At 43.5% G+C, this 72089-nt stretch overlaps 1 protein-coding gene and 2 long non-coding RNA genes across 4 annotated transcripts; all 3 read right to left on the bottom strand.

Annotated features, from left to right (window-relative positions):
- Positions 1-7362: 7362 nt before the first annotated feature.
- Positions 7363-8760, bottom strand: LOC124654659. Its single transcript, XR_006988412.1, has 3 exons — positions 8566-8760; positions 7898-8041; positions 7363-7757 (listed from the first exon to the last, which is right to left on the bottom strand). It is a non-coding gene; the product is annotated as an uncharacterized LOC124654659 (long non-coding RNA).
- Positions 8761-11216: 2456 nt separating this feature from the next.
- On the bottom strand, positions 11217-12593 carry LOC124654660. Of its 2 annotated transcripts, none has more exons than XR_006988413.1 (3): positions 12537-12593; positions 12327-12415; positions 11217-12208 (listed from the first exon to the last, which is right to left on the bottom strand). It is a non-coding gene; the product is annotated as an uncharacterized LOC124654660 (long non-coding RNA). The 2 variants fall into 2 exon arrangements; XR_006988414.1 differs by having other exon boundaries at positions 12327-12424; positions 12537-12561.
- A 7709-nt stretch (positions 12594-20302) lies between these two features.
- Positions 20303-41246, bottom strand: LOC124658198 (protease Do-like 7). The gene is made up of 25 exons (XM_047196605.1): positions 41142-41246; positions 40807-41010; positions 40662-40732; positions 40426-40560; positions 39903-39998; positions 39646-39771; positions 38787-38876; positions 38627-38692; positions 38462-38518; positions 38294-38359; positions 38087-38194; positions 37909-37989; positions 37716-37765; positions 27590-27755; positions 27226-27492; positions 26624-26806; positions 26431-26533; positions 25687-25860; positions 25530-25609; positions 25014-25238; positions 24670-24885; positions 24411-24568; positions 23670-23781; positions 23379-23558; positions 20303-20650 (listed from the first exon to the last, which is right to left on the bottom strand). Exons 1-25 carry the CDS (start codon positions 41143-41145, stop codon positions 20621-20623), a joined length of 3048 nt encoding a protein of 1015 aa, XP_047052561.1. The 5' UTR covers positions 41146-41246; the 3' UTR covers positions 20303-20620.
- Positions 41247-72089: the final 30843 nt, after the last annotated feature.

Raw genomic sequence — 72089 nt, 5'->3', positions numbered from 1 at the left:
CGAGAAGTTTAAGGAATTCCAAAGTGAAGTAGAAAATCAACGTAACAAGAAGATTAAATTTCTACGATCTGATCGCGGAGGTGAATATCTGAGTTATGAGTTTGGCATGCATTTAAAGAAATGCGGAATACTTTCACAATTGACACCGCCGGGAACACCTCAACGAAACGGTGTGTTCGAACGTCGTAATCGAACTCTCTTAGATATGGTTCATTCTATGATGTCTCTTACTGATTTGCCGTTATCTTTTTGGAGTTATGCATTAGAGACAGCCGCATTCACTTTAAATAGAGCACCATCAAAATCCGTTGAAACGACACCGTATGAATTATGGTTTAATAAGAAACCTAAGTCAGTCGTTCCTTAAAGTTTGGGGTTGCGAAGCCTATGTAAAGAAGTTACAACCGGACAAGCTAGAACCCAAAGCGGAGAAATGCGTCTTCATAGGATACCCTAAGGAAACTATAGGGTACACTTTCTATCACAGATCCGAAGGCAAAATCTTTGTTGCTAAGAACGGAACCTTTCTTGAGAAAGAATTTCTCACTAAAGAAGTGACTGAAAGAAAAGTAGAACTCGATGAGATTGATGAATCTTTACTCATTGATCAGAGCAGCGCAGTACCGGAAACTGTTCCCGTGCCGTCTACACCGGCAACAGAGGAAGCTAATGATAATGATCATGAAACTTCGAACGAGAAAACTACTGAACCTCGCAGATCGACAAGGGAACGTGCCACTCCTGATTGGTATGATCCTTGTCTAAATGTCATGATTGTGGACAACAATGATGAAGACCCTGCGACGTATGAAGAAGCGATGATGAGCCCAGATTCCAACAAATGGCAAGAATCCATGAAATCCGAAATGGGATCCATGTATGATAACAAAGTGTGGACTTTGGTAGACTTACCCGATAGCCGCAAGGCTGTCGAGAATAAATGGATCTTCAAGAGAAAAACAGATGCTGATGGTAATATTACTGTCTATAAAGCTCGACTTGTCGCAAAGGGTTTCCGACAAATTCAAGGAGTTGACTACGATGAGACTTTCTCACCTGTAGCGAAGCTAAAATCTGTGAGAATTTTGTTAGCAATAGCTGCATTTTTCAATTATGAGATTTGGCAGATGGATGTCAAAACGGCGTTCCTTAATGGAGACATTGAGGAAGAGTTGTATATGGTACAACCAAAGGTTTTGTCGATCCTAAAAATGCTGACAAAGTATGCAAACTTCAGCGTTCAATCTATGGACTGAAGCAAGCATCGAGAAGTTGGAACCGACGCTTTGATAAGGTGATCAAAGACTTCGGGTTTATACAGTGTCATGGAGAGGCATGTATTTACAAGAAAGTGAGTGGGAGCTCTGTAGCATTCCTGATATTATATGTAGATGACATATTATTTATTGGGAATGATATAGAACTATTAAGCAGTGTAAAAGGTTATTTGAATAACAGTTTTTCAATGAAAGACCTTGGTGAAGCATCGTATATATTAGGCATCAAGATTTATAGAGATAGATCAAGACGCCTAATAGGGCTATCACATAGTACATACCTGGACAAGATTCTAAAGAAGTTTAGAATGGACGAAAGTAAGAAAGGGTTCTTACCTATGTTACCAGGCAAGGTCTTGAGTAAGACTCAAGGACCGGCTACGGTACAACAAAGAGAAAGGATGAGTCAGATCCCCTATGCCTCGGCAGTAGGCTCTATTATGTATGCCATGCTATGTACTAGACCGGATATAGCACATGCTGTTAGTTTGACTAGCAGATATCAAAGTGATCCGGGAATGGAACACTCGGACAGCGGTCAAGAATATCCTAAAGTACTTGAAAAGAACTAAGGATATGTTTCTTTGTTATGGAGGTGACCAAGAGCTCGTTGTAACAAGTTACACCGATGCAAGTTGGAACAACGATCCACGATGACTCTAAGTCACGGTCCGGGTACGTGTTTATATTGAATGGTGCTTGCAGATAGGTCGGGCAAGCTCGAAGCAGTGCACGGTGGCGAAATCTTCAACAGAATCAGAGTACATAGCGGCTTCAGAGGCTTCATCAGAAGCGGTATGGATGAAGAGGTTCATTGTAGAGCTCGGTGTGGTTCTAGTGCATTGGACCCACTAGTCATCTACTGTGACAACATGGGTGCCATCGCCAATGCACAAGAACCAAGGTCACACAAGAGGCTGAAGCATATCAAGCTGCGTTATCACTCGATTCGCGAGTACATCGAAGATGGAGAAGTAAAGATTTGCAAACTACACACTGATCTGAATGTAGCAGATCCGTTGACTAAAGCTCTCCCAAGGGCAAAGCATGACCAACACCAGAATGCCATGGGTGTTAGGTTCCTTACAATGTAATCTAGATTATTGACTCTAGTGCAAGTGGGAGACTTGTTGGAGATATGCCCAAGAGGCAATAATAAAAGTGGTTATTATATATCTTTATGTTTATGATGAATGTTTATATACCATGCTATAATTGTATTAACCGAAACATTGATACATGTGTGATATGTAAACAACAAAGAGTCCCTAGTATGCCTCTTAACTAGCTTGTTGATTAATGGATGATTAGTTTCATAATCATGAACATTGGATGTTATTAATAACAAGGTTATATCATTGTATGAATGATGCAATGGACACACCCAATTAAGCGTAGCATAAGATCACGTCATTAAGTTATTTGCTATAAGCTTTCGATACACAGTTACCTAGTCCTTATGACCATGAGATCATGTAAATCACTTATACCGGAAAGGTACTTTGATTACATCAAACGCCACTTGCGTAAATGGGTGGTTATAAAGGTGGGATTAAGTATCCGGAAAGTATGAGTTGAGGCATATGGATCAACAGTGGGATTTGTCCATCCCGATGATGGATAGATATACTCTAGGCCCTCTCGGTGGAATGTCGTCTAATGTCTTGCAAGCATATGAATAAGTTCATAAGAGACCACATACCACGGTACGAGTAAAGAGTACTTGTCAGGAGACGAGGTTGAACAAGGTATAGAGTGATACCGATGATCAAACCTCGGACAAGTAAAATATCGCGTGACAAAGGGAATTGGTATTATATGTGAATGGTTCATTCGATCACTAAAGTCATCGTTGAATATGTGGGAGCCATTATGGATCTCTAGATCCCGCTATTGGTTATTGGTCGGAGAGAGTACTCAACCATGTCCACATAGTACGCGAACCGTAGGGTGACACACTTAAGGTTTGATGTTGAAATGGTAGACTTGAATATGGAATGGAGTTCGAAGTATTGTTCGAAGTCTCGGATGGGATCCTGGACATCACGAGGAGTTCCGGAATGGTCCGGAGAATAAGATTCATATATAGGAAGTCATTTTATAGATTTAAAATGATCCGGAAGATTTTATGGAAGGTTCTAGAAGGTTCTAGAAAAGTCCGGAAGAAATCAAATTGGAAGGCGGAGTCTCGAAGGGACTCCACAACCCATGGCCGGCCAACCCTAGAGGGTGGAGTCCAAGGTGGACTCCACCAAAGGGGGCCGGCCACCCCCCCCCACACACACACATGGAAGGGGGAATCCTACCCCAAGTGGGATTCCCACCTTGGGTAGGTTTCCCTACTACATGGAAGGTTTTGGGTTGGGGTCTTATTCGAAAACTTGTAGTCCAACACTTGGGGCTTCCACCTATATAATGAGGGGCCAAGGGGAGGGGGCCGGCCACCCAAAACACCACAAGGTGGCCGCACCCCATAGTGGCCGGAGCCCCCCTCTCCCAAACCCTAGCCGCCCCACCTCCTCCACCTCTCCCGCAACGCTTAGCGAAGCTCCGCCGGAGTTTTCCATCACCACCGCCACCACGCCGTCGTGCTTCCGGATTCAAGGAGGAGCTACTACTTCCGCTGCCCGCTGGAACGGGGAGAAGGACGTCGTCTTCATCAACACCGAACGTGTGACCGAGTACGGAGGTGCTGCCCGTTCGTGGCACCGTGATCAAGATCTTCTACGCGCTTTTGCAAGCGGCAAGTGATCGTCTACCGCAGCAACAAGAGCCTCATCTTGTAGGCTTTGGAAATCTTCAAGGGTGAGTCTCGATCATCTCCTCGTTGCTACCGTCTTCTAGATTGCATCTTGGCTTGGATTGTGTTCTCGCGGTAGGAAATATTTTGTTTTCTATGCAACGAATCCCTACAGAAACCAGCAGCGGTGACCACAGAGGAAAAACGCTGAGACCAGGCGCGAGGGGCTTGCTTAAGGCTATAGAGAGAGCGTCGGAGACGACAGGCCATGCCATCGGGAACAGAGTACCCAGGAGGTGGCTGCATGTATACCTCCTCACTCAACTCACCGTTAAGAAAAGCATTCGGCACATCAAGCTGACAGACAGACCAGTGACGAACAGAAGCAACGGCAAGAAGAGTACGAACAGTGGTCATGTGAGCCACTGGAGCGAAGGTCTCATCATAGTCACGGCCATGCTCCTGCTGAAAGCCACGAGCGACAAGTCGAGCCTTGTAGCGCTCAAGAGAACCATCGGAGCGAGTCTTGATCTTGTAGACCCACTTGCAGGTGAGGGATAGCTTGGCCCACATGGCCTGCAGGGTGCGCGGCATGGCGATGGAGGTGTAGGGCATCGGAGAAGGAAGAGGGGGAGAGGACGACGGAGAAGCTGTGAAGGTCTGTGAGGCCGGCGCCGTCTTTTTATAGCCGGCGGCCTTGGCGGAAAACTTGGCGCGCGAGCGCGCGGCCATGGCCTTTTCGCGCGCGCGGGAACTTTCCCGTGCGTTTTCCCGCCCGCCATTATTGTCCCATCGAGACCTGCCATGGAAGACGAACCACGTGGCGGCTTTTTGGATCGCCGCGTTGGACGCGGCGTGCGACCCAAACGGACACGCGGACGCGTGGCGCTATTCGAATGTCTGCGCAGCCACCTAAATGGCCCAAAATAAACTGCCCAGCGCGTCCGTTTGGGTCCCGGGTTTGGAGATGCCCTGAGATCTAGTAGGAAAAGCAGTTACCATAGCATGCGGTTCAGCACCCGCCGGAGCCCTCGCCACGGGGACATGGACAACGTTCGCAGGTGTCGCATCTTTCAGCTGCTCCTCGCGGTGAAAAATCAATGTAGGGCAACAAAATTAGTGAGAGAGAAAACCCGATTTGATTGTTTGTTATACTGAAGGCGGATGGGGATGGTGAATTTGAGAGTGTGCAGTCGGAGTTAGACAAGGCGACAGTTGGGGCGAGCAATGAACATACAGGAAAAGATTCGTCCATCGTGTACTAGCGAGCTGCAAGCATTCATTACCTCTGGACCAGGGTTTAAACATTGTTTAAAAGAGAGATACAAACAAAATATACAGCTAAATACACTGACAAGTGAAGAAGGGCACGGAACCAGAAATAGGAAGAATCTACAACCCAATCAGAAACGGATTATGTTGCCCACGCGTTAAGGTTACATGCATCATTTGATTTTGGGTAGAGTATTCTACGTAGTAAAAGCTACACTAGGACTGCTTCACGTCAAATAAAAATCAACCCGTTACAACGGATAAGCATATTTTCTAGCTATCCCCTATATAAAATCTGTTCTAGGTGACGTGGCATATTCCTGTCCATGTAAGACTTTGGGCTTCGGTTTGACAGTCCGAGCATTTCCCCCGGCATCCCGATAGCATTTTGGGGGCCGGTATTGAAAATAGGCTCACACCGATGCGCGTCCAAAAAACGCTGACGGGCTCACACCAACGCGCCCCAAAAAACACCAGCGTTTTTTCGAGTCCAATAGAAGCGTCGGCAACCCCGTGTCGGGCCCTTCGCGAAGGGCGCGAATCGGGCGCGTCGGCGCCTCGCGAGACCAAATTTTTTGGGTATGGGAGTCGCATGTCAGTGACGACAGGGTGCCGCGCGGGAGATTTCCCACCACGATGCCAGGCGGGAAATTCACCTGCCACGACGCCGCGCGGGAGGTTTCCCGCCTCGCCGCCGGTCTATATTATCCCTCCTTCCCCACCTCTCATTTCAGTAGTGAAAAAATCGAAACCACAAATGTTAGATACGTGGGAGGAGGCGGCGATAGAGACAGCCGTAGAAGTCGTGGTGGAGGACCCGCAGCTCGCAGAGTACGAGGTGTGGGAGGAGGCGGCGCTAGCGACGACCGTATAAGCATTTGCCGCGGACGAGCAGCAAATGCTAGAGGCGGGGTGGCGTCACCGGGATGCGGAGCGGCAACACTGGTGGGAGGTACGCCGATAGCAGAGGTGGGAGCAGCTTGGCGGAGATGCAACTGCGGCTATGGAGGCAGGAGGTGGATCACCGTCGGCGGCGGGAGGAGCTAGAGCAGCTGTGGCGTCAGGAGGCGGCGGCCGCAGATAGAGCGGCCTACTTGATGTTCGTGGAGGAGAGAGCAGCGGGGGATCGACGACGGAGAAGCAGCAGAGAGAGCAACAATCGATCGTCCACCTCCATAGAGCCGGGTGGCTAGTAAGTAGTAGGCTAGAGATGGAGCAAGTTTCACATATCATCCGAGATTGAGGAGTGAATAATGTTTACTCAGATTTGCCCTAAAACATTATTCATTCCTCGATCCTGAATGACATGAAAATGAAACTATAAATAAATGTTTAGTTTGTCTTTAAAAATCCTATCGAGCAGGCTGTTCAGGGACGCCGATGTGGAAACATCACCCTCAAATAGAGGATGTGCCAGCACCTCCCCCTTACGCCAGTGCCGGCACCCATGCCGACGCTTATTTTGGGGCACCGGTGGAGATGCTCTGAAATGCCCAGTTTGACTGCCCTCTTTCCACTATTTCCTGATGTCCGTATCGGGACGTGGGGCTGCATTGCCCGGTTCCTTTGCCACCGGCTGGTCCAGTTTCCTCCTGGCTGCACTTTTTCCTCCCATTGACCACCCAGTCCCTAGCTGTACTAGATTTTGATGTGCGCCTTGACGCACGACCCCGTGAAGGTTGTACCTATGTTTTATTTTGTATATATTTGTAAACAATGAAAATAAGCAAGCATTAAATAAATAGTGAATAAGGGAAGAATTATGAGTTGAGGATGAGGAGCAAAAGAACACAATATCATGCAGATTAAACACAACAACAAATTAGAGAAATACACTAAATATAAGTGTCAAAAGTAAGACAATTATAGTGTACTTGCCTCATTCGTTCAATCTTGAAAGCTTAACTCTTTGCATCTCTTTATCATATATACATTCATCGTCCCATCTCTTTAGCATTTTCCGGCTTCGATGGGATCAGTTCAAAAGGCTCGAATTGCATTGTGTTTCAACTCAAAACTTACTGCGACAGGCAAGAGCAGGAGATAACACTGGGCAAGAAGCACATTCACCTCTACAGGTAAAACAAGTACTATAACTTTAAGACCCTCTTATAGTCTCAAAGTGTCAGCTTGAGTATCTACTAAGCATAAAATTCAAAAATATAAGAGAACAACAATGAGAGAAACAGAAAAGTATTCCTCAAGCCCAGAGTACTAAAATGGAGCAATTCATTCAGCTTTCAGAAACACCACTGCTCCAAACTTCCAAATGGGATTGATCATCGCATTTTCGTGGGACTCGTAACTTTTGTCATCTATAACTAACAAATTATTGCAGCGGTTCTTCCGCTTGATCATCGAATTCATTCATGTGGTGCAGGAGATAGTTTGCAGCCAGCTGCTCGTCCTTCTTGCACGCAAAGAAAACCTCTAGAACCAGGTTGTGATTCAAGCCCCACTTGTTCAAGCTGCATATAAACAACCAAGTACAATGGTATGACAAGGGCGGCTCTGTGCCTAAGTAAGTCATGCGGATCAAATTGGACATAATTTAAAGATTGGGCCGTGTCACGGAGAGAGCCATTGAGGGAGGGAGAAGAGAGAGAACCTGAGGAAATAGGTCCAAGGGATTAGCACCGGGTCCTGATGGAGGGAACTACAGCTTACTGTGGAGCCTGAACTGGGTCAGTTTATTGGCCACTTGCAGAAGGTTCATGGGATGCAAAAGGGGCTCTGCTTGCTCTGGAATCCCCTATATCAAAAGACAAAACGGTATTAGAGTAAATAACAGTGGAACCATTTTGTCTGAAAGTTATACTAGAACAAGAACTGAAGTTTGGCACATATGAACTAAAAAAGAGAGAACCCATGCAATCATTGTTTGGTAAAGCAGTGAACAACAGTATGTTTCATTAAAATAAATAAAACCCCAGAAAGATTGAAGTAATCTTAAATGATCAACAGAAGTTCAGTCAAATTTAGTCACGAGAAAAAGAAGGGAAGGGATGTCCGATCATACCATCCCTATACATATTTAGGACAATGTATTGCATATGCACCTCAAGTGTAAGTATTATTAATACACTAATATCTGAGTTTGCAGAGCTGGCCCAAATGAAGTCATCCAACTTCTAGTTTGCATGACATACAACAATACTTGTATAAATTCCATTGATTTAGGCAAAGAAAACTAAGGAATAGCAAGTTGTCCATAAGCGGGAATCAGAGGAGGCGGAGGCTAAATCTTCACTTGATGGTATCAAGATTGCAACCAACCTAGGGCACACAAAAATTGTCCTGGAGCTTGACTGCTCGGCTGCGGCAAAGAATCTTCGCTAGCAAGAACCTGATAGATCAAAACACTCGAACATGTATGAGGAAGCCAAGAAGACCCTGAAGGCCTTCCAGGATCATACGATTTTCCTAGTCAAAAGAGATTCTAATAGATGTGATGATGCTCTTGCAAAGCATGCCAGGTCTTACGGTGTCTCTTTCCTAGTCAAAAGGGAGCTTGTAATCGAACATAATTTCTCGGGTTTCCCCAGCTATTGTAAGCGCTCTTTCACTCAAAAAAAAGCAAGCTGTCCATAAGCATGCTGATGTAAGCATGCAATTAGCTAATGTTATCTACATATCTGAACGAGCCACAATAAATATCTTTCCATGGAGGGTTCGCTGAAAATAAATAGAAATTTGAGAATGTGCACTTTAAACCGAAAGGAAGCTGCAGGATATAGAAAACAACATGTATTATGATAGCCAACATGTTACTTGTATACCCTTTTTTCTCAATTCAGTTCATAATTTTTGTAATGTTGTAGCCATTCCAGAAAAGAGTGAATCCATCAGGATATCCCACTCTGGTCATCAATCATATCAGTGTTTCCTTTCCTGCAAGTCCAATATCAGTAAGCTCCAGCTTCTTATGGTTCGTGGTAACTGTAATAAACAAAATTTGCCAGCACAAGTAATCTAAGATTGTGATAGTACAAAACTATAACTAACGTGACAGAACTTGTGTTACAGAATGCAACTACTACAATTAGGCAACCAGGAAAGTGTAAAGATTTTGCAACAGAGTTTGAAGGAGATATATTGGGAATAGAAACATGGAAAGGAAATAGAGCACATATTGTGGATATGCCCTGAATATTCAAGAACCAGATGCATTGCATGGTTATAGGGGGGATTTTCAATTGTGAAACAACTGATGGAAGTACTGAGTACATGCAGATTGCTGATTTCAACGACGATATATGCACAAATAGCATTGCAAAAGAGCAGCTCCAAGAAAACGTAGGATTCTAAAAGAAAACTTATATAAGATAAATGAGCTAACAGAATAGGAAGGTGCATAGAAGCAAATCATATTAACCATGTAATTAAGAAATGAGAAACAAAAATTGTCATATTAAGCAATGAGAAACAATAAGGTAGTGTGAAGCAACCTTTTGTCATGACAAACAAAAATTGTATAAATTTCCATGCTAAATTAAACAATGAAGTGCGCAACAGGGGGTATATAGAAACAATTAACTATCTAAAATGTGTTGAAAACTATGTCTGAAAAGACCTTGTTTCAGATGCCTTCAGATGATATCAGCAAAGTGGTGTGCATGCAGAGGTGCAAAAGAAGGAATTGACCCTCATGGCAAATGAAATCAATGTACATTTTTTTGTAGAGGGAGAAGATATGGGCATGGACTAAGTTTCAGGCATTGAGGTATAAATTTCCTTATTTTTTTATTGAAATCCTGTTGTTCAAATTCTAGGCTCACCAGTGACTTTCTTCATTGCCAAATTGGAATTAATCAGACTCAGTTGCTAATTATACAAGGGAATCGGAATCCTTATGAAGCACAAAACGTGTTCTTTTATGCACTGGCTACTTTCTGATACTGAAAAGTATTGTCAAGCATATATGTCTCAAGTCAAGTAATTGGTCTTTGATCAAATGTCCGATGTGTAGAATTATGCTGAAGATCTCACAACATAATGGTTCCTCTCTTAATTTCATACTCTAATACAAAGCAAAATAAACAGAAAGGGCGCTTGCTATAGTTATTGGACGCGTTTTCGATGCTATATTTAGGTAATAAACAAAAGAGGCAACCAGCAGATCAATTAATAGGAAGTATATAACTAATTAGCTAAAATTCCAAGGAATAAAATATCTAATTATATGTCCACTAAAACCTTTGCATCATAAACAATTTTTTATCTTCATCTACTCTGTACATTGCTGGCTATAATCCTAGAGGAGCTGAAATGTAACATGAATTAGAAACATGAGGGGCTAGAGAATGACCCCAACCACACCCAGAGAAATCATTTCACGGGAACAAAAGCAGGTACTGCGAAAGAAATATCATAGGTAAAGAAGAAAAAAAATCAAGGAAGGAAGATACAATAAAGCACATACTTGCTGGCTTGCAGCTTATTTTGAGTCACAGCTGGAGATAGATAAATGTATGCTTTGAAATCATGCTTACACTAAACTACATGTGGACAGTGGACACTGGATACACATATGGTGGATTTCTCTCCTTCTCCGTAACCCTGACAGCAGAACAGAATAGAGCACAGTAAACAATTGAGATGTGAGGAGTAGGAGAACATGGGGTATATTAATTAACAGCAAGTGACGTCGCCCTTAGTTAGATGCTGGTGCAACAGACATGGTTATCCAAGAAAACGAATCTCGGACAAAATATAAAGGATGCACTTTAGTGTTGAAAGAGTAATCAATTTACATTCAAACTTCAGACATCAACATAGCGTTTTGTTAGTCAGCATTGAGCATTAAACGACCAAAAAAGGAATGAAGAACTTGTATAGCCACAGTCTAGCGCTTAGTAATAAGAGGGAAAAAAACACTTATGCGGCAGCAAATATTCATGAATTTTGTCCTTAGATACAGACTGCGGGATTTCGGATTTTGTACACAATATCTCGACTCGTGCAACTAATAATATTTTGCCTGCAAAGCCTAGAAAGGAAGGTGCAAATGAGCACCTAACGAAGCATATCAAACTAACAAATGAGACCAAGTGAAAATCTAGTGCACCAGCCTTCACCAATGACCCTACATCAGAGGAGGCTATTAAACTCAGTTAGCAGCAGGTGCACAGTGTACTTGCATTGCCTGATCAACTAATTGCCTGAAATTAATAACAGTAGATCAATTTTAGATCTGAGGCTTCGACTTAGTCCTGTCTCCCCTTCTCTCAAGTAGAGTTGACACCAAAATCTTGGCTATTTCTAAAATATATTAAAGGAGCTGACCGTGTAAATGTTAACTGCACAAGTGGACTGATAAAAATAAAAAATGAGAGCATGCATACAAGTAAAGTACTAATAGTAAAACAAATGCAACTGCCACGGCAGCGTCCAACAGATGCTCCTCTTTGAGATCCATGCATCCGCACAGTGTGGGCTTGGGTGGCATGTTCTCCATCCAATGCTAAAAATGAAACAATCATCTATTAGCCACAATAACTACTGTCTATTGTTTAACAAACCATCAAAAATCAGCCGTGTAGTTGACAAAACCCAAATTAGTAAGATGAACAAAACAGATAGCAACATTTAGGAAATCCAATTGCTAGGAAATAGTGACATAATTAACTGACCAGATCCGAATTCAGCTTACCTTGTGACATAAGTCAGACAAAAAAAAATCACTTCAGTAGCATGCATCAGGCCATCCTAAGATCTAATCTCACATCGATCAAGATGAGATGTGGGGTGTCACAGGGCACGTAGTGCAGCACCAATCACATGTTGTAATTAAGTATTGCTTCTTCTTCTCTTGTGACAGCCACCTATCTTCCGCAAAGAAGCTAGCAACAATCACTTCCGGCTCCTTCACGTCTCTGCCTACTCCATTCTCTTCTCCTTAAATAGCACACATAGTAATCTGAGGACAGATCTCAAGGAAAAATCTCAGGATCTTGAAGAAATAAACAATAGTGGAAAAAGACATGAATCACATGGGGAGAAGGAAATGATTCACGGATGGAGCATGAGGAAATTACCTAGGGTTTCGAGTTTTTTGTCACCAACAACATGGAGATGAGGGAATCCCCAACGCCACCCCATCTCTTGACGAGCTCCACCTTTTCCCCTTCCCAAGCTGTTGAGAGAGAGAGAGAGAGCAGCATCAGACTGTGGAGTGGAGATGCGGCAGGGGGTAGCAGCAGTAAGTGGAGGCAATGCTTGATCTAGTCCAACACCCCATTTTTTACCTTGTTTGCGTCGGCCGAACGGGAGCTAGGGCAGCCGTCGGCGAACGTGGGTGGGTCGCGGCCGAGCGGGAGGTAGGGCAGCCGCCGCGAGCGGCCTAGGTCGATTCCGGCTCTCTCAGGACGATTCCTTCGGCGAGGATGAATCTGACGGCGACGATGTACTTCTCCCACACTCAGCTGGGCACGGGAAAGGCCGCCTGTCGCCCGCGATGGCGATTCCAGAGGAACGCGGTGGAGGCGCAGGATTGGGGGAGAGTCACGCGCGGGGATGGGGAGAGACCGTGGCCGGGCCGGGCGGGCTTTTACCGACCCATGGATAAAAAGTGGGTCTGCGGGAGGGCCTCAGCGCCCTGGACGAACGGCCGGCCGAGATCGCGCCACGTCAGCTCGATCGAACGGCCCAAAATCCAAACGTCTGTGAGGCCCCCTATGGGGGCATCATATACACCTTTAGGGCATCTCCAACCGTGCGACCCAAACCGCGGCCGCGCGTCCGTTTGGGTCGAGCCGGACAAAAACGCGGCCCAGCGCGCGGACCCATCCCTAAAACGGATGGCCGCGGCGTCCGGGACGACCCAAACCCGGCCCAAATCTGGGACGAGTTTGCGTGGCCGCGGACGCCGGATGCTGGTCGCTCGCGTCCTCCCCTTGTCCGCCCCTGGCCCGCCTGTCTGTCTCCGAAAACACACCCAGTCCACTCCACACCCAAAACCTAGAGATGGCCGACGAAGCAACTGCCGCCGCCACCGCCACCATCGGAGACGAGGCACAGGTCGCGGCCGTTGCCGGTCCTCCCTTGGCGGAGGCTCCTCAACTGGCCGGGCCGGTGGTCGTGGAGCCCGGGCCGGCGACCAAGAAGGCGAAGCCCGACCTCACCGCGGAGCGAGAGGAAGATCGAGAGCAAGAAGAGGGCCGACCGCCGCGGGCGCTCGACCAAAGGAAGAGGGATATCGGCGCCGCGGAGGAGCGGCAGCGGGCGGCGGTGCAGCTTCTCCAACTCAAGACGGAGGCCAAGGCGGACATCTTGCAAGAGCATGCCATGCTCTTTTATGGCCACCAAGCGCTCGCTCAGCACTTGATCCTCCCTGCCACCGGCACGGCCTCGGGGGGGGGAGCTCGTCCTCGTCCTCGACCCGGCCCCTTCCTCCAAGGTCAACATCCCTGCCGGCAGCCCCGTTTGGGTACACGTCCGGCGCGCACGAAATGGGGACGCCGTCGGCGCGGTACGCGTACCCGTCACGGGATGGGTCACCGGAGGTGGGCGAGTCATCCACGGGGCCGTCTCCTTCGTCCATTGACCTGAACCGTGCGCCGGCGAACTCCAAAGGCCCCAAGCACGTGGGACCAGCAGCGATGGCCGGCGCACGGAACCTGCTCGACGAATTGTCCACTGTGCAGGCCCCTCCGGTGTACACGCAGCCAATGCCGACCACCATGCCCTCTGCTTCGACCGAGCAGGCTCCCCGGCCCGCCTCCCGTTGACACAAATCGGGACAGCACTGCCTGTCCCGGCAGCATTAACATCGAGGAGGAGCCGTTGTTCGCTCAGGAGTTGACGCAAGCCGCAGCTGCACAAGCTCGAGCTCGCCGCGTAAGCAAACGAACCGCCAACTACACGGAGAAGGAGGACAAGGTGCTGGTCAAAGGATGGCTGATCATCGGGCAAGATGCATTGACGGGTGCCGAGCAGAAGGGGACCGCATTCTGGCGCCGTATCTATGAATACTTTCATGAGCATCGCAAATACGGACAAGATCCATTTGAGAGCGACCGCAGCGAAATATCGCTCCAAAAGAGGTGGGGAACAATTCAAACGGAATGCAACAAATTCCAGACGGCGTATGATCACGCGAAGCGGCTCCCCGTTAGCGGCATGGGCATGAAGGACTTGGTATGATTCTTAACCTCAACTCGTTCATTCGGTGTTTGCACATATGTTTATCGTTCTTGTCTCGCTTTGCTCTAGGCGTGGCAAGCTTTGGATTGGTACAAATCGGTCAATGGAGAAAAGACCTTTGCCTTCCCTCATTGTTGGAAGATACTCCATGGCACCCCCAAGTTCCAGGAGGGGTACGAGGGGTACAGTGCGACCTTGACTGGCACCAAGACCGCCAAAGATCCGACGGTCATTGACCTTGATGGTGGCCAGCCTTGCGGTTGCTCCGCTTCTCGTGCAAGTCGTCCTCGCGGCCACAAGGCAACCAAAGCCGACTTGAAGCGTGATGCCTCGTCCATGTTATTGTTTGGCACTTTGAAGGAGCTGCATGCCGATAGAGAGGTGTCCACGGACAAGAGGGATGAGAGAAGGCGCCGGGAGAAAGAGGAGGACAGGAAGAACTACTTCGATATCCAAAAAAAGAAGCTTGAGATAGAAGAGGTCAAGGCCAAGACCAAAGCTAGAGAAATTGAGCTCAAAGAGAGAGAACTTGAGCTCACAGCACTGGCAAGGGCCCAAGAGGTGGAGTTGAAGGCGAAGGAAGTTGAGCTCAAACGCCAAGCCGAGGACAACCTGATCATGAACGCCGACTTGACCAACATGAGCGAGGCGAAGAGAGCTTGGTTCGAGAAGAGGCAGAAGGAGATCCTAGAGCGTCCAAATTGAGTTGACAATCTCAATTTGTAATTTTTATATTTGTTCGAACTATGGCACATTTTATTTCATCATGCAACATTTTATTTGATATTGTTTTATGCTATTTGATATTATTCTATAATTGTTAGATATTATTTCTGTATTTGTTACATACTATTTATAAGTATGTGTGACCAGATGGCCTATTTCCAAAAGAAATAGACAAAATGGCCAAATGGGTGGCCGCTGCGTTGGGCGCAGCGTGCGACCCAAACGGACACGCGGACGCGGGGCGCTGTCCGCGTGTCCGGCCGGCCACGCAAACGGCCCAAAACGGACGGCCCAGCGCGTCCGTTTGGGTCAGCCGGTTGGAGATGCCCTTAGATTCCCTCTCTTCCTCTTCACATCCATTTCTCTCTCCAACCGTTTGAGATGGTCTTTTCTTCTTCCGTGTACATCATGCTTCAAAAAGGTCACACAAAGCAGCCAGCCTGAAATAGTATTGCAATTTACTGGGTTAGCCATTTTCCTTTGTCGCCTCTTGGAATGAGAATCAATCCACTCTTTCTGTATGATTGGTTTTCAAAAGGCCTATATTTTTTCCAGAAAGTCAGACTATCTTAAATTTGACTAAGTTTTTATTAAAAATTATTAACATGAAAAGTACAAAATCAATATCATTAGATAGATAATGAAATATATTTTTATATGGTACCTACAAAATATCATATTTGTTCATAAATTCTTCTACAAGTTTGATCAATCTTTAATTCGTTTGACTTTCTAAAAAAAAATAGGCCTTAAGCCTTAGGATGGAGGTAGTATTAGCAATATCATGAAGTTTGTTTGTTGATTTTAAAAGAAATAATCAAAAAGGTTCACAATGCCCTGGATCCAGCCGGCGGTGGGGGAAGTCGAACGGCGGCGGGTTCTCCTCCGTCTGATCGCGGTCGTTCGGTGGTGGGTCGGCAGGAGGCGGTCGGCCTCTTGCTCTTCTCGGCCGGCGGTGGCGATTTGTGGAGGAGGATTTGGCTTTGGCTCTGCACCACGAGGATGCCGGGGTGACAATCCGGGGCTTGGCGGTGGTGGCCTCTTCCTTCGCCGGAAGTGGTCGGCCGGTTTGGGGCTGGTTGTGGCAATCTCCTGATCTCACATCTAGTCCTAGCAGCGAGTTGGGGATGCACGTCTGTCGGTGAAAACCGTGCTCCGATCCTGGTCGTGGAGGGTGATGGCGACGTCACGCGTCGTATCCTTCTTGAAGGCATCACCCTCGCAGTCTGTGTCTTCTCACTCGTGCTGCTTCGGGGAAAACCCTAGATCCGGGTCTCTCGGATCGGATGATGACGGCGCTTCCTGCGTCGTTCTACCTCTTGAGGCATCAATTTTGGAGCAGCTGGTGGATGGAGGTAGATCTTGGTGGAGTGGTGTTCATCTACCACGTTAATGTCGATGATTCTCGGTGGCGTGGAGCTGCAGGGTATAGAAGACGGACGCGGACTGCTGGACGCGTGCAGGATGGTGGAGCTGTCTGGCGTCATGGTGACATCGACGACAGGTCTGGCAAGGTCAATGCAGTGATCTCTCTTGAAGATGGGTGCGAGGAAGACGGTGGTAGCGATTTCTGTGACGTGTGTACTAACGTGCGCTCAAGGTCCGCTTGACTGGTTGTGGCTCTCACCCGCCAATGGGCGGCTTGGGAAGACATTCAGTTTTAGATGATGTGTGTTGGTGTATTGCCAGGGTAATGGCCCTGTTCATGGTCAAGCTCTTCATCGCTCTTGTAGGCATAGCGTGTTATCGCTGGAAAGGTGGCTTCGAGTTGATCTTTGTATCTCTCTTGTAAGGTTTTGCGAATAATCTAATAAAGAAAAGTTGTGCGGATCCAGAGGCTGGGGCGATGCTCCCATTTCAAAAAAAAATGTACATTATACATGGGCAATGAGTAAGCAACGGATGCAACAGATAACATGGGCGATTGATTTGGCAATTCACATTTCCGAGTACAAAATGCAAACTGTGTGACAGGATGAAAAAAAAAATCCCAAAGGCTAACAAGTGAAAAATTGTGAAACAGCCCAAAATGCTTTGCAGGACAAAAGTGAAAAATGCAAACAACCAGCTAACAAGGCTGGCACTTCACATTTGTAGAGGCATATAGTTCAGGATGTAGCATCTTGAAGTCAACACAATTGTCTGGGATTACAAGCTAGCTAATCAGCGATCCATAACATGGTCAAAATATGCCACCGAATATTCTGAAACCACCATTTATATCGATAAATCCACATGTTGTAAGTTAGCCTAGATTCTACAGCAGATAAGGAACTAATTTTGCTACCCAAGTTTAATGGACAGGTTAAGAATGATTTGCAGGACAAAAGTGAAAATACAAACAATCAGCTAACAAGGCTGGCACTGGGGTGAGTACCTGCGATTTTGGCCATTGCAAGTTCAACAAAAGCATATCATCAGTCCCGCTGCTCGGCGGCGGTGTCTTCCCAGGAGCACCAGTATATCCTCACCTCCCGCTGCTCGGCGTCGGTGTCTTCTTAGAAACACCCACACATCCTTACTCCAACTGCTCGGCGTTAGTGTCTTCTCAGGAGCACCCGCATGGGACAGAATGGCGATGCATAGTATAACTCTAACCGGTACTGCAAATGCAAAATCAAATCCAATGGTAACAACTGGAAATTAAACATAACAGAATAAGGGACTGAACAAACATGCCAACCCAAATACAAAATATATCGCAGAGTCAATGGCACAACAGAATGGATACACCATGTAATTAGACATGGGAATTACAGCAAAGATAAACAAGGTTGATTCCATGTGAAACAAGGACTACAAGATAAACAGGGTTCATTCCATGCGAAGACATAACTTTCTCTAGATGCCAACAACAAAGGACTATAAAGAAAAACGCAGAGATGGGCCAGGAATGATTCCATGTGAACTAAGGTTGGTACCAGTCCACCGGCAAGGCTAATTTCAAAGAGGTCTATGAACTCCTACAGACAATTTGAGATAACTGAAGGGAAACCGCTTAGCGGCCACGGTTAGAGTTATGCTTCTCAAAATAAATAGTACTTCAAACATATATAAGCTAATGATAACAACCTCTACAAATAGTTCAGGAATAGCTAGGCAGAGAAATTTGACATGGCGTAGAACCAACGAAAAAAATAGCGCGCAATAACAAAATAGCGTGGGTCTAAAAATACGCTATTAGCATGCTATAGCGTGCTATTAACGCGAATAGCGCGCTATAGCGCCAAAATAGCGTACCGTCGGCTCTCCAGATATGTTATAGCGTGCTATTAGCGTTGGAATAGCGCGCTATTTTTTTCCATGCGTAGAACAAGTATACATGTAATTAGCATAAACAAATAAATATGTACATATTTACTCAACAAAACTCTACATTTGCATACATATACTGCAGAACAGAATTTTGGATCTAAGTTTATGAACTAAACAAGATAATGAGCATACAGCATTGTCTATCTTATTCAGAGGAGTTTTAAAAAAATCTCTTACCCAAGTTCTAAGTAATAATAATTATTTGTATGAAAGTAGAGCAGTGCCAGCCCATTTACATATGCAACAGAATCAGGTTCATTTCATGCACAGGGTTACATAACAAAGCTAGCAAGAGTACCACATCAATTGCTAAGCATGCAGTGCCACCATTAATTGATTCCACACCCACAGGAAGTAGAGTTATAGGTTCCATGCAATGCTGCTTAAAAAAGAGACCTACACGATAACAGTAGTGGCAAATGGCAGTGCTAGCATTGGTTTCAACCATGCCCTCCCATTTGCCTATGCAATTTTGATGAAGTGTACATCACTGTCAAACATAGTACGTAACATAATCCGGTCTGGAAAAGGGTTCATTACATGTGTGACACAGTAATCAGCAAACTAAACCAGCAGTTCAGAACATAAATTCACCAGTAGGAAGTTTTGTTGAATAGCAGAGTGAACAACTAGAATGACATGATTATGTTTTTTTAATAGGGTACACGATTCAACGCTCAAGTTCAGCAACCTAAATTTTTCCAGGATCAACTATCAAGCACCCGTCCTTGGATTGGATCAGGAGACGATCAGGCCATGAGGATGAGGTACTCAAGGTTCTCCTCAGGGGGAGCAGGTCAGCCTTGGGGATGAGCAGCAGGCTCTCAAGGTCGTTGACATCAGCGAGCTAGCATCTCGCGGCGGCCTCCACGAACCAGATGCCCTCGCTGGTAGATGTCGCCCGCGGCCGGCTCCGCGACGCGGACAGCAACCGGGTAGTATATGGTACCAGCTCTCTCGCGTATCGCGGCTGCAGAGTACAAGAGAGGAAGAGATTATGGAAGGACGCGGCTAGCCAGCATCGGAGCCTTCAGATGCTGGTTTGTCCGTCGCCAACAAGGCCTAGAAAAGGTAAGCCAACAAGGCCCGTCTGAAAAAATCAGTTTTCCCCATGATACGCGTGGGAATCATGCCCCCACTTCCCTCTCCCAGCAACTACCACCATACCCATCTCCATCTCTTCCCCTTTTCCATCTATTTTGTTCTGCAACACCAACAACAAGTCTAGTTTCTTCCTTCCTTCGCCAGATCTCCATGGATCCAAGCTCATGACTGAAGCCTGCAACTTTCTCAGATCAGCAAGAGCCTCCAACTTCCTCAGATCAGCAAGAACACACAAGGAAACTCTCATCTCCTCCGCTCATGTTCTCCGACACCCTTCTGTTCCAAAAAAAAAAAAATCCCCAATCTATTGCCAGGAAAAGGTAGCTTCCATGAATTGCTATGGACCTATTGGGTTGAGAAAATAACAGTCAGACCATGGTAGAAGAACCTATGGAAAACATCCCAGAAACAAATTTGGATGTTTTGCTGCAAGAAACAACCTTTGAACTTGGACCAACTTAGGTATTCAATATAAGAACCAGTGGAACCAGTTGTAAAGACCATAAGAACAACACTAGTAAGACAAGTAAGATACAAAGACCATGGATATAACCTCCTGTAATAACCTAGGACAGCTTAGCTCTGACAAATCTGAGACAACAAAAAGGACTGAAACTTGCAGACAATTGGGATACTAACCTGTACATGTATACACACATCCTGTAAGTCAGAAAAGGCAGCTAATCTTATTGTAGATTCTAGTCATCCAAAGTAACACAGCAACTAAGAAAAAGAAGTCGTAGCTTACATATATAATGCACAACATCCATGTTGATACACAGCAACTTAGTACCGAGCAAGCTAAAGTGGGTACAACCCAGATTTGTGAATACAAACTTGAGGCTCCCAATTTCCAGCATGTTGAAATTGAAATTCAGCGACATGGTTTGCATAAACGGACCAATAGGAATGGTTCTAGAACCCAGACATTGTTTCGCTTAACCCTAAGTGGTACCCCTTTTTGTGGTGTGCAACACCTAATAGTTCTGGAACAGAAACACAGCTAATAGCCGGAGACATGGTGTCACATTGCTTCTGCTGATCATGCCCCCGCACTTGTGCTCGCAGTGACCTGCAAATATCCAACCATATAAATAAGAAAACAAGAAACTGTTTGGCACGTGCATTAAAAAATGCATACAATTTATCTTGTGTGTATTGGGTTATGCGAAAACTTATTTAAAAAATCCCCTAATGTAGTTTTCCCATTATGCAGATGTCGGGGTTGGATCTAAATGCCCCCATACTGAGGATGATGATATCAACATGGACGGAGACGCAGTTTTGCACTCAAGATGCACCAGCGGAGATGGTGGAAGAATCTCCGGGCCCAATGGTTCAGTACCAAGAAGAAACTGGTGCTCGTTCTAATGAACACAGTGGCAGGGGCCTACAGCAGCATGGGCCACAACACACTGCAGGCAACAACAACAGCATTCCCATGACTACTGTACCTACAGGAACCACCACTTATGCTGATTTGGAAGAAGGTGCTGCTGATGGATCTGGCATGCATGAAGAAGTTGCTTCCAGTCCAACAAAACCATTTCTTGGGATGCGATTCGACACTATTGAGGCTGCAAGAGCACATTACAATGCTTACGTCGTGTTGACTATCCAATTTAGCTAGAGTAAATAAGCAAACTTATCCGTGTTCAGGAGCCAAATTGATTAAATTTTAAAAACAACCATCCTATAAGATAAGGTACAAAAAAGAATAACCTAAAAAGTTAAATAATGTTGACTATCCATCTTAGTGTACTAGCCAACTCAGTTTAACTAGTAAACAAACTTGGGCGTGATCAGAATCCAATTTTATTTCAAATTTAAAAAAGCCTAGAAAAGATGAGACACAAAAGAATAACCTCGGAATTTTAAAAAATGTTGACTAGCCAACTTAGTTGTATTAGGCAACCAAACTTAGGCGTATTCAGAAGCCAACTTGATTCAATCTAAAACCCAACAATCCCACACACAAAAAAAGAGATACACAAATAATAACCTCAAAAACTTAAATTGCTGACATTAAAACCCAACCATCCTATAAAATGAGAGACAAATAGAATAATCTTGAAAACTTACAAAAGGAAGTGTTGACTATCCACCTTAGCTATAGTAGTAAGCAAACTTAGCCATGTTCAGCAACCAACTTGATTAATTAAAACCCAAATCATCCTATAATGATGACGTATAGAATATTTACATCAAAAAGTTACAAAGTGTTGAGTATCCAGTAAGTAAGCAAACTTAGCCATGTTTAGCAGTCAACATGATTAAATTTTCAAACCCAACCATCCTATAAGATGAGGTACAGAAAAGGTTGACCTACAAAAAGTTTTAAAATGTTGACTATCTACCTTAGTGTACTAGCCAACTTAGTTTGACTAAGTAAACAAACTTAGCCGTGATCAGAAGCCAACTTTATTTCAAATTAAAAACAATTATCCCTAGAAAGATGAAACGCAAAAGAATAACCTCAAACTTAAAAAATATATTCTGATGTCAGAAACAACTTACGCACATGTCTAAAACAATTGAGTGATGTTTCAAGATACAAGTTAGAAAGGTATATAAAACAACTAACCTTATGAAATGAAAACACAAAATATAAATGGTCCCCGAAGCCAACTTAGTTACATTAGAAGAACCAACTAACTAGGAAATGAAAACACAAATAATGGACAAAATAATAAACCTAAAAAAATATTAGTTGATAAACCAACTTTGTTAGCTTCAGCAAACAACTTAACTGTGTTCATAAAACCAACTTAGTTTGATTCGGTAACCAACTAAACTAGACGATGAAACACACATTGAATCCTAACGAGGTAAATGTGTATGCCCCTCTCGTTAGCTTCAGTAAACAACTTAACTATTTTTCATAAAAACCAACTTAGTTTTGATTCGGTAACCAACTAAACTAGACGATGAAACACAAATGAAATCCTAAGAGGGTAATGTGCTTGCCCCCTCTAGTTAGCTTCAGTAAACAACTTAAACGTGTTTTCATAAAGCCAACTAAACTAGGTGATGAAACACATATTAAATCCTAGAGGGGTAATGTGCATGTTCCCTCTTGTTAGCTTCAGCAAACAACTTAAATGTGTTCCATAAAACCAACTTAGTTTGATTCGGTAACCAACTACGCTAGAAGATGAAAATATGAATCAAACTAAGTCATCCAGGCCAATATTGGTACCCGGATTCCATGAATCAAACCTAACATGAATCGAACCTAACTCAGACTTAGTGATCCTCTATGTTGTATGAAACATTCCAAAGAAAACAACTTGGGGTGATTGAACATCAAATTAGCAACAAAAAAAAATCTTTACTTGGTTTATGGATTATGCAGAGATCACCAGATTACATGATGAAACAAGGACGAAAAATGGCTGACTATATAAGAACATGGCTATCTACATGTCTCTGATGTGTCCATGATCTACCTCCATCTGGAATTGAATTTATTCCTACTGCTAAAAGCAACCCGTACACACAACAATTTCATCCCGCGGGAAACACAAGCAGGTGAAATAACTCGCAAAAAAATGTATGGGATTCGCGTGTACATATGGAAATCAACACTGATGGATACCAATTCTGAAGCTACTAACGCCTAGCCTTACACCCAGAACTGCAAGCTTTTGTCACCCACTAGGAATACAAGGTCCCAACCACAAGACAGGAGTCCCTAATCGCTGTGAACTGCATTAGCAGCGGGATAAACTTGGAGAGGATTAACAGATTTTCAAGCCTCCTATCCTTGTGCCCACCATTCATCATTACATTTTCCTTACCTCTATGGCACGCCTCTCTGCAGCAATGCTTATATTGTTTCTGTGCCATGTTGCAGTCTCTGGGTCAAAGCTGAGCTCCCAGGTTGGCCAGTAGTGAAGGTCTTGTTTCAGAGCAAGGAAGCGGGGTTTTCCATCCAGCTGGATGGTTCTCACCCTAACAAATTGGCCATCTTCCAATCCCTGATAAAGGAAAGGTCAACAAATGTCAAGTGAACTCCACTATACAGTTAGAAACCGAAGATACTGGAATATGCGAAGAAGAATATTGTCCTCAGTACTGACAATACATACCTTCACCACCTCTATAAAAGATCCCAGATCTGGAGTTCGTTGGTCGTTGACCTCAATTATCCACTGGAGAGCACTGAGACCATATCTATGCGAGGGACTTCCACGAGACCATCTGCATAAAAGACCTGGTTGCTCATTCCCTGTTACGGCTGTAAACCTAACATCTACATGTAAATGTTGATGTGTGCCCTTTTTACTGAATTGTTTAAGCATCAAAAAGTAGGAAATGGTGTTGACTGTCCACGATTCCAGCTCTTATTTTCCAGAATATCTATTGCTTTCTTTACATATTTTCCTACTAACAAAATTATAGGTCTGTACATGGTGCTCCTGTATTCATTACTGCTTCAGGGCAGCCAGTGCACACAACATCAAAACAGAATGAGGACATCAGAACAATTAAAGGATTATCTCTAGAAAATTCTCACTGGTCATTCAAATCAAATTGAATAAAATTTAAACATCAGTCCCTCCGTTCCTAAACAGAAAGCGTATAATTCAAAGTAAAAAAAATGTTAAGTTTGACCAAGTTTGTAGAAAAAACTATCAAAATGTATCTATCTAATGATAATGATTTCGCATTGTTGATAGTGTTTTCTATAAACTTGTTAAACTTAACATTATTTGACGTATAATTTATATGCTTTTTTTCAGGAACAGAGGAAGCATTAGCCTGAGTTCAGTGTTCCAATTAAAAGATTAACTGGTGGTTTCTAATATTTGAAGGAACATGACACTGACCTAACAACATAAACACCATGACCTTCCGCAGGCAAAAAACCAAGACCACGCAGTGCCGGATACGAACTCTGAACTGTGCATCCACACCAGTTCACCATACGTGTTGAACCATTACCGTCCCTTACATCTGTTCCAACAATGAGGTCTATTTCCTTTCCCTGCTCGAATGTTGAAACAGTTATACTACTAATAAATACCTGATTCAATCGTACTTTGTTAAATAAAAAGTGTTTTGTTTTCAATTATAGACCATCCTCACCTGCCGAAATATTGTCATGTCAAGCATTCCATCTGAATCGATTGACTGATCCAACTTTTGGCAAGCATTCTCAATATCAAGGAAGCATGTAATAGGCTCCTTATTGATAGCAAGAATCAAATCTCCATCTTCGAGAAGATTTTCCGCTTTTGATCCAGCAAAACAACATTTCACTTGCAGTACTTGTCTTCGCACAGGGTCCTTCTTAGCGAGAGCCTGCATATGTAACATTAAATGTTTCATGTATTCATTTTCAGAAGCCATTAAGCAACAATATTATGTATCGTGTTTGTCAGATTACATATCAATTTCAGATAATATTAAAAGATGAGAGATCTAATTACCTGCACCCAGCTACCGTTCAATCCAGAATGTCTTGCCTTCGATAGCAAAGTTGGATAAAGTTCCACCTCCAGAAGTCTGACATATGGCATTGGTCTCCTAATTCCGTTGATAAGACGAAATTGTCCAGGAGCTCCTGAGATGAATTTCTGAAGGATTTCAATTATCGGATATATTGGTATACCTATAACAAACTGATCGTCCTCCGAAATGCTAGAACCAAATATCTGTAGAAGACAAATGACAAAGTTATACCTCAATTAGTATGTGGGAATCAACAACTAGGGATGGTACCATTAAACATAGATAGCACTATTTACAAACATCAGATGTAGAGGTTATGAATCATTACGAAAGGTAATGGACAAAACGATTCATCTGCCTTGAGTAACATATTTCAGCAATTTAAGGTCTTCACATATGGTGAATATGTTTTTTATTCAGTTGCCCGTTTTCTTAATGCTGTTGATATCAAGAGGCTAACTTTCTGAAAGTGAAAAACTCCAACACACACTGACCTGGCTGGAGACACTTGCCCATAGTGCTTGAACTCTCCCTTGGTCATCCGTCAATACACCCGAAAATTGGCTACCAAAATCTGGAATAAATATTTTCCGATATTGTTAATATGAACATTGAGTGACAATAGGTGTGTTGCGATGTTGTAGAAAGTACCACTATCAAGCTCAAGGACCTCCATATTTATTGCACGATATCGTGGGCGGTCACCCGAGCGAATGTCAACAGCTTTACAACTTGTTATGGTTGATTTCCTTGATGTAACCTGTAAGCTTCCATCCAGCCCAAGCCCAACTAGGTAGACGGAATCTCCTCGGCGCAAGGCAGGTTCTACAATTATCAGAAATGAAGGAACTTTATAAAAATTGTGAACAGATTGCTTGCTAAAAAATAGTTTCTGCAAGAGGGAAACATAAATTTCATTACCTAGTAGTTCATTTTAGTGAGAGCACAATTGAGATTATTAATAGAGAAAAAATGAATATAAGAAAAAAAGTATATCCAATAACATTTATCTAATTAATCACAGGATTTCAATACACATGAAGCGCTCGTGCATACAAAAACAATGTTCTGTCTGGCAGTGCAAAAAAGCAAAAAAAGATGGCGCCTAACGATCACAAGTGACAAATAAAAAATGGATAAGAACCATAAGAGAACAAGTGCTTGGGCAGCATAATGTTAAAGGAGAACGGCTAACCCATTTAAAATTCATCACTGGCCATGTTACTTGGACAGTTCAACTTCTTATTTTAGTTACGGGAAATATATGAAGGAAATCTTAAAAATCATAAACCAGAAACTAGACACATATTACTCGACCGTTCTACAATTTATTATTTATTTGACTAATCAATTATATTTTGGAAAATGCATGAAAGTGTTCTACATAAAACAAACCAGCAAAAAGTTCTGAAGCCCGGACAGCAGATGCTCCAGCTCCTAGTGCAGAAGGATCATACGCAACGAATGCAAAGTTGTGAACAGGATGCAGAAAAACAACCTGAAAACCGAAAAGTGGAAACTATTATTTAATGGATATTATGTATACCTTAGAATTATAATCAACAAAGGGGGGAATAAGCTCATATACCTCTCCAGGTATTTCAATGGGATATGCAGCAAAAGATATCATTATATCACAAGCAGGTATAATGACTGTATTCTTGTCAACAGCAATGAGACCTAAGGTGTCAGAATGGTATATTATCACACCAGCTCCAGCGAAAAATTTAGCATGAAGTCCATCAAGCATGCACATTGGTGGCACGTCCACCTATAGAAAAGTAGAAAATTAGATATGACAGTTGAGGTGGGTTTCAGCAAGAAACACGAAAGATACCAGCTCAAAACCAAAAAGTGCATACATTGTAGAATAATACACATGAGCATGTATAAACAAAATACACATAGCAAGAGCTCATTCACAATCCTTAGAATTGAACAATAAGAAAAGCTAAAAATATTCATGTGAAATGCCCTACTCCATCTACCACAAGACCCTCAAGTCCCCCAAGTGGACCCATGAGAGCCAAAGCTTTCCACGATTCGTCAGATGGTATGCTGCTTCATTTCGATATTCTGTATACAGTAGGTTGCAGAATAATGCTAAAACAGGATCTGAAAATACTGATGCGATGCAAACCACGACTATGAGAAAGTTCTTTCTAAAGTCAAACTGTGGATGTTGCTCACCTCCAACATTACAAGGGATGGTTCAATTGCTTGTTCTGCCAATGAAGAATTACTAGATATTGTTCCAGCAAGATCAGAACCTTCCAGGCTAGTAGATTGCCTCAGATCAGCTTTTATGTCATCTAAATCTCCAGAGGATGATAAAGTTCCTATAACAGATTCAAGTGCTATAGCTAATTTTGCAGTCCACAGTCCATTTGCATCACTTCGAGTATATAACTGAGGAGACGCATACCACCCGTGCTGATCAATTGTTACTACTGCGGTCTGGATGCACCATAAAACGAAATTTTAGTTGTATTATAACAAACACATAAGATGTTTCATAATAAACCTGCTAGAGTGCTAGGTAAGATTTCACTACCTTGTTCCGGTGTCGGTCCTTGTATATTACATATTCAAGAGGCACTTTCGCTCCCCTAGACAGCTTTGAAATAGCTGAAATAAGGTCACCTAAATGTGCAATATCCTTTCCTGCAAACTTCCTTATAATTGAATGTTGTGGAACCGATGCTCGGGAGAGCATGTACCTGTGTAGCACCATGTTGAATGAGTCATAGAAAAAGGAGGTTTGCTTTGATATCTATGATCTATCACTCATATTTTAGACAATAAACATCTAATAAAAAGATGGTGAAAGGAAATCACTAAGTGCAAGGCTCCAATTGTTTTTCGAAAAGGAAACAAATGCAAAGCATATACTGTTATGCCTGAATGTAATCGTGTCATGGTGTGATCAGCACACATAGGTTGCATGTAGGCTGTGTAGGGTGAGGACTGAAGAGCACACATAGGTTGTGTGCTTGTTGTGCGTGAAGGGGACACATGGGTTGTGTCAGTTGTGAGTGAACAGTGCACATAGGTTGTGTACTAAATAGATAGGCATGTCTGCAGTTCTAGAAGTATCCAGGGTATATAGAGAGAATTCAAGAATTAAGAATGTTCTAGAGTACGATATTTAGTAGTATATCTCAAGTTTGTAGAGTACTCTAGAATTAGGGTGTAGGGTTTGGATTGTGCCACATGGCAACAATCTAAAGGGTCATGTACAAGTATAAATAGGGGCACCACCCCTCCCATGTAACTAAGCATGGGTTGCTATCCTAGCGGAGGTTGCTAGGGTAAGTATGGGTTGTTATCCTAGCATAGGTTGCTAGGGTAAGAGCATCTCTAGTAGTGCCCGTAAAAGTGCGAACCAAAAACGTGGAGTTCAGTCTCCCGAATTTTACAGTTTCGTCAATTTTAGTCGAGGCGCAGAATAGAAATCGAAAAGACGAACTGAAAAAGAAAATCAAACGTCGGGAAATTTTTGACGACGAACATGCGAAATGGAACGAATATGGTGCTCGGATCGAGCTACATTCATACATAATTTACATATTATAGCCAAAAAACAACTAATCCTACGTCGCGCGACTAATCTTACCAAAAATTGGCCCCGGGATAGTCCCCGAGGCCTCTACGTGCGGCGGAGGAAGGAGAGGATGCGGCGGAGGAGCCTAGGCGACGACGAGGGCGGCGAGCTCGAACACCGTTGCCTCCACGGAGTTCCCGGTGGTGAGGGGAAGCACCAGCGCGTCGTCGTCGCTGTCGGGTCGGCAGCGGTGGGCTGCACGAGCCGCCGGACGCACCTCACCGTCCCCATCGCGCGCAGCAATGCGCGTCAACCTGCGCGCCACCCGCTTGCGCGCTCCCTCGGAGCGCGTCCACTTCGCGCGGTCCGCCTCCGAACGCAAAACTAGCAGACGAGGCAACGAGCCTCCACCGCCGATTTGGCCGCCTCCCCTACCGCATCTTCGTGCGCGCGCCATTGTTAACGGAGGGGAGGTCACGGCGGAGCGGATAGCGCGACAGAGCGGCCAGAATTACTCGCAGGAGGGCGAGGGTTTTTCGCGGCGAAGGAGCGGGTGCGGCGGCGGGTATAAATAGGGGCCACGCGCTCACTTTCTCGGGCCCGAGAAAGTTTTACGGGCCAGGCCACCGATTCAGGCGTTGTTCTACAATGATTTCGGCCCAAACCCGTAAATCCACCGGAAAAATTCAGTTCTGATGGCATTTACGGGTTCTGTTAGAGTTGCTCTAAGCATGGGTTGCTACAGAAGCTAATAAAAGAAAAAGGCATTTGTTGCCTAAAACTATCGTGTGTTCTCCTGTAGTTCTAGTCCTTCACTCTTTGATTCTACTCAAGAGAGAGAACAGAGAGCAGAGAGAGAGCAGAGAGCAGAGAGGGAACACTAACAATTTGGTATCATAGCGCCAGGTTAGGAGATCCAGGAGATGGCAAAGAAGGCGGCGGAGGAGCTGCATAAGGTCATGGAGGAGGTTGTGGCAGAGGCGAAGGCAGGAGGAGCTGCATAAGGTCATGGAGGAGGTTGTGGCAGAGGCGAAGGCAGCACGGGCGAAGCTAGAGGCACTAAAGGGGAAGAAGGTTGAATGCTTCATGTGGCGGCAAAATCCCAGGAGCTGGTTCCGATGGCGACGGTGCAACCGGTGATGCCCCGGGGACCTATCAAGTACCCCCAGCTGACCCGCACCAACTACACATTGTGGGCGATACAGATGTGGGTGGCTCTGATATCAGCTGGTGTGTGGGCAGCGATGAGCTCTGAAACTGTAAGCTTTGAGGAAGACCACGACACACCGCTTGCCATCTAACAGGGCGTGCCGGAGGACGTGCTGGCGTCGCTCGCCAACAAGGACACGGCAAAGATGGCATGGGTAGCCATCAAGGCTTTGAACTTCGGCCATGATCGCGTCCGTGAAACAAAACAAAAAACACTGTGCAAGGCCTTTGAGGCACTGGAGATGGAGGACACCGAGTCCGTGGAAACCTTCCCAACGCGTGTGAACAAGATGGTCACGTCCATCCACACATTGGGGTATGAGCTGAAAGAGCTCACGGTTGTGCACAAAATTCTCCAGGCTGCACCGGCGAGGTTCATGCATCTTGTGACCTCACTGGAGCAGTTCATCGACCTCAAGGCATTGACAGTCGAGGATCTGTTTGGACGTTTTCAGGCGCATGAGGAGCGAGTGCGAATGCGCTTTGGTGATCCTACTGGTGGACATCATTTGTTGCTGTCCAAGAAACAATGGAGGTAAAGAAAAATCTGGCTTGCTTGGACAGGTTGGATGGGATCCAGGTCGGGGTGCCTTCCTTTGCCGAATCTATGTCAGTGTCAGCATGGCAGTCGGCGGAGGTGCCTCACACACGAGTTGGAGAGGGTCTGGCTGCACATTGAGGGGGTTCCTCATTGTCTTCGTCACTTTCTTGGTCTGTGGGTTGTAGGTTCTCTACTAGGCAGGACAGTTGATGTTGATCACACTAGTCTGAGGCGCCGGGCTCTTGTTCGTATCCAGGTGGCAATGGTCAATCTGAAGGTGTTGGGAAAACCTACAGATGATGCTTTGCCGAGTGTTGTTGCTGATGCGGTTGTAAAGTTCAAGTCGTATGCGTTTCGTTTCCGCAGGGAGCCCGCTGACTTTGTGCCAGAGCCAGATTTTGTTCCGGAGATTTGGGTCAAGAAGAATGATTTAGATGATGCGGGTGATGGATCTGGAGATGGAGGGGATGATACTATGGATACTTCTGAGCACACCGCTGCTGCTCCTCCTCCTGCCCCTCCTGGTGATGATGCTCCTGCTGCTCAGTCTGGCGGGAATGGGTCAGCCGCTGTTGGGTCGATGAATAAGGGGATTTCTCACTTCGCGGTGACCCCTTTTAATCTGAACCCACAGACGCCTCGTGCCATTGAGATTGTGGCAAAGCTTCGAGTTACCATTCCGTCCTTAGAGGCGACAATTCAGCCGGGTGTTAGTCCGAGAGTCTCTGCGGAGGAGTTGCGCTTGGCTTTGGAGAGAGCGAGTTCTACTACGCCGCCGTCGGACCGTCCTCGCTCGGACAGACCGGCGAGGGGCAGAGTGTTCACCCTCGGTCGTGTTACTCCGGCGGATGCTAGGCGGGCGTCTGCGGCGTCGTCTCCAGCTCTTTCACCTTTACCGGCACCTCGCCGTGGGGACTCTACACCGCCATGTCCTCGCGAGGATTAACGCGTGGTGGAGGTCAGGAGAGTTCTTCTTCGATTCCTCCAGTTGTGCAGTCGGGTCCTTGGGGATGGTCTTCTCCTACACCGTCCTCCCCTGGAGCCGTCGGTTCGTCTTCTCGGGATGGAAGGTGCACCTAAACGCCGGTGCACCACCCGTCCGATGCCGCTGGCAGGGCCGGCATGGTGGAGGCGGTGGGAGTGCAGCCGTCCAGGGCATCCCCTCGCTGGCGTCGGGTAGCATCCCCTCGCCGGGTGCTTTGGTGCCGACACCTGCGACTCTGGGGGCACTGTGGCAGGGCAGGCCTTGGGCGGCAGCGGGGGTGAGTCTACGTCGACCTTGCTCACCCCTGCATGTGACCCTACGGATGCGACGCCGTCACCTGCTGCCGGGGGTGGCACCGTGGCGGGGCAGGCTTTGGGCGGCACCCGAGGTGGATCGACGTCAACCTTGCCCAACCCTTCACATGGCCCTGCGGGCCAAGAGGCGCCAGGGCTGGCCTCCGGCTTGGGTCGGGCGGGCTGTAGGGACGGGTCCTGCGCCAACGCCCACGCCATCTCGACGGAGCACCCGTCATGGTTTCGGCCATGATGGGGTGTCAATCACGGACGAAGACACTTTGGCGAAGGCGATGAGGCGCAAGGCGGAGGCGAACCTCGACTATGTCGGTACATCCAAAAGTTCTAAGTCTTTTTTAGCATTACCAACACCACTTATTGCCGCCAATTTAATAATGTAGGTCTTTCGTTGGGGAATTCTGCTAGTACTATTTCTGTTTCGGCTTCCGCTTTGAGACGGATGGATTTCAACAAATTTAAAGTCGCTCATGTGTCTCCAAGCAAGCAAGATTTTTCTAAATGAATGGCATGTTTAAGAATAGCAGAGGTCTTAAAGACTTGGCTAAACATCTATACATTGTTGAAAGCATTAAGGAACATGTCTTAGATTTTGTCGCTATTTCTGAGACGAGTAAGAGGAACTACTCAACAAGTTTTCTAAATCGCCTTTCAGGCGGGGAAGACTTTGTTTGGGTATCCCGCCCGCCTCGTGGTCGTTCTGGTGGCCTTCTAATTGGAGTCCGAGCGTCTACTATGGAGATATTAGATAATTCTGGAGGTGATTTTCACATAAAACTTCACATCCGGAATAAATTTGATAACTTCATTTGGACCTTGGTATCCGTCTATAGAGCTGCTCAAGATGCGGCCAAGCCTGCTTTTCTGCGCGAGTTGGTCAACCTAGCAAAAGATAACCCATATCCTATTATTATAGGAGGGGATTTCAATCTGCTTAGATACCCAGAAAAGTAAGGGCAGATTTGACAACCATTGGCCTTTTTTATTCAATGTTGTCATTGACAGTTTGAACTTGAGTGAGATTTCTATGGTTGGGAGACAATTTACCTGGGCTAATAGTCTCCCAGAGCCTACATATGAGAAGTTGGACCGTGTACTTATGGACTCATATTGGGAATCGAAATTTCCCCTAGTTTCGGTACGGGCCCTTCCTCGAATAGAAGCTTTGTCAGATCATACTCCTATTTTATTGTCCACTGGGAATCCAACTCCGCCGCGTAAATACCCATTCAAATTTGAGTTGGGTTGGTTAGGCAGAGAAGGGTTCTCAGATATGATTAAATTTATATGGAACACGCCTATCGCTGGGAACACCCCCATCCTAAGGTGGAATAACAAACTACGCTCTATGCGTAGATACCTTGGGGGATGGTCTAAGCATATGACAGGGCAGCTAAAAAAAAAGAGTAGCTCAGCCTGTCATCTAATATTGATGATTTAGAGGCTATTGCGGAGGTAAGGCCTTTAACAACACATGAGATTGAACTCAAAAGTCAATATAATGCGAAGTTAGCCGGCTTACTTCGCGAGGAGGAACTCAAATGGTACCAGAGATCTAAGGCCCAATTCCCGTTGGAAGGAGATTCGAATACGAGATACTTTCATAGTGTCACTAATGGTAGACATAGAAAGAAACTCATTCATTCTCTAGTACAGGAGGAGGGCGTGATCGAAGGTCATGAGCAGCTGAAGTCTTATATTACATCGTATTATAAAGGATTGTTTAGCGCACCCGAGAAGTCTGATATGTCCATGGATGAATCCAGGATTGCGGATATTCCCCAAGTGTCTCCAGAGGAAAATGTCGTCCTTGTGGCTCCTTATGCCGAGGAGGAGATAAGAAAGGCGGTTTTTCAAATGGAGCACAATAAGGCTCTAGGTCCTGATGGGATATTATAAAGCATGACTTATTGGAGCTCTTTGTAGAGCTCCATGCAGGTCAACTGGATTTGTTCAGTATAAATTTTGGTGAGATTATTCTTTTACCAAAAATAACGGATGCGGAACGTATTCAGCAGTTCAGACCTATATGCCTACTTAATGTATGTTTTAAAATCTTTACCTAAGTCGCTACGATGGTGTTATCACTTTGCATGAAACAGTACATGAGATGCATCGGAAAAAACTGAATGGTGTTATTCTTAAGATCGACTTTGAGAAAGCTTATCATAAAGTTAAATGGTCTTTTTCTTCAACAAACACTGAGGATAAAAGGTTTTTCAGAAGAGTGGCATGCTATCATAAATAACTTTGTTTTCGGTGGAAGTATGGTCATTAAGGTCAATGACGACATTGATCGATACTTCCACACGAAAAAAGGTTTGAGGCAAGGGGATCCCCTTTCTCCAATGTTATTTAACATTGTGGCGGATATGCTTGCTATTATAATTGAGCGTGCGAAGGTTGATGGTCAGATTGAAGGGGTAGTAACTCATCTTGTGGATGGTGGATTGTCTATCCTTCAGTATGCCGATGACACAATTCTTTTTATGGAACACGACTTGGAAAAAGCTCGAAATCTGAAGTTAATTCTAACGACATTCGAGCAATTGTCTAGTCTCAAAATTAATTTCCATAAAAGTGAACTGTTCATTTTCGGTGAGGCCAATGACGATGCCAACCTTTACGCTAACTTGTTCGGATGTGATCTTGGCTCCTTTCCAATCAACTATCTTGGTATTCTGATTCATTATCGGAGACTGACGTTGGCGGAGTGGAAACTCATCGAGGAAAGACTTCAGAAGCGGTTAAGTAGTTGGAAAGGAAAACTGTTGTCCCTTGGGGCGAGATTAGTTCTCATAAATATAGTACTTACGAATATGTTACTCTATATGATATCTTTCTTCCATCTACCCAAAGGAATCTTGAATAGATTAGATTATCTACGTTCAAGATTCTTTTGGCAAGGGGACAGCGAGAAGTAGAAACATCGGTGAACTAAATGGAGTGTTGTATGCCGTTCAAAAGATCAAGGTGGACTTGGTGTTCATGATCTTCAAGTTAAGAACAGGGCATTGCTAGGAAAATGGCTGGCCAGGTTATTAACTGAGGATGGTATATGGCAACAACTTTTAAGGAAAAGGTATGTGGGCTCAAAAGCGTTATTTCAGGAATTTTGGAAACCTGGAGACTCTCACTTTTGGGCTGGCATTATGGCAACTAAGAAGCACTTTTTCCCTTTTGGTTCGTTCTCCATAAGGAATGGGGCGGAGATTAGGTTCTGGGAAGATAGATGGTTAGGAACAACCACTCTTCGGGAACAATATCCAGCTTTGTACAATATTGTTCGCTATAAGGGAGACACCTTGTAGAAGGTTATGGAAACTTCTCCTCCCTCCATGTCGTTCAGGCGTGATCTAATTGGCCCCCGATTGACTAGTTGGAATGAATTGCTACAGAGGTTAGCTTCAATACAATTATCTGAGGGGACTGATGAATTCCGATGGAACCTCACCAAGAACGGTGTTTTCTCGGTCAATTCATTGGATAGAGCGCTTACCATTCCTAATCAACCGGTTATCAATAATAGGTACATTTGGAAGATGAAGATACCACTGAAACACAACTGGCACAGTTGTAAGAAATGTGTTTTCTATCATCAAGATGAGACAATAAAATAACTTTTTTTCAACTGTAGGTTTGCTAGATCTATGTGGTCAATCATTCAGATGGGTTCTACCTTATACCCACCTCGTAGCGTTGCAAATATATTTGGCAATTGGCTAAATAGGGTAGATACTAGGTATAAAACGCTTATCAGAGTGGGCGCAATTGAAGTCGTATGGACGCTATGGCTATGTAGAAATGACAAGGTTTTCAATGACAAAAATTCTTCTCTCATGCAGGTCATTTACCGATGTACGGCTTTGCTTCGTTCATGGTCACCACTTCAGCGCTTGGAGGACCGAGACCTCTTTATGGAGGTGTCTACACGGTTGAAGAACACGGCCAAGGAGTTTATTTCCCGACATGGGTGGCTGCATATTAGGCGGATTGAAGCCAACGTAGCATAGTCTAGTTTGGCTCTTTCGATCGATCTTTTATATGTTTGTTTAGACTTGATACTTGAACGGCTATGTGCATCTTAGTTATGCAGAGGCTGGGTGTAATGCTTGAATATTTTGAGTAATGAAGCGTCCTTTATCCGAAAAAAAAGAAACAATGGAGGTCATACCAGTCGAGGAAGGGTGATTGTCGTGCTGTCCACGGTCATGGCAGTAGGCATAATGACGAGGACAATAGCAGTGACTCAGACGCCAGTGTGCGTAGTAGTGGGAGCAAGGCTGGGAAGACAGGGAAGTGCTACAACTATGGCGTCCATGGCCACTACTCGTCCGCGTGCCTAGGGTTACCACAACCCGAAGAAAGATAGGCATGTCGGCAGTTCTAGAAGTATAGGGTATGTAGAGAGAACTCCGGAATTAGCAATGTTCTAGAGTAAGATAATTAGGAGTAGTATATCTAGAGTTTGTAGAGTACTCTAGAACTATGGTGTAGGGTTTGGATTGTGCCACATGGCAACAATCTAAAGGGTCATGTATAAGTATAAATAGGGGTACCACCCATCCATGTAACTAAGCATGGGTTGCTATCCTAGCATAGGCTGTTGGGGTAAGCATGGGTTGCTGAGTATTGTAGCATCCGTTGCTACAAAAGCTAATAAAAGAATGGGTTGCTGAGTATTGTAGCATCCGTTGCTACAAAAGCTAATAAAAGAAGAAGGCATATGTTGTCTGAAACTATCGTGTGTTCTCCTCTGTATCTAGTCCTTCACTCTGCTTCTACTCAAGAGAGAGAACATGCAGAAGAGAGAGCAGAGATTCTGCCCCTCTCCTCTACCTCTCAATTCTCTTGTCTCTCACAAGCACAAGGTAGACAATGGAGTTTGGTGCTGACTGCCTCACTCTGAACGTTTTCTTCTCTCTATTCTCTTTCTCTCAAATAAATAAGTGATTACATGGCCTTATATAGACACAACGTGAGTGTCACACTTACCACTAACTCCACACACGCATGCACTTACACCACTACACCGGCCACTAACACTTACCAGTTCATGCACAGCTAACCAACTAACTAGAGACCTCTTCTTTCTCCTAGAAAGTAGAAACACTCTTGGAACACACGGACGAGGCCAACCATGCACTTGCAGCACCGTTTCACATGGTCCTTGGCATCTCACTAATGAGTCGCATGGCACGTCTATCTCTGGCATCTCACCGTCCCTAACTATATGCAAAGCGGAAACAAACATGAAGATACAAATCAAGATAAAAACGTAACAATCTCCCCCTAATTTTGATTCCCCATTCTTTACTCGGCTGATCACCCGCAACAACCTCCCCCTAATCTTGATTCTCCATTCTTTACTCAGCTGATCACCCGCAACAACATGCCGCATGCAGCAACTTTTCACCTTGTGACTTCGTACTCCACCTCGCATGGAGTCCACCGCCACCACCGTTGTCGGCTTCAGCAGCGCCGTGTCGCCCCTCTCTTCTACCTCTCAATCTCTCTTGTCTCTCACAAGCAGAAGGTAGACAATGGAGTTTGGTGCAGACTACCTCACGCTGCGAACGTTTTCTTCTCTCTATTCTCTTTCTCTCAAATAAACAAGTGATTACATGGCCTTATATAGACCCAACGTGAGTGTCACACACCAGTAACTCCACACACGCATGCACTTACACCACTACACCGGCCACTAAGACTTGACCAGGTCATGCACTAGCTAACCAACTAACTAGACGACCTCTTCTTTCTCCTAGAAACACTCCTGGAACAGCATCGTTTCACATGATCCTTGGCATCTCACCAGTGAGTCGCATCATACGACTATCTCTGGCATCTCACCGTACGTCCCCTGCTGAAACCATACCAGTACGCATCTCACGTAGGGCTGCTCGGCAAGCTACACAAATACCCGATCACCTAACTACATGCAAAGCGAAAACAAAGATGAAGACACAAATCAAGATTAAGACCTAACAAACACTAACATATACAAGACCACATTTCAGCCGGAAGTTTCTAGCCTAAAACATCATACAGAGTAGATAAGTAAATTCTTTGAACTGTCAGATGTCTTACCCTGCCTCAGCAACATATACAAGACCACATTTGAACCCGAAGTTTCTAGCCTAAAACATCATACATAATAGATTAGTATTTTTTTTTCGAAACTTCAACAAACTTTGTAATTCTATACATTTATGTTATAATTTGAATAGGAGATAAATGTGATGTAACAATTATCGCACTGGTCAAAGCAGGGGAGCTTTACCTGCTGGTATGAAAGTGGATGGATGACAGCACCACCAACTTCCAAAAAATGATTTGGAGTTATGGAGTGCAAATCTTCTACCTGCAGAGCAAAATTGGTATGATGTGACAGACTGCTGTTATAATAGAATACAGGAGCAAATGCATCATATATACGATGTGTCAAGTTTGTAAACTACCTTCAGCTTTATTGTTAAAGTAATTCCAGATCTTTCGATCTGCAAACCTATTTCCGAGCCAATGCTACCGTCAAGGAAGGTCTCCAGGGTGAGAAATTGTGTTACTAACTGTAAATAGTTAAGCAAGAGTATCCTTGAGTAAGAAATTTATGTGGTCTGACAAACTAAAATAACATACTGTCACTCTCACTAATCCGACAATCATACCTCCCCATTCATGCGAACCAGCACGTCACCAGGTTGCAAAAGTTTGTGTGCAGGCCCATCTGGCACCTGCAAGGACAGAATAATTTAGTTTCAGCACAAGCGGTAAAAAGATACAATGAAACAAGCAGCAATCTGAGTGAAAAATAAAATAAATGTTCACAAACATACCACAGAATGAACAACCAGCATTCCAGTCACACCTGCTGGAGAATCAAGTCTTACCATCTGTACAACAGAAATTTGAAGATGCAATTAATCAAATAGCATGGAGCGTGGAAAGACAAATATAGACCTTTTTTCAAAACTAGAAAAAGGAAGACAGGAAGAACATACCTTCTCGGTATCATTCCTGAGTCCAATTCGTCGAGTTTCTTCAAAACCTTTGTGTTCAAAAGTCACCTTTCGAAGGCATAGAAAAATATTTTATGAGTGATCTGAGTTCCATGATCCAGGGGAAAGTAAAAGAAATCAAAGGGATCACCAGACTGCACACCTGCAAAGTACCACGGGGAATATAAACAGATTCTGCCTTGCTGCCAAATGCAACCCAATGATGACGTATCAAATTGAGTGCTCTAACAACCTTTACAATTAGGCAGATAAAGCAATTCAGATAGAGCAAAATAGAAACAGGGAAATGAGGAGGAAACTGGTAGGATGGAACAAAAAAAATTGAAAGCAAAATTAAGAAACAAAAAAAAGAGCTTGCTTTGGAATTTGACAGAGATAAGTTGAGTGAATTAGGAAAAACTACCACTTCGTAAAAAGGAAAACAGTCCGTTTACCAAAAGACCAAGGGGGTTTGGGGGTAATTATTTGGAAATCATGAACATTGCCTTGCTATCAAAATGGGTGTGGAAGCTTTTCAATGAAAAGGGACTCTGGCAAACTATGTTGTAAAACAAATATCTAAGGAATACTACCTTGGGACAATGTGTTCAGAAAAGTGGAGATTCACACTTCTGGCCTCATGAAAGTAAAGCCTTTGTTAAGTAAAGCCTTTGTTCCTACCTTGTCGTAGTTTCAAAGTAGGAGATTTGGGGCAAACAAGATTCTGGGAAGATAGATGGGTCACGGATGTTTCCTTGCTGTTCCTCAGAATATACTCCATCTCGAATAACCATAACATAACAGTGAAGGAAGCTTTCACCCGTGGGTTGAGATCTCTAACTTTTAGGAGAACACTAGTTGGGGAAAGAGTGAGTGGAATAAAATACTAGAGCAATGTGGCGGGGTTTCACTGAATTATGAGGAAGATAAACTGATTTGGTTATTATCATCCTCCAAACTTTTTCCTGTGAAACCTTTTAACATTGCGATGCAGAATTATGGAATTTTGGTTTTCAACTTACACACTCTAATGGAAGGAAGAATGCAATAGCGCTGGAAGATCTGCCTCCTGTATTCAGTGCAACAGCTCTTCCTTGGCAATCAATAACAGGGGAACCGCTAGAGCCACCTTTAGTACCAGATGCAGCCTAAAAAAATGTTAATGTTAAATTATCAGCACATATGGCTTTCTGCCTAAAAGGCTTAGAGACTGGAAGGTACTACTAGAACCTACTAGCTAAACTCCTAAGCAAGGATTACTCTGACAGAAGAGAAGTACCTGCATATAGAATGTGTTGAAATCATTGTACCCATCCTTTGCGTAAACAGGAGCTTCTCTATCAAGTCGAGCCAGTGTTCCCGCCAAAATTGAAACCTGCATCAGTCAACATGAATCAGAAAACATATTGCAATAATATGCAACCCAGTGTACATGACAACACTCAAGAATTGTAATTCGCATTTTGTAACCTTGTATCTTGTATGAGTAATAGTAGTAGTATGAATGGTTGTGCGGAAAAGGATGCTATCTTACCCAGGAAAAAATCTGGCTAAAATCAGTAATACAAGCCAAACCGACATACGGTGTGAGTGTTTTCCTGCTATCCAAAGGCACGTGTAAGAAATTCTAACTAATGGTGGCCAAGTTTTGGTGGAGCAGGAACCTGGAAAAGAGGTCGATGCATTGGCTCTCTTGGGAAAATGTCTAACCCGAAGGGCGAAGGAGGAATGAGTTTCCAAAATTTCCGGTTGTTTAATCTTGCCCTTTTAGGGAAACAAGGTTGGAGACTAATGGCATTTACCTTTTCGCCGCTGTCATTGCCGACCACCCGAATATCTAGCCCGACGGATGCCGCTTCGGGTGCTAGAGGGATCTCTTCATACTCAAGGAACTGTAAGGCATTTGGATTGTACCTAAAGAACCCAAAATCGTGCACCTGTTCAGAGAGGGGTTGGGAGGGATTTCGATTAGAACACGGCATTGTCATGGGGAATACAACAAAAACGAATTATGGAATCAAGGAAGAGAAACACTCACAGGATCTCTGTAGAGGGGGTACACAGGGATCTCCTCTCTGTTGGAGAACATGGCCTCTGCAACGACGGGTCCTAGGAACAAGAGCAGACGAGTCATTCACACACAAATGACATGATTACACGGCGGGTCAATGGTTTAGTGCTACCTGGACTGACGACGTGGCGGTTGGTGAGGATGATCCCCCGGGCCTTGTCTACGACGAAGCCGGTGGCAGCGCCGGCGCCGGCGATCTCGGTGTCAAAGGCGCGTGGCATGGTTACATGGATTACGGTGATAGCAGGCACCACGCGGGCGAGCGCGTGCCGCCAGTCATCCGCCGTGGCGGGTGCGGGTGGCTCGATCTCCATCGCTAGTGTCAAGATATGCAGAAACAGTTGCGCTTGTCAGCATACATACAAGTCTTCTGCTACAGTACTTCAGTATTACTCCTACTGAAGTAATGAAATGGAGTGAGGAAAAAGCAGCCATTTAGTATGTTACCCATGGAAACGAGGGTTGGTTAGATCTATGCCACTCCGATCTTCTTCCTGCTGCAGCGCCCTCTACAGCAGCAGCGGCGGCACCCAGCTCTAGACACGGATGTGGCTCGCCTCCTCCAGCAGCCGCCGTCGCTCGCCTCCTCCAGGCTCCAGCAGCCGCCGCCGCCGCCGCCGCTAGCTAGGGTTCGTGGCAGGAAATTGTGAGCCGAGTGAGTGAGTGAGTGAGGAACCCTAGTGAGTGCGGGGTTTGACCGGAAGAGTAAAAAAAGACCGTATACACATGCTGCTACTGTAGTACTGGAGCAAGTGGCACACTTGGTTTTTCACCGAGCCCAGAACCCGGGTTTTTTCACCGAGCCCAGAAAGTTACGGACCAAGCCCAGTTTTGCCACTTGGTTGGCCGTTTTATTTCCCCCTCTCCCACTCGATTTCGGCCCCTTTTCACCTGTATCCTGCTTCATAGTCTTGACTTTTCCAGTGTTGTGCACATAGCCGTTCCTTGGGTAATAGTAGCTAGTAGTACTTGCTTGAGTAATTTGGATGCATTAATACTAGTTTTCATTTTCATTTATACAATTTTTGATTTCTTTCTTAGGATTAGATGAGTAATTTGGAAATGGAGATTACTGATTCCGAGGAGGAAGAGGATGAGGAAATGACTTTTATTGTTTTTCCTACATTATACCAACTGTCGAAGAAAAATAGTACTCCAATGAATACTTCGGTCCAAACGGGTCCCATGTATATCCGAGAATCGCTTGATGGCCATCCTGCTAGATGTTATGATGTTTTAAGAATGGAGCCCCAAAACATGAACAAATTGCTTGTGATAATTAACTACTTAATAGTTACAAGTATATGCTCATTCTTGAATTCTCTTGACCATAGAAAATTGGAGTTGAGTTCACAGCTGGGTACCTAAAGAATCGACTTGTTGGTGGCCGGCGTGTTCATGTCCATGTTTCGTGCATGGCCAACACGTATCCAATGGTAGTTACGATGAAGATGGGATATGGGTCAAACAATGCAAACTTAATTGGATGGGACATGGTTGTGAGGAGGTTCAACTTAAAAGAGTGTGACAATATCCTTTTCTCTTTCCATGAAAGATATGATAGAGAGCTACATCTTCTGGTTGAGGCCCTTCCAGGCCAATACTAATGCAATGCTAAATGTTACAGTACCAAGTATATATGCTAGACTGCTAGTAAAGCAAATATTTGTATGCCAAGAGTTCTTCTCGTGTTGCATCTTCATCCAAAAAAAACTTCCTCGTGCGATAGCAGCTTTTGTCTTGTCCCATGCTTCTCGTGAGAGCTCTACTAAAGGTCTCCCACGCCTGCATGTCGCATCAGTGTCTAGAATCTCGGTTGCACCTCTTTTGACTCCGTTGTCGGTATTAGCTCCGCCATCAGTGTTGGTGTCGTTAGCATGTTCGAGTGGTGGTCGCTGCTCGCTTGGCACGCGACGCTGCCTCTCCTAGTTTAGACGAGTAGGGTCAAACTTCGGATTTCTGTGTTCATCTTGTTCTTCTTCTTCATCGGGTGCGTCCTCAGTTCTCTGTTGATTCGCGCTAGGTGCACCATGCACACGTGATAACGTGCTAGGTAGCTTTATTTTGGGTATGAAAGAACTTTCCTGATTCCGGAGTCGGCGCGGTCCCTGGTGTCGTCACTCGTGTTGTTGATGCTCTTGGTCTTTGGGTGCGGAGACACCCGATCCGACGTGTTTCTGCAGGTCGTCGATGTCGATATGAAGGATTGATGTCTACGCACGCTTCTATTCCTGTAGACAGTGTTGGGCCTCCAAGAGCAGAGGTTTGTAGAACAGCAGCAAGTTTCCCTTAAGTGAATCACTCAAGGTTTATCGAACTCAGGGAGGAAGAGGTCAAAGATATCCCTCTCAAGCAACCCTGCAATTACGATACAAGAAGTCTCTTGTGTCCCCAACACACCTAATACACTTGTCGGATGTATAGGTGCACTAGTTCGGCGAAGAGATAGTGAAATACAGGTGGTATGAATGAATATGAGCGAGTAGTAACGGCGCCAGAAAATAGCTTGCTGGCGTGCAGTTGATGGTAGTAATATTGCAGGAAGTAAAGATGCAGTAAAACAGTAAATAAGCGATGATTGCAGTATTTGGAAACAAGACTTAGGGATCATACTTTCACTAGTGGACACTCTCAACATTGATCACATAATAAAACCACTCTACACTCTCGTGTTGGATGATGAACACCATTAATTGTGTAGGGCTACAAGAGCACCTCAATGCCGGAGTTAACAAGCTCCACGACATTCGATGTTCATATTTAAATAACCTTAGAGTGCATGATAGACCAACGCAATTATACCGAGTACTAACATAGCATGCACACTTTCACCTTCAAGCTACGAAAGGGGGAATAGATCACATCAATACTATCATAGTAATAGTTAACTTCATAATCTACAAGAGATCACAATCATAAACTACGCCAAGTACTACATGATGCACACACTGTCACCATTACATCATGAAGGAGGAATAGAGTACTTTAATAACATCACTAGAGTAGCACATAGATTAATAGTGATATAAAGCACATTGCAATCATAAAGGAATATAAATAAGCACTTCACTATGTTATTCTGAATTACTTTTTGGCAAGATAACGAACACTAAATCATCATGTAGGCAAACCTCTTAAAGATGTATTCCCAAGTACTAATAAACACCCCACGCTGTCACTATGAGCATTCATAGGAGGTACTAACACACCACAATTTCATAGAGACATCCAACTCAAATCATAACTCAGTGAATAAGTATTCTGTGAAATATAGCCTAAGAGACCCACACGGTGCACACACTGTCACCTTTACACACGTGGGACAAGGAGCCTCCGGAGATCACATAAGTAAAATCCACTTGAATAGCATAACGACATCTAGATTACAAGCTCATCATATGGATCTCAATCATGTAATGCAGCTCATGAGATCATTGTATTGAAGTACATAGGAGAGAGATTAACCACATAGCTACCGGTACAGCCCTTAGCCTCGATGGAGAACTACTCCCTCCTCATGGGAGACAGCAGCGTTGATGAAGATGGCGGTGGTGTCGATGGAGATGCCTTCCGGGGGCACTTCCCCGTCCCGGCGGCGTGCCGGAACAGAGACTTTTGTCCCCCAGATCTTGGTTTCGCGATGGCGGCGGCTCTGGAAGGTTTCTCGTACCGTGGCTTTTCCGTATCGAAGATTTAGGTCAGGGAGGCTTAAATAGGTGAAGAGGCGGAGTCGGAAGGGCTACGGGGCAGCCACACAACAGGGGGGCACGCCCCCCCTGGGCCGCGCCGGCCACATGTGTGGGCCCCCCAGGGCTCCCCTCTGGTGCCTCTCCAGTGTTCTGGAAGCTTCGTGGAATTATAAGATGCTGGGCGTTGATTTCGTCCAATTCCGAGAATATTTCCTTACTAGGATTTACGAAACCAAAAACGACGAGAAAACAGGAGCTGGCACTTCGGCATCTCGTCAATAGGTTAGTTCCGGAAAATGCATAAATATGACATATAATGTGTATAAAACATGTGAGTATCATCATAAAAGTAGCATGGAACATAAGAAATTATAGATACGTTTGAGACGTATCAAGCATCCCCAAGCTTAGTTCCTAGTTCCTACTCGCCCTCGAGTAGGTAAACGATAACAAGGATAATTTCTGAAGTGACATGCTATCATAATCTTGATCAATACTATTGTAAAGCATATGAGATGAATGCAGCGATTCGAAGCAATGGTGAAGACAATGAGTAAACAACTGAATCATATAGCAAAGACTTTTCATGAATAGTACTTTCAAGACAAGCATCAATAAGACTTGCATAAAAGTTGACTCATAAAGCAATAGATTCAAAGTAAAGGCATTGAAGCAACACAAAGGAAGATATAAGTTTCAGCAGTTGCTTTCAACTTCCACATATTTATCTCATGGATAATTGTCAACACAAAGCAATATAACAAGTGCAATAGGTAAACATGTAAGAATCAATGCACAGTTGACACAAGTGTTTGCTTCTAAGATAGAAGGAATAGGTAAACTGACTCAACAATAAAGTAGAAGAATAGCCCTTCGCAGAGGGAAGCATGGATTACTATTTTTGTGCTAGAGCTTTTCATTTTGAAAACAAGAAACAATTTTGTCAACGGTAGTAATAAAGCATATGTGTTATGTATAAGATATCCTATAAGTTGCAAGACTCATGCATAGTATACCAATAGTGCTCGCATCTTGTCCTAATTAGCTTGGATTAACATGGATTATCATTGCATAGCATATGTTTCAACCAAGTATCACAAAAGGGGTACCTCTATGCCGCCTGTACAAAGGTCTAAGGAGAAAGTTCGCATTGGATTTCTCGCTTTTGATTATTCTCAACTTAGACATCCATACCGGGACAACATAGACAACAGATAATGGACTCCTCTTTAATGCATAAGCATTCAACAACAGATAATATTCTCATAAGAGATTGAGGTTTAATTGTCCAAACTGAAACTTCCACCATGATTCATGGATTTAGTTAGCGGCCCAATGTTCTTCTCTAACAATATGCATACTCAAACCATTTGATCATGAAAATCGCCCTTACTTCAGACAAGACGAACATGCATAGCAACTCACATGATATTCAACAAAGGTGTAAAAGTTGATGGCGTCCCCAGAAACATGGTTACCGCTCAACAAGCAACTTATAAGAAATAAGATACATAGCTACATATTCTTCACCACAATAGTTTTTAAGGCTATTTTTCCCATGAGCTATATATTGTAAAGGCAAAGAATAGAATTTTAAAGGTAGCACTCAAGTAATTTACTTTGGAATGGCAGAGAAATACCATGTAGTAGGTAGGTATGGTGGACACAAATGGCATAGTTTTTGGCTCAAGGATTTTGGATGCACGAGAAGAATTCCTCTCAATACAAGGCTAGGCTAGCAAGGTTGTTTGAAGCAAACTCAAGTATAAAATGGTGCATCAAAGCTCACATATGAACATATTGTAAGTATTATAAGACTTTACATTGTCTCCTTGTTGTTCAAACACCTTAACCAGAAAATATCTAGACTCTAGAGAAACTAATCATGCAGACCAAATTTTAACAAGCTCTATGTAGTTCTTCATTAATAGGTGCAAAGTACATGATGCAAGAGCTTAAACATGATCTATATGAGCACAACAATTGCCAAGTATCAAATTATTCAAGACAATATACCAATTACCACATGAAGCATTTTCTGTTTCCAACCAAATAACAATGAACGAAGCAGTTTCAACCTTCACCATGAACATTAAAGTAAAACGAAGAACACAAGTGTTCAAATGAAAAAGCGGAGGGTGTCTCTCTCCCACACAAGCATGAATTTATTCAAACACAAACAAAAATAAAATCACACAGACGCTCCAAGTAAAGCACATAAGATGTGACGGAATAAAAATATAGTTTCACTAGAGGTGACTCGATAAGTTGTCGATGAAGAAGGGGATGCCTTGGGCATCCCCAAGCTTAGATGCTTTAGTCTTCTTGAAATATGCAGGGATGAACCATGGGGGCATCCCCAAGCTTAGACTTTTCACTCTTCTTGATCATATTGTATCATCCTCCCTTTCTTGACCCTTGAAAACTTCCTCCACACCAAACTCAAAACAAACTCATTAGAGGGTTAGTGCATAATCAAAAATTCACATGTTCAGAGGTGACACAATCATTCTTAACACTTCTGGACATTGCACAAAGCTACTGAAAGTTAATGGAACAAAGAAAGCCATCCAACACAGCAAAAGAGGCAATGCGAAATAAAAGGCAGAATCTGTCAAAACAGAACAGTCCGTAAAGACGAATTTTTTAGAGGGAGGATTACTCACGTAAATTGGCAGATTTTTCTAAGTTACCTACAGAGAACCCTACCCAAATTCGTGACAACAAGAAATCTGTTTCTGCGCAGTAATCCAAATCTAGTATCAACCTTACTATCAAAGACTTTACTTGGCACAACAATGCAATAAAATAAAGATAAGAAGAGGTTGCTAGTAGTAACAACTTCCAAGACACAACAAAAAAGTAGCAAAATAAACATGGGTTATCTCCCAAGAAGTGCTTTCTTTATAGCCATTAAGATGGGCTCAGCAATTTTAATGATGCACTCTCAAGAAATAGTAGTTGAAGCAAAAGAGAGCATCAAAAGGCAAGTATGAAACAAATTTAAGCCTAACCCACTTCCTATGAAAAGGAATCTTGTAAATAAACAAGTCATGTAAGCATAATGCAATAAGCATAGAAAGGCAAAATAAGCGCAATTTCAAGATTCTCAACATAAAGAGGGGAAACTTAATATTATTAAGATGCATATAACCATGTTTCCCTCTCTCATAATAACTTTCAGTGGCATCATGAACAAATTCAACAATGTAACTATCACATAAAGCATTTTTATTCACATGCATAAAAGTATCATTACTCTCCACATAAGCATAATCAATTTTATTAGTAATAGTGGGAGTAAAACTACCATAACCATCATTGTAATCATCATCATAAATTGCAGGCATGGTATAATCATAATAAACTTTATGCTCAATAGTAGGTGGCACCAAAATACCACTATCATTATAATCATCATAAATGGGAGGCAAAGTATCATCAAAGTAAATTTTCTCCTCAAAACTTGGGGGACTAAAAATATCACAACCAGCTTCCCCAAGCTTAAATTCTTCCATAGCATTAGCAATAATAGTATTCAAAGAGTTTATGCTAATAACATTGCTACAACTATTTTGCAAACAAAGTTCCATGGGTTTTTTAATTCTCTCTTCAAACACATCATGTCCTAATTCAATATAAAGTTCATAAAGATCTCTAATTTTTTTGTTGTTTTCCATTAAGCCTAACTAGTGAAAATAAAAACAAGAAACAAAAAGATGCAATTGCAGGATCTAAAGGAAATAGCTTCGAGCACTCACACACCAGCAATAGTGCTAGGAAATAGTTTAGTAGTCGGAGGATGTGAATACCTTTTACCTTACCTCCCCGACAACGACGCCAGAAAATAGCTTGATGTCTACGCACGCTTCTATTCCTGTAGACAGTGTTGGGCCTCCAAGAGCAGAGGTTTGTAGAACGACGACAAGTTTCCCTTAAGTGAATCACCCAAGGTTTATCGAACTCGGGGAGGAAGGGGTCAAAGATATCCATCTCAAGCAACCCTGCAATTACGATACAAGAAGTCTCTTGTGTCCCCAACACACCTAATACACTTGTCGGATGTATAGGTGCACTAGTTCGACGAAGAGATAGTGAAATACGAGGTGGTATGAATGAATATGAGCAGTAGTAACGGCGCCGAGAAAATAGCTTGTCGGCGTGCGAGTTGATGGTAGTAATATTGCAGGAAGTAAAGATGCGATAAAACGAGTAAATAAGCGATGATTGCAGTATTTGGAAACAAGGCCAAGGTATCATACTTTCACTAGTGGACACTCTCAACATTGATCACATAATAAAACCACTCTACACTCTCTTGTTGGATGATGAACACCATTAATTGTGTAGGGCTACAAGAGCACCTCAATACCGGAGTTAACAAGCTCCACAACATTCGATGTTCATATTTAAATAACCTTAGAGTGCATGATAGACCAACGCAATTATACCGAGTACTAACATAGCATGCACACTTTCACCTTCAAGCTACGAAAGGGGGAATAGATCACATCAATACTATCATAGTAATAGTTAACTTCATAATCTACAAGAGATCACAATCATAAACTACGCCAAGTACTACATGATGCACACACTATCACCATTACATCATGAAGGAGGAATAGAGTACTTTAATAACATCACTAGAGTAGCACATAGATTAATAGTGATATAAAGCACATTGCAATCATAAAGGAATATAAATAAGCATTTCACTATGCTATTCTAAATTACTCTTTGGCAAGATAACGAACACTAATTCATCATGTAGGCAAACCTTAAAGATGTATTCCCAAGTACTAATAAACACCCCACGTTGTCACTGTGAGCATTCATAGGAGGTACTAACACACCACAATTTCATAGATACATCCAACTCAAATCATAACTCGGTGAATAAGTATTACGTGAAATATAGCCTAAGAGACCCACACGGTGCACACACTGTCACCTTTACACACGTGGGACAAGGAGTCTCCGGAGATCACATAAGTAAAATCCACTTGAATAGCATAACGACATCTAGATTACAAGCTCATCATATGAATCTCAATCATGTAAGGCAGCTCATGAGATCATTGTATTGAAGTACATCGGAGAGAGAGATTAACCACATAGCTACCGGTACAGCCCTTAGCCTCGATGGAGAACTACTCCCTCCTCATGGGAGACAGCAGTGTTGATGAAGATGGCGGTGGTGTCGATGGAGATGCCTTCCGGGGGCACTTCCCCGTCCCGGCGGCGTGCTGGAACAGAGACTTATGTCCCCCAGATCTTGGCTTCGCGATGGCGGCGGCTCTGGAAGGTTTCTCGTACCGTGGCTTTTCCGTATCGGAGATTTAGGTCAGGGAGGCTTAAATAGGCGAAGAGGCGGAGTCGGAAGGGCTACGGGGCAGCCACACAACAGGGGGGCGCGCCCCCCCTGGGCCGCGCCGGCCACATGTGTGGGCCTCCCAGGGCTCCCCTCTGGTGCCTCTCCAGTGTTCTGGAAGCTTCGTGGAATTATAAGATACTGGGCGTTGATTTCGTCCAATTCCGAGAATATTTCCTTACTAGGATTTCTGAAACCAAAAACAGCGAGAAAACGAGAACCGGCACTTCGGCATCTCGTCAATAGGTTAGTTCCGGAAAATGCATAAATATGACATATAATGTGTATAAAACATGTGAGTATCATCATAAAAGTAGCATGGAACATAAGAAATTATAGATACGTTTGAGACGTATCAAGGATACCCCGTCGAGTAACTCGATGAGATCTCCCAGGCTTGCCACAGATCCGATGTTTCTCATTGCATATCGTCTGAGCGTTTGCCGCCCGTGGATCCGATGGATTATGTTGATGAAGATCTTGATGATGTCGATGCTTCCACCACCGGCTCCGAACGGATCGGTTCCGACCGGCGAGAACTTCCTTGTGCTTCGATGTTGCCTCCGATCATCGGATCCCTCCCTCGGCTAAAGTCGCCAGAAGCCGGAAAAGGGGTGGGTGGGTGCGGACAAAAAATTGTTGATTCGAAGCACACCTGATCCCCTGATCTAGTTGAGTTTTTGCTTGAAGAGGAGGTCATCGAGTTCGTGTTTCCAGCGTCCAAGCTCCCCACGTACGGCGCCAATGACGAAGTGTTAACCTTGTCAATGCACATGATGATGGGGTTGGGTTTCTGGAAGGAGGACACTGGTGAAACAACAAACCAGTCAGCCAAACTAGGCAGCCGACGAGTACTATTATCAATGGCGAATCGCCGAGATTACAATATGTGGAACTAGGGTTACGAGGTGTTTTCTCTGGTCCAATCTCCCCCTCTCGGTGGATCCTCCCAGCCCTTATATAGTGGGCTGGGTATCAGAGTCCACCTCGAGGTCGAGTTACAGTATATGTCGGTTCACCCGATGTGAGCTTTACTTTCCTAATGTGATACCTTCACATCCTTCTGGATTTCTTCGTGGGCTTTCCTCTACTCTCTCCTGGGCTTTGTACCAGGGATGGCAATACTTAGGACCCGATATGGCATACCCATGTCAAGAGGAGAGGAGAGGAGAGAATGGAGGGAGAAGGGAGGAGAGCAGATGGTGGCAGCAAGGAGAGGGAGAAAGAACCCCCTAGACGTAGCAATGGCGCGCCACTGCTACCTTAAATAGCAGTGCCGCACCTGTACATGGTACGCCATTGCTATGTGTAGGGGTGGTTCAAACCTTGGTCAAACATAATAGTACTATTTACCAGGTGCGCCACTGCTAACTATAGTACCAGTGGAGCACCATGTAGAGGTGCGCAACTGCTAAATAGCAGTGGATGGTGCGCCACTGGTATTGATCCTATGGCTAGGCCTTTTTCTAGTAGTGAGGGGCTATGGAGGCGGAGGTCGCCGGGAGTGGAGGAGCCCCCTAGGCGATCGCGTAGTGGAGGAGGAGCCCCCCTAGACCATCGCGTCGTAGAGGAGGAGCCCTAGGCCGGCGGGGATGGGGCCCACCGCTCTGCTGCGCATGAGAGGATCGGAGGCCAAGGCAAGCGGTCGTCACACAGGAAAGGAGAGGATGAGGTTGGCTGGCTCGTGAGGCAGGGAGGGAGGGAGGGAGGGAGGGAGGGAGAGAGAGAGAGAGAGAGAGAGAGAGAGAGAGAGAGAGAGAGAGAGAGAGAGCTCCGGTGGGGAGGATAAGGAGGTAGCGGGGGTAGGTGGCCAGGGCAACGATAGCCGTGGCGCACCACTACTACATGTGCGCCACGGCTAAAGTTTTTTTCCGAAATACTTTTTCACCTAAATCTAAAATCTCAAAAAAGTCCTATTTCCTTTTTTGGTTTTGAGGCCGGATTCTAAAAAATGGGTAAACGACCGTAGGTGTTGAAATCGGATGTAGCTCTTTTCGTAGATACATTTTCAAATAATGTTTTTTCTCATCGGGATCGATGCAACTAGAAAAGCCGTTTTACTAGAGGATGGCGCCATTTTGCAAAACATGTCGAAAGTTATGTTTGTTATTTTTTCTTAAGACTTGATGATGTAACACATGGGCATGTGTTGAAGGATTTTATTTTTGAAATTTCTATCATTTTTTTATTGAAAACTGAAAAGATGATACGATGCTTTATTACTAGTACTAATCAAACATGTGTGTTCGACATGATTTTGTACTCGGCAAAAAAATAATCACGTGACATTTTGATGTGTATGCCCGTACAAATACAAGAGGTGCAGTTGGCAAAGATAGACCTTCTTGTGAAGAAAATGATCTGTATAAATACTTGGCTGTACATGCACATCGATCAATCCCTGGCTAGCTCACCATGTATGCAGGGCTTGACATGGGTCACGGACGTACGCGTACGTGTACACGTGCGTGCACAACTTATACAAGGCTAGGCTAGCTGGAGACCCGAAGTTGGCCGAGCGCCTGGTGCACCATTCGCGTCCTTGCGCCAGGCTCGCGTCGTGCGCGTCCATTACCTCCCTCAAACCGATCGGCATCTGGTAGTTAGCTGATGGATATGGGCATATATGGCTTTGATCAGCGGCGGGATGAGATAAGCACGTCTCCCGCAGTCAAGCCCTAAAAGAAGCAACGACTCAACAACTTGAACGACGCCGGCCCGTGCAGCGCGTTCCTTTCAGTTCGGCCTGGCGCGCGCTCGTCTATAAAACGGACGGAGAGCAACAGCCGAGGAGAGGAGAATACACAACCAAGAAGAGGCAGAGGACGACGCGCCTAACAAGAAGACCTCGGGCTCAACGGCGGCAGCCACGTACGGCGCCGACGTGCCGGACACATATGCAGGAGGGTGTCGCGATGCAGAGTCCTGATGGAACTCGCTGCGATGCCGAAGACGAGAAGCCGGGACCGACGACGCCGACCATGGCAACGCCACCTGATACGCGATGAAGATCATCTACGTCGACCGCCGACAAAGAAGCCACAGCCGGAACCTCCCATAGGCCCCGGTGATGTCCGCAGCCGTAGAAATATAGGCCACGTCGCCGACAACACACACAAGAAACTAAGGGTGCGTTTGGTTGGGATTTTAGAACCAACTTGTGCGTTGCCACCGTGAAATCTGAACCAAACGTATTTTTTGGGCACCAGATTCTCCAAACGCAGCACATTCTCCTATACTATATGTGTAAATCACACGGCGAGCCGCAGCCAGACGAGACCAGCTTCCGCCGCGGTGACTTCTTCTATTTGAAGAAAATTACCCACTGCCACTCCATAAGTTGTACAGTTTCGCAGTTTCTTTTCCAAATCAGATCCAAGCCCAGAGCCCCCTGTGCGCGTCGGGGAGAGGGAGAAAAGTCAGGTGCTATATTTCCGTCGCTCCTGCCGGCCTGCGCCGCCCGTCGGCCGGCTCGCCGGCGACGAGCCGCTCCTTTGGCCGCCCCTTCTCCGCTCGATTGGCAAGCCATCGCTGATGCCTACTGCGACCCCCACCCGTCCTTGCTCACCGTCTACGTACGGCCGACCCTGACCAGTGGTGATGCGCACCTCCAGCCCAATCTCGGGCTGATGCAGAAGCTATGTGCTCCCTGGTCTTCCTCTCTCACAAATAGAAACAACGTCCTACGATTCCCCTCTGTATGTGGTGTGTCTATTTTCTACATACAGTGTATTGTAAAATATTATTACGGAGTACCTCAAAACTTGGATATGCTTGCGTTCAGACTGTCTACAATTGAATAAGAGACTAATCGTATCTATGTATGAAACCTATACGTGAACTAGTCATCAGTATAAACTACAAAGCATTTCTAGACCAAAATCACATAGTCTGCACATCACACTTGGCAAAATGGAAGAAGTATCAGTTTCTATATTATCATGTCTATCTTCGAGGCATCCAAAATTGTTTTATGCCACATTATATTCAAAAGTATGGAACATTATGAAAAATTTAAAAATATTCTTCTGAAATGGAGGTTACATATTAATTAGTGCACATATCAAAGTTTTTCGACCAATTAGCATATAAACGGTCTATCAGAAATTCAACGGTATTATAAACATTTTCAACCAAACCCGCAGTTCACAGCAGAAAATCCACAGTTCTCAGCTCACAGATGCTTTTTCACGGTTCATAGCTTTTTTAGAATCCACAGCTCAACCAAACACACACTAAGGCAGGCTGACGCAGCGGACGCGCCCTCCAATGTGAAGACGGAGAGGTTGCCGATCACCGGCAGTTGAGGACATCGTGTCCGGTAGCGACCCGATGACACGCCGTGATGCACATCAAGCGAAGCTCTCCGCAACGCTGACAAGGTAAACTAGCCATGGCGCCGACTACACCGACCATGGCCATGGAGGCCCTGTCATTCACACCACCACAGTCCGTGGCGAACAAGATCGAGGAGGAGGCCTCCGCAGAAGCTTTCCATATGCAGCCCATCGACGTGCACCGGTGATGCTGGCATATGTCGAAATGCAGGCCGTTTCACCAGGATGAGATTTATTTCCTCCATTACCAAAACACCGCAAGCTGCACGCGGCGGATGACGCGCCGAACAGGTAGGCCACAACGTCAGTGATAGGAAGCCCGCACGCCGTGACCGGCATGGATGTTGACACACTTCTATGACCTAACACTAACATGGCTGCATCTAGTAGCTTTTATGTACGTGCTTGGTACAGATCGACATATTTTCAATACAAGAACCACAAACGTGCTTGCATGCATGCATGCCTACATGCTGCCCCCCAGGCACGTGAAAGAAGGCGTCGGTTGATGGAGCTTCGCGCATCCACAACAACCTGACCCTTAATATATGTCGTTGTCGGTCCAACACACCTTCTGGGAGCTAGGTGGACATCATCGTTATCACCGTCTCAATGCTTCTCCTCATGCCCGTCTCAAACTCTGACGCCGAGGGGTAGCGGCACCTGCGCGCCCATGTTCATCACCGGCTCGAGAAGAGATCGACATCGTCAAGTTATAGACACTAGTAGAAAAAGAGGCTTCCATCCACCCCCATTAGTCCCCAAAATATTCGAACCGCGACTAAAGGGGTCTTTAGTCGCGGTTCGGGAGGCGACCGTCTACTGAAAATACCTATTATGTTTCCTTACTGCAAGGACTGTTCTTTTTATTTTACTGCAAACAAACATCTCTTTCCACACTATACGTCTAATCCTTTGTTTTCAGCAAAACCAGTGAGATTGACAACCTCACTGTAAGTTGGGGCAAAGTAGTTTGGTTGTGTTGTGTGCAGGTTCCACGTTGTTGCTGACACCGGTAGTGCGCCCTACCAAAGTTAGCCAGCAACAACCTTAAGAAGTGATTTCTTTCTCCTACTGGTCGTTTAAACCTTGGTTTCTTTCTGAGGCAATACTTGCTGCTGTGCTTATCATACCTCCCTCTTCGGGTTTTCCCACTGCATCATCCTACACAACATCAAACTTAATTTCAATCTCTTTACTTTGCTATTGTTTTGCTTAGTTTATTTTAGTTTGTCTTGTTTGCTTCTTTTTATCAAAAACATTAGTTTCTATTGTAGTTTTTATTTTTTGTTGTTTTTTTAAATCTTGCTAAAATGAGTAATCCTGAGAACACTAAGTTGTGTGACTTTACTAGCACAAATAACAATGATTTCATTTGTACACTGATGACCCACAAGTATAGGGGGTGTATCGTAGTACTTTCGATAAATAAGAGTGTCGAACCTAACGAGGAGCAGAAGGTGTTGGCAAGCAGTTTCGATGTTCACTGTAAATGCTCACAGACAAGTATTCAGGGGATTTTGATATAGCAGATGAATAAAGTACAAGTAAGTAAAATGCGAGAGTAATAATTGCAGCGAGTGGCCCAATCCTTTTTAGCTCAAAGGACAAGCCGGTTTGTTTACTTATAATGACCAAATATTCTTGAGGACACACGGGAATTTAGTCTAGTGCTTTCGCTTCATATAGCTGATTAATCTTCATTGTTTTGATAAGTGTTGTGTGGGTGAACCTATGCTAATGCACCGCCCTTCCTAGGACTAATACATACTTGTGATTATACCCCTTACAAGCATCCGCAAATACAAGAAAGTAATTAAGATAAATCTAACCACAGACCTTAAACTACGAGATCCTGCTATCCCTCCTGCATCGATATACCAACGGGGGTTTAGGTTTCTGTCACTCCGGCAACCCCACAATTAGCAAACGAATACAAGATGTATTTCCCTAGGCCCATAAAGGTGAAGTATCATGTAGTCGACGTTCACATGACACCACTAGAAGAATAACACCACAACTTAAATATCATAACATTGAATATTACCCAACATAATTCACTACTAACATTTAGACTTCACCCATGTCTTCAAGAACTAAACGAACTACTCACGAGACATCATATGGAACATGATCAGAGGTGATATGATGATGAATAACAATCTGAACATAAACCTTGGTTCAATGATTTCACTCAATAGCATCAATAACAACGAGTAATCAATACCGGGAGAGTTTCCCCTACCAAACAATCAAGATTCAACCCTAGATGTTACAGCGGTGACGAGGTGCAGCGGTAGAGATGGCGGTGGAGATGATGGAGATGATGGTGATGATGATCCCAATGATGTCCAGCTCGATGACGATGACGATGGCGTCGATTTCCCCCTCCGGGAGGGAATTTCCCCGGCGGATTTCAGCCTGCCGGAGAGCTCTTTTTTTTCTCTCTGGTGTTTTCCGCCCCGCAGAGGCGGCTGTGACTCTTCGCGACTATCCCCCGGAGCCTAGGTTTTCGGGACGAAGAAGTACGCGAAGGAGAGGAGGCCAGAGGGGGCTGTCGGCCCCCTCCCCACAAGGCGGCGCGGCCAGGCCTGGGCCCGCGCCGGCCTATGGGGGGGCCATGGCGGCCCTCCTCGGCTCCTCCTTTTGGCTATCTCCGTCTTCTGGAAAAATAAGATTTTTCGTGTAATTTCCGTCAATTACTGATCTTCCGAAATATTGCATTCTGGCGGTGCTTTTTCCAGCAGAATCCTGACTCCGGTGCGCGATTCTCCAATAATCATGAAACATGCAAAATAGATGAAATAACATAAGTATCATTTCTAAATATGAAATATATCAATGAATAACAGTAAATTATGATATAAAATAGTGATGCAAAATGGACGTATCAACTCCCCCAAGCTTAGACTTCGCTTGTCCCCAAGCGAAACTGAACTCGGTAAACAAGACCACATGTTTATGGAGTGAAGAGTCGATAAATAAAATACGGACAAGAAGCATCATATTAATTGATACGTCCCAAACGTATCTATAATTTCTTATGTTCCATGCTACTTTTATGATGATACTCACATGTTTTATACACATTATATGTCATTATTACGCATTTTCCGGCACTAACCTATTGACGAGATGCCGAAGAGCTAGTTTCTGTTTTCTGCTATTTTTGGTTTCAGAAATCCTAGTAAGGAAATATTCTCGGAATTGGACGAAATCAACGCCCAGGGGCCTATTTTTCCACGAAGCTTCCAGAAGACCGAAGAGGATACGTAGTGGGGCCACGAGGCGGCCACACACTAGGGCGGCGCGGCCTGGGCCTTGGCCGCGCCGGCCTGTTGTGGGGGGCCCTCGTGACTCTCCCGACTCCGCCCTTCCGCTTACTTAAAGTCTTCATCGCGAAACCCCCAGTACCGAGAGCCACGATACGGAAAACCTTACAGAGACGCCGCCGCCAATCCCATCTCGGGGGATTCAGGAGATCGCCTCCGGCACCCTGCCGGAGAGGGGAATCATCTCCCGGAGGTCCCTTCATCGCCATGATCGCCTCCGGATCGATGTGTGAGTAGTCCACCCCTGGACTATGGGTCCATAGCAGTAGCTAGATGGTTGTCTTCTCCTCGTTGTGCTATCATGTTAGATCTTGTGAGCTGCCTATCATGATCAAGATCATCTATCTGTAATCCTACATGTTGTGTTTGTTGGGATCCGATGAATATTGAATACTATGTCAAGTTGATTATCAATCTATCATATATGTTATTTATGTTCTTGCATGCTCTCCGTTGCTAGTAGAGGCTCGGCCAAATTGATACTTGTGACTCCAAGAGGGAGTATTTATGCTCGATAGTGGGTTCATGCCTCCATTAAATGCGGGACGAGTGACGGAATGTTCTAAGGTTGTGGATGTGCTTGTTGCCACTAGGGATAAAACATCGATGCTTTGTCTAAGGATATTTGTGTTGATTACATTACGCACCATACTTAATGCAATTGTCTGTTGTTTACAACTTAATGCTTGGAGGGGGTTCGGATGATAACCTGAAAGTGGACTTTTTAGGCATAGATGCATGCTTGGATAGCGGTCTATGTACTTTGTCGTAATGCCTCGATTAAATCACATAGTACTCATCATGATATATGTATGTGCATTGTTATGCCTTCTTTATTTGTCAATTGCCCAACCGTAATTTGTTCACCCAACATCTGTTTATCTCATGGGAGAGACACCACTAGTGATCCGTGGACCCCGGTCCTATTCTTTACATCCGAAATACAATCTCATCGCAATTGTTCTTTACTGTTCTTCGCAAACAATCATCATCATCCACACTATACATTTAATTCTTTGTTTACAGCAAGCCGGTGAGATTGACAACCTCATTGTTACGTTGGGGCAAAGTACTTTGATTGTGTTGTGCAGGTTCCACGTTGGCGCCGGAATCCCTGGTGTTGCGCCGCACTACACTCCGCCACCAACAACCTTCAACGTGCTTCTTGGCTCCTACTGGTTCGATAAACCTTGGTTTCTTTCTGAGGGAAAACTTGCTACTGTACGCATCACACCTTCCTCTTGGGGTTCCCAACGGACGTGTCGACTGCACGCATCATTAATTCACACAAGACATTCTAGTGAACAACTTCCTCATATGATTCAACTTGAAATAAGTAAAAAGAAATCATAAATAAAGGTGCATAGGAAATCATAATTGGTGATGGCAAACTTCGTTCTTGGTCAGAGAACAATTAACATATTGTACTTATCTGTCGAGCAGCGCTCTTATGTTAAAGCTTATATGGCACAACTTGCATACTCAATCATAATAATAATCCTCTCATAATCATCGATAACTTTCAAAGCTATATTCATTCAGATAAAACTTGTACTGAACAAGGAAGAATAAAAGGCATGATTAAATAAATCACAATATAGATGGTTGGATTACAACAACTCAATTGCTTGCTTAAGATGGAGGGAAATAGGTTTACTGACTCAACATAAAAGTAAAAGATAGGCCCTTCGCAGAGGAAGCAGGGATTAAATCATGTGCTAGAGCTTTTTAAGTTTTGAAATCATATAGAGAGCATAAAAGTAAAGTTTGAGAGGTGTTTGTTGTTGTCAACGAATGGTAGTGGGTACTCAAACCCCCTTGCCAAACAGACTTCCAAAGAGCGGCTCCCATGAATGACGTTATCTCTACCAGCAAGGTAGATCATCCATCTTCTCTTTTGTTTACACATGTACTTTAGTTTATTTAAGGATGGCACTCCTCCCAACCTTTGCTTTCTCAAGCCATGGCTAACCGAATCCTCGGGTGCCTTCCAACATTTCACATACCATGGAGGAGTGTCTATTGCAAAATTAAGTTGCTTACTGGATGAATCGAGCAAAACATGTGAAGAGAGTTATTAATGAAAGTTGATTAATTGGGGCTGGGAACCCCGTTGCCAGCTCTTTTTGCAAAATTATAGGATAAGTGGATGAAGCCACTAGTCCATTAGTGAAAGCTGCCCAACAAGATTGAAAGATAAAACACTACATACTTCCTCATGAGCTATAAAGCATTGACACAAATAAAAGGTAATAACTTTTGAATTGTTTAAAGGTAGCACATGAAGTATTTACTTGGAATGGCAGGGAAATACCACATAGTAGGTAGTTATGGTGGACACTGATGGCATAGGTTTGGTTTAAGGGTTTGGATGCACGAGAAGCATTCCCTCTCAGTACAGGTCTTTGGCTAGCAAGGTTGATTAGCAAGCATAAGAGTTGAGAGAAACAAACAAACATACATGTGATAGAAACAATCATGCATCTTCCTTGTAAGCACTAACAATTTTAACTTCAGAATACTAAGCTAGGAACTAACAAGAAAGAAAGATAATGAAATAACATATCTACATGTATTTCCTCTTCTCTATTTAAACTCAAAGTGTTGTTGCTATTGACCAATGCTAAGTTTGCCAAAACCAAATAGATTTACTCAATGCTCCCAAAGTGATACCAATACTTAACAACAAGATCAATCATATAATAGAGATTGCAAACTAAAATAAGATGTTCAATATGTAAATGATAAAACTTCTCATTAATATTCCATAACGATAACTCACACCAAGGGATACATAGATAACCAACTAAAAAAGAGATACTTCCATACTGCAACAAATCTTATATGATAACTTCCCTACTCATGATATGACACTACTTGATAGTAAAAAGGTAAAAGATAGTGATGATGTGATACCGCGGCACTCCCCCCAAGCTTGGAACAAACCAAGGGGGTGCCAATACCAATGACGAATTACTCCTTCGGCGGTGATGGTGGAACGACCTTGATGGGAGTGAGGAATTGCTCTAGCATTCTACGAAGTCGGTTGTTCTCCTCTTGAAGTATCTCCACTTCCCTTCTTAGAACACGGTACTAATCACAAAACTCATCGGTAACCCGAAGAGCCTCCTCCATAACAGGGAAAGAGTTGAGGCTAGGGGCAGATGGTAAAGGTCCCTGCAAGTTATGAGAAAAAGAACGTCGAGTGTCAATCGATCCCACCAAGATTGGCTTACTCCCTATTGATGACATCTTCACTTCCTCCTTGACGCTCTCATCCATCTCTTTCCATCTTGCCACGACCCTTTCCTCTTCCGCCCATCCAACGGAAGTTCCTTGATGTAGATCCTGGAGAAACTCACGGTTGCGACGCATTGCATAGTCTTCTGAGGATGAACCTTGCGACGACATCTGAACAGAAACAGGTCGAAACAAAACACGACGAGAAAACGATATACGGACCTCCAGGGGTCCGGGAGATTATATAGCAAAAAATTTCACGACAGAAGGAAAGTACCAGGTCGAACCAGAGTCGGAGAGGGACAACGAGGGGCTGTCCTCATAGGGCGGCGCGGCCAGGCTGGGGCCCGCGCCGGCCTATGGGGGCACGCCCTCATGCGTCTCCTCCACTCCGTTTCGATCTCGTAATTTTTCATATTTTTCAAAAATAGCAAAAACATAGTTCGGAAAGTTAAACGCGGACTTTTTATTACCGGTAGTGTTACCTATTCAAAGTCGAACTCTGCAGAACTGTTAATTTGACCTTTGATGAAAGCTTCCGGAGTTACCACTCGAATAACATCAACATCTTCATTATAAGAATCACCATAGATATAATGCTTGAGTCTTTGTCCATTCACCACTTGTGTGGCATTGCCTTGCAGAGAACTAATTTTAATTGCTCCTGAACGATACACCTCCACAATGACATATGGTCCTTCCCATTTTGAGAGTAATTTCCCTGCAAAAATCTGAGACGAGACCGATACAATAGGACTTTATCCCCAACATTAAATTCTCTTTTGATAATTCTTCTATCATGCCATTTCTTAACTTTCTCTTTAAAGAGTTTAGCATTTTCATAAGCTTCACTTCTCCATTCATCTAGAGAACTCAATTGTAGCAATCTCTTCTCACCGGCAAGTTTAGGATCTTTATTTAGTTCTCTTACAACCCAATAATCTTTGTGTTCTAGTTCTAAAGGTAAATGACAAGATTTCCCATAAACCATTTTATAAGGTGACATACCCATACGATTTTTATAAGCAGTTCTATAAGCCCATAGTGCTTCCTTCAACTTACTAGCCCAATTTTTTCTAGTTTTATTAACGGTCTTTTCCAAGATAGATTTAATTTCTCTATTTGATAATTCTACTTGCCCACTAGTTTGAGGATGATAAGCGGAAGCAATTCTATGATTAATACCATATTTAGCAAGAGTTTTTCTAAAACCACCATGAATAAAATGAGAACCTCCATCGGTCATAAGATATCTAGGAACTCCAAATCTAGGAAAAATAATATCTAAAAGCATTCTTAAAGAGGTCTCACCATCATCACTTTTTGTGGGTATGACTTCCACCCATTTAGTAACATAATCAACATCGACAAGTATATGAGTGTTACCTTCTGAAGAAGGGAAAGGACCCATGAAGTCAAATCCCCAACAGTCGAATGGTTCAATAACAAGAGTATAATTCATAGGCATTTCATTGCGTCTGGAGATATTACCAACCCTTTGACATTCATCACAAGATAAATAAACTTTCTTGCATCTTTGAAGAGAGTTGGCCAATAGAAACCTGATTGTAGAACCTTTTGCGCGGTTCTATCTCTGGCGTGATGTCCTCCATAAACACTACCATGACACTTACTCAATATCTCGTGTTGTTCATATTCGGGAACACATCTTCGCATAATACCATCCACTCCTTCTTTATATAAGTGTGGGTCATCCCAAAAATAATGCCTCAAGTCATAAAAGAATTTCCTCCTTTGCTGAGCTGAAAAGGTTGGAGGCAAGTACTTGGAAACAATAAAGTTAGCATAATCAGCGTACTAAGGACTATCTCGCGAGCTCACCTTTATTACATCCAATTGTTCATTTGGAAAACTATCATTAATAGGAACATGATCATAAGCAATATTTTCCAATCTAGACAAATTATCAGCGACAGGATTATCAGCACCTTTCCTATCTATAATATGTAAATCAAATTCTTGCAAAAGAAGCACCCATCTAATAAGCCTTGGGTTAGCATCTTTCTTTTCCATAAGGTATCTAATTGTAGCATGATCAGTATGAATCGTAACTTTTGAATCAACAATATAAGATCTAAACTTGTCACAAGCAAAGACTACAGCTAATAATTCCTTTTTAGTTGTAGCATAATTTCTTTGAGCAGCATCAAGAGTTTTGCTAGCATAATGAATAACATTTAAATTTTTATCTACTCGCTGTCCAAGAACAGCACCTACAGCAAAATCACTAGCATCACACATAATTTCAAAAGGTAAATTCCAATCAGGAGGTTCAACTAGAGGAGCAGTTGTTAAGGCTTTCTTTAGAGTTTCAAAGGCTTCCTTACAATCATCATCAAAAACAAAAGGTACATCTTTTTGAAGAAGATTATTAAGAGGCTTTGAAATCTTAGAGAAATCTTTAATAAATCTCCTATAAAACCCAGACATGACCAAGAACACTACGAATACCTTTAACATCCCTAGGATAGGGCATCTTCTCAATTGCTTCAACTTTAGCTCTATCAACTTCAATACCTCTCTCGGAAATTTTATGTCCCAATACAATTCCTTCATTAACCATAAAGTGGCATTTCTCCCAATTAAGAACAAGGTTAGTTTATTCACATCTCTGCAATACTTTATCAAGGTTTCACAAGCAATTATCAAAAGAATTCCCATAGACAGAAAAATCATCCATGAATACCTCTACAATATTCTCACAAAAGCCATGAAAAATAGCAGACATGCATCTTTGAAAAGTATCAGGAGCATTACATAAACCAAAAGGCATACGTCTATAAGCATAAGTTCCATAGGGACAAGTGAAAGTGGTTTTCTCTTGATCTTTAGTTTTAACAGCAATTTGTGAAAACCCAGAATAACCATCAAGAAAGCAAAAAATGAGTATTTTTAGACAACCTTTCTAACATTTGATCGATAAAGGGTAAAGGGTAATGATCTTTCTTAGTAACCTTATTAACTTTTCGATAATCAATGCACATTCTATACCCTACAACTACTCTTTGAGGGATGAGCTCCTCATTATCATTAGGCACAACAGTCATTCCTCCTTTCTTAGGAAGACAATGCACAGGACTAACCCATCTACTATCAGCAATAGGATATATAATACCAGCTTCAAGAAGTTTTAATACCTCATTCCTTACCACATCCTTCATCTTAGGAATTAGACGACGCTGATGTTCAACAACAGGCTTTGCATCATCTTCCATGTTGATAGCATGTTGGCAAATAGAGGGAGAAATCCCCTTCAAGTCATCAAGAGTGTAGCCAATAGCTCCTCGGTGTTTCTTCAATATTTCCAATAACCTTTCTTCCTCAAAATCTGAAAGCTTAGAACTAATAATAACATGATATATTTTCTTATCATCAATATGAGCATACTTAAGATTATCAGGCAACGGTTTTAAATCAAAAACAGGATCTTCCTTTGGTGGTGGTGTTGTACCTAAATCTTCAACCAGCAAGTCATGTTTAAGAATAGGTTGACGAAGGAAAATTTCATCAAGCTCATTCCTTTCTTCCCTAAAGACTTCACTCTCATTATCCTCCAAATGTTGCTGCAAAGGATTATTAGGAGCAAGAGCAATAGACGCACACTGTTCAACTCTAAAATCATTATTAGGCAAATCAGCTTTATAAGGAGTTTTGACAAATTTAGAGAAATTAAACTCATAAGATTCACCAGCAAATTTAGTCACAATTTTTTTCTTCTTGCAATCTATAACAGCTCCACAAGTATTTAGGAAAGGTCTACCAAAAATAATAGGACAAGACTTACTAGCAGCAGAACCAAGTACCAAAAAGTCAGCAGGATATTTAATCTTACTACATAGAACTTCCACATCTCAAACAATACCAATAGGAGAGATAGTTTCTCTATTAGCTAGCCGAATAATCACATCAATATCTTCAAGTTCACAAGAACCAATTTCATGCATGATCTCCGTATAAAGCTCACAAGGAATGGCACTAATACTTGCACCAATGTCGCATAAACCATAATAACAATGATCACCAATTCTAACGAGAGAGCATAGGAACAACGGCTTTCCTAGACTTATTAGGATGCGAAACAATATTAGAAGCATCTTCACGAGAAAATAATATGACCATCTTCTACATTTTCGAGTCACAAGGTCTTTAACTATTGCAACGGCGGGTTCAACCTTTATTTGTTCTTCAGGTTCTATAGGTTTCTTTGCACTTTTATTAACCGCACTAGTTATAACAGAATACTCCTTCATTTTAGCAGGGAAAGGAGTTTTTTCAATATAAGCTTCGGGAAGAATATGATCAACAGGTTCAATTACAACACATTTATTTATAGATGAATCAGTTTTATCTTTGTACGGTTCATGATACTTATCAAAATTCTTCCTGGCAATTCAAAGTGAGAGGCAAAAGCTTTATAAAAGTTTGCAACGACTTGAGAAAGAAGACAATAAGTAGCACTCATATTACGAAATTTATCAGTCTCCATAAAAACTTCAATGCATTTATAATCATAATTTATACCTGACTCTCTATCTTTGTCGTTCTCCCATCCTTCAGTATTCTCCTGGATCCGATCAAGAAGGTCCCTTTTAAACTCTTCTTTGTTGCGTGTAAATGATCTTGAACAAGAAGTATCCAGCAAAGTCTTATCTTGAAAAGACAGTCTTGCATAGAAATTATCAATGATAATATTACCAGGAAGCTCATGAATGGGGCATTTGAGCATTAAAGACTTCAATCTCCCCCATGCCTAGGCAATACTCTCTCCATCATAAGGCCAGAAATTATATATGCGGTTCCGATCTTTGTGAATTTCACTTGGAGGATAGAATTTAGAATAAAATAAAAGCACAATGTCCTCCCAATCAAGAGAATCTCTATTCTTCAGCAATTTATACCAATGCGCTGCTTTACCAGACATCGATACAGAGAATAGTTTCTTCCTAACTTCATCCATAGCAATACCTGCACATTTGAATAACCCGCATAATTCATGTAAAAACAGTAAATGATCTCCAGGATGGACAGTTCCATCCCCTTCATAGCGGTTATCCACAACACGTTCAATAATTTTCATAGGTATTTTGTATGGAACCTCTTTCTCACCTGGAGCCTCATCCACTACCTTTGCAGTCGTAGTGGATTTTCCAAAGAGGAATTCAAGAGAAGACCTCTCCATAATGAATTATAGCAGTAGGCAGGAATAAAATCAGCACGTACAGTAAAGGTTTCCCTTACCAATTCCACTTACCAATAGCGCTTCACTCCCCGGCAACGGCGCCAAAAAATAGTCTTGATGACCCACAAGTATCGGGGGTGTATCGTAGTACTTACGATAAATAAGAGTGTCGAACCCAATGAGGAGCAGAAGGTGTTGGCAAGCAGTTTCGATGAAGGATTCACTGTAAATGCTCACAGACAAGTATTCAGGGGGTTTTGATATAGCAGATGAATAAAGTACAAGTAAGTAAAGTGCGAGAGTAATAATTGCAGCGAGTGGCCCAATCCTTTTTAGCACAAAGGACAAGCCGGTTTGTTTACTTATAATGACCAAACGTTCTTGAGGACACACGGGAATTTAGTCTAGTGCTTTCGCTTCATATAGCTGATTAATCTTCATTGTTTTGATAAGTGTTGTGTGGGTGAACCTATGCTAATGCACCGCCCTTCCTAGGAATAATATATACTTGTGATTATACCCCTTGCAAGCATCCACAAATAGAATAAAGTAATTAAGATAAATCTAACCACAACCTTAAACTCTGAGATCCTGCTATCCCTCCTGCATCGATATACCAAAGGGGGTTTAGGTTTTTGTCACTCCGGCAACCCCACAATTAGCAAACGAATACAAGATGTATTCCCCTAGGCCCATAAAGGTGAAGTATCATGTAGTCGATGTTCACATGACACCACTAGAAGAATAACACCACAACTTAAATATCATAACATTGAATATTACCCAACATAATTCACTACTAACATTTAGACTTCACCCATGTCTTCAAGAACTAAACGAACTACTCACGAGACATCATATGGAACATGATCAGAGGTGATATGATGATGAATAACAATCTGAACATAAACCTTGGTTCAATGGTTTCACTCAATAGCATCAATAACAAGGAGTAATAAATACCGGGAGAGTTTCCCCTACCAAACAATCAAGATTCAACCCTAGATGTTACAGCGGTGACGAGGTGCAGCGGTGGAGATGGCGGTGGAGATGATGGAGATGATGGTGATGATGATCCCAATGATGTCCAGCTCGATGACGATGACGATGGCGTCGATTTCCCCCTCCGGGAGGGAATTTCCCCGGCGGATTTCAGCCTGTCGGAGAGCTCTTTTCTCTCTGGTGTTTTCCGCCCCGCGAGAGCGGCTGTGACTCTTCGCGACTATCCCCGGAGCTTAGGTTTTCGGGACGAAGAAGTACGCGAAGGAGAGGAGGCCGAGAGGGGGCCGTGGGCCCCCTCCCCACAAGGCGGCGCGGCCAGGCACTGGGCCGCGCCGCCCTATGGGGGGCCCATGGCGGCCCTCCTCGGCTCCTCCTTTTGGCTATCTCCGTCTTCTGGAAAAATAAGATTTTTCGTGTAATTTCCGTCAATTGCTGATCTTCCGAAATATTGCATTCTGACGGTGCTTTTTCCAGCAGAATCCTGACTCCGGTGCACGATTCTCCAATAATCATGAAACATGCAAAATAGATGAAATAACATAAGTATCATCTCTAAATATGAAATATATCAATGAATAACAGTAAATTATGATATAAAATAGTGATGCCAAATGGACGTATCATACACCTGTTGCTTCGCCTGCTCCTGAAGCAGCTTTCTATGAAATTAAACCTGCTTTGTTAAATCTTGTTATGAGAAAGCAATTTTCTGGTGTTAGTACTGATGATGCTGCTTCTCACCTTAATAATTTTGTTGAACTTTGTGAGATGCAAAAGTATAAGGATGTAGATGGAGATATTATTAAACTAAAATTGTTTCCTTTCTCTTTGAGAGGTGATACGTCTCCGACGTATCGATAATTTCTTATGTTCCATGCTACATTATTGATGATATCTACATGTTTTATACACATTATATGTCGTATTTATGCATTTTCCGGCACTAACCTATTAACGAGATGCCGAAGAGCCAGTTGTTGTTTTCTGCTGTTTTTGGTTTCAGAAATCCTAGTAAGGAAATATTCTCGGAATTGGACGAAATCAACGCCCAGGGGCCTATTTTTACACGAAGCTTCCAGAAGACCGGAGGGGAGACGAAGTGGGGCCACGGGGCGCCGCCACACTAGGGCGGCGCGGCCTAGAGGGGGCCCGCGCGGCCCTAGCGTGTGGGGCCCTCGTAACTCTCCCGACTACGCCCTTCCGCCTACTTAAAGCCTTCGTCGCGAAACCCTCTGTACCGAGAGCCACGATACGGAAAACCTTACTGAGATGCCGCCGCCGCCAATCCCATCTCGGGGGATTCGAGGAGATCGCCTCCGGCACCCTGCCGGAGAGGGGAATCATCTCCCGGAGGACTCTTCATCGCCATGATCGCCTCCGGAGTGATGAGTGAGTAGTTCACCCCTGGACTATGGGTCCATAGCGGTAGCTAGATGGTCGTCTTCTCCTTATGTGCTTCATTGTTGGATCTTGTGAGCTGCCTAACATGATCAAGATCATCTATCTCGTAATACTATATGTTGTGTTTGTCGGGATCCGATGGATAGAGAATACTATGTTATGGTGATTATCAAGTTATTACCTATGTGTTGTTTATGATCTTGCATGCTCTCCGTTATTAGTAGAGGCTCTGGTCAAGTTTTTGCTCTTAACTCCAAGAGGGAGTATTTATGCTCGATAGTGGGTTCATGCCTCCATTAAATGCGGGACGGTGACGAGAAAGTTCTAAGGTTGTGGATGTGCTGTTGCCACTAGGGATAAAACATTGATGCTATGTCTAAGGATGTAGTTATTGATTATATTACGCACCATACTTAATGCAATTGTCTGTTGTTTGCAACTTAATACCGGAAGGGTTCGGATGATAACCGAAGGTGGACTTTTTAGGCATAGATGCATGCTGGATAGCGGTCTATGTACTTTGTCGTAATGCCCAATTAAATCTCACTATATTTATCATATCATGTATGTGCATTGTTATGCCCTCTCTATTTGTCAATTGCTCGACTGTAATTTGTTCACCCAACATGCTTTTATCTTATGGGAGAGACACCTCTAGTGAGCTGTGGACCCCGGTCCTATTCTTTACATCGCATACAATCTATTGCAATTGTTCTTTACTGTTTTCTCGCAAACAATCATCTTCCACACAATACGGTTAATCCTTTGTTACGGCAAGCCGGTGAGATTGACAACCTCACTTGTTTCGTTGGGGCAAAGTACTTTGGTTGTGTTGTGCGGGTTCCACGTTGGCGCCGGAATCCCTTGTGTTGCGCCGCATTACATTTCGCCGCCATCAACCTTCAACGTGCTTCTTGGCTCCTCCTGGTTCGATAAACCTTGGTTTCTTTCTGAGGGAAAACTTGCTACTGTCTGCATCACACCTTCCTCTTGGGGTTCCCAACGGACGTGTGTCAACTGCACGCATCAAGCTCTTTTTCTGGCGCCGTTGCCGGGGAGATCAAGACACGCTGCAAGGGGAGTCTCCACTTCCCAATCTCTTTACTTTGTTTTTCTCTTGCTTTATTTTATTTACTACTTTGTTTGCTGCACTTAAACAAAACACACAAAAATTAGTTGCTAGCTTTACTTTATTTACTGTCTTGCTCTCTATATCAAAAACACAAAAAAAATTAGTTACTTGCATTTACTTTATCTAGTTTGTTTTATTTACTGCTGCTAAAATGAGTAATCCTGAACTTGATGTTCGTTCGTTTAAACAACAAGGTGGAGAAAGTTTTAAAGATGCTTGGTATAGAATTAGTGATGCTCATCATAGGTGCACTAAGAAACACTCCACTATTATTCTACTTAGGAATTTTTATGTTGGTATATCTAGTTGGAATAGGTATGTTCTTGATACTCTTTCGGGGGGTAATTTCCTAGGTACTCCTGCTTTAGAAGCTAGTTGTATCATTGAGAGTCTAGTTGGAATACCACCTGTTAATGAAACTAAAAGTGAAATCTCTCTTGAGGACGTAATGAAAAGATTGGAAGCCATAGAGAAAAAATTTCCAAGTGTTGAAACTAAATTGGAAATGTTACTTGATAAAACTAATGAACTTGATAAATCCCTAGGAGGAATTGATTAAAGAATTAGTGTCTTAGTAACTTGTGTTGACCATGATAATCAAATCAATAGGATTGGCGAACTTGAAAAAGCTATGGGAACCTTGGGTTCAACTTTTTCTTCTCTTAAATATAAGGAGAAAGCTTATGTGGGTAAGGAGCAAAGATTCATGCATGTCTCTAAAGTGCCTAAACCAAAGAAGTATTATAGGCCTAAAATTGAGAAAACTCCCAACACCCAAGGTAATGCCGAAGCTTCATCTCTTGATAACACTTGATTTACACTTTCTGCGCCTAGCTGAAAGGCGTTAAAGAAAAGCGCTTATGGGAGACAACCCATGTTTTTACTACAGTACTTTGTTTTATATTTGAGTCTTGGAAGTTGTTTACTACCGTAGCAACCTCTCCTTATCATGTTTCTGTGCCAAGTAAAGTCTCTATGGTAAAGTTGATGCTAGATTTGGATTGCTGCGCAGAAACAGCATTGCTGTCTGTCACGAATTCGCGCAGAAGTCTCTGTAAAAAAATCAAAAAAATCTGCAAATTTACGTGTGTGATCCTCAGATATGTACGCAACTTTCATTAGTTTTGAGTTTTTCCGTTTGAGCAAGTCTAGTGCCCCTTTCAGGTTCGTCTTTACGGACTGTTCTGTTTTTGACAGATTCTGCCTTTTATTTCGCATTGCCGTTTTTGCTATGTTGGATGAATTTCTTTGATCCATTAATGTCCAGTAACTTTGTGCAATGTCCAGAAGTGTTAAGAATGATTGTGCCACCTCTGAACATGTGAATTTTTGATTGTGCACTAACCCTCTAATGAGTTTGCTTGAAGTTTGGTGTGAAGGAAGTTTTCAAGGGTCAAGAGAGGAGTATGATATACTATGATCAAGAGGAGTGAAAGCTCTAAGCTTGGGGATGCCCCCGTGGTTCACCCCTGCATATTTTAAGAAGACTCAAGCGTCTAAGCTTGGGGATGCCTTGGACATCCCCTTCTTCATCGACAACATCATCGGGTTCCTCCCCGAAACTATATTTTTATTCGGTCACATCTTATGTACTTTGCTTGGAGCGTCGGTTTGTTTTCGTTTTTGTTTTTGTTTGAATAAAATGGATCCTAGCATTCACCGTGTGGGAGAGAGACACGCTCCGCTGTTGCATATGGACAAATATGTCCTTAGGCTTTACTCATAATGTTCAAGGCGAAGGTTGAATCTTCTTCGTTAAATTGTTATATGGTTGGAATCGGGAAATGCTACATGTAGTAATTCTAAAATGTCTTGGATAATTTGATACTTGACAATTGTTGTGCTCATGTTTAAGCTCTTGCATCATATACTTTGCACCCTTTAATGAAGAAATACATAGAGCTTGCTAAAATTTGGTTTGCATATTTGGTCTCTCTAAAGTCTAGATAATTTCTAGTATTGAGTTTTGAACAACAAGGAAGACGGTGAAGAGTCTTATAATGTTTACAATATGTCTTTTATGTGAGTTTTGCTGCACCGGTTCATCCTTGTGTTTGTTTCAAATAAACCTTGCTAGCCTAAACCTTGTATCGAGAGGGAATACTTCTCATGCATCCAAAATCCTTGAGCCAACCACTATGTCATTTGTGTCCACCATACCTACCTACTACATGGTATTTCTCCGCCATTCCAAAGTAAATTGCTTGAGTGCTACCTTTAAAATTCCATCATTCGCCTTTGCAATATATAGCTCATGGGAAAAATAGCCTTAAAAACTATTGTGGTATTGAATATGTACTTATGCACTTTATCTCTTATTAAGTTGTTTGTTGTGCGATAACCATGTTTCATGGGGACGCCATCAACTCTTTGTTGAATATCATGTGAGTTGCTATGCATGTTCGTCTTGTCTGAAGTAAGGGCGGTTTTCACAAACAAATGGTTTGAGTATGCATACTGTTAGAGAAGAACATTGGGCCGCTAACTGAAGCCATGAATCATGGTGGAAGTTTCAGTTTGGACATAAAACCTCAATCTCTTATGAGAATATTAACCTTGTTGTTGAATGCTTAAGCATTAAAAGAGGAGTCCATTATCCGTTGTCTATGTTGTCCCGGTATGGGTGTCTAAGTTGAAGAATGATCAAAAGCGAGAAATCCAATGCGAACTTTCTCCTTAGACCCTTGT

Source organism: Lolium rigidum, chromosome 5 (assembly GCF_022539505.1).
Source record: "Lolium rigidum isolate FL_2022 chromosome 5, APGP_CSIRO_Lrig_0.1, whole genome shotgun sequence".
NCBI classification, from domain to species: domain Eukaryota; kingdom Viridiplantae; phylum Streptophyta; class Magnoliopsida; order Poales; family Poaceae; genus Lolium; species Lolium rigidum.
Note: the sequence above shows the minus strand (reverse complement) of the source record. Positions and strands in the feature narration are given on the sequence as shown.

Excerpts from the sequence above, each read along its gene's own strand:
- LOC124658198 (XM_047196605.1), bottom strand. Across the intron at positions 39,999-40,425 it reads GCAATGACAGCGGCGAAAAG|GTTTCAATTTTGGCGGGAAC; the intron begins GTAAATGCCATT and ends TGACTGATGCAG. Across the intron at positions 20,651-23,378 it reads CAGAGAGGCGTGCCATAGAG|GTCACTGCGAGCACAAGTGC; the intron begins GTAAGGAAAATG and ends GGATATTTGCAG.